The sequence below is a fragment of the Vidua chalybeata genome, chromosome 5 (genome assembly GCF_026979565.1).
Source record: "Vidua chalybeata isolate OUT-0048 chromosome 5, bVidCha1 merged haplotype, whole genome shotgun sequence".
NCBI classification, from domain to species: Eukaryota; Metazoa; Chordata; class Aves; order Passeriformes; family Viduidae; genus Vidua; species Vidua chalybeata.
Genome location: NC_071534.1, coordinates 32,262,337 through 32,334,425, shown reverse-complemented (window position 1 = coordinate 32,334,425; position 72,089 = coordinate 32,262,337).

Sequence of the window (72,089 nt, the reverse complement as noted above, 5' to 3'; positions counted from 1 at the left end):
AATGAAGCAGCTTGCCAGAAAGACATGCTGCTGCTGCTGCTGTGGCTGCTGCAGTCCAATTTCTGCCTGAAACTCCAGATGGATCATATGGGCACAAATTCCAGTGGACTGAAGAGTTCTTTCATGCTTATTTTTCTGCACAAACATTAATATATTTACAAGTAAAGATTCAAACTGCTGATTTTAATGATTTCAGCAAGAATATTTTTCATTCACATCTATATATTTCCTTAATGTAAATTAAGACTGGGAAAGTATGATGTCTAAAAAAGAGAGAAATAAAAAAGAAAATGTAACTTTTGCCTTAAGTTCTCACAATGTTTTTGCACTTCAACATTTTGCTATAGGGCTATAAATATGTTTAAAGTATAATATGCTAGAAGTTTTTATTTAATTTGCATCCTCATCTTCTTAGTAAATCAAAGATTTATATTACAGAATTTATATATTTATATATATATATAAATATATATATTTATGTATTATATATAACAAAATTTATATTAAAAATATTATGAAATGGATATAATAGGAAATTGCTACAAAGTGGCATCAAGTTAACAGCCTTCCTGTTGCTGCTTGAGTTCTGTCTAAAACGTGTACACATATGTGGAGATTTCTGTGCCTCACCCTCAACCAGGTTTAAAAATTTTATCCTGAATCATGTAATTCAGTTGCAGTTAAGTCCCTGGGATTAGGAAACTAGTATGTCTGATTTTTCCTTTAATTGGATATTTTAGCATAAATATGTTTTGGAAACTGGGAAAGAAAAAAAAAAAACCTGAATTAATCACCAAATAAATACATCTGTGTAAGCTTTACTACAAGAGTTAGTTGATGTTACAACTAAACTAATCTGAAGTATATAAAATCAAGTGTTAGCAAAATGAATAAGGGTTTCTCTCTAGGATGCAGTAAAACCAGGCATAGTACCAGAAATATTACTTAAAATGTAGAAATGGGCTGGAGAATCAGACAAAGAAAATGTATGAAAATTCCTCTGTTATAAAATATACATTGTAAAACACTGAGTTGGCTGCAGATTGGAGAATTAGATGTATCAAATTCAACTCCATGCCTACTTGTGTATTCAAGTGTATATTCAAGTGCTTTGTTGAATCAGGTCAGAGTGTTCAGTGCATGCAGGCCTATGTTGTGCCTCATTATAAATGACATGACTCGTTAATTTGTAAAGGGCTACTGGATGTCGACAGGGGGACTATAGTTCTGCCATGGTTGTACATCTAGTATGGACAGGTAATAGAGAAAGAGTTTCTAATTCCCTAGAATAGTCAGAGAGATTAATTAATAAGGTTATTATCTCACATCTTGCTGTTTAGGCACTATTTTTGAACTGGTGAAGTATGTTGGAAAATCAGGCTTTCTGTTTAAAAAAAATACATATACTTCAAAATTTTACTATATTACAAATTAACCCAAATATATTGGAATTCCTTGTAAACTAGAATTTCTGTCTTAAAAACAAAAAAGACTTTAATAACCTACAATTACTTAATAGCAGCCTGAATCATGCATTCATGTTGATTTTACATTCTTTGTTGGCAGAGGTGTATCTGACGAGAGTCTGCATTGAATTGCTTCCAGTTCATATCTGTGGATCAAGGAAGAGCTTTAAGGCAGTGTGCTGGCTTCAGCTGGGGTAAGAGTTAATTTTTATATCAGTAGCTGGTATGGAGCTGTGTTTTGGATTTGTGCTGAACACAATGTTGATAATATAGAGATTCTTTTGTTTTTACTGAGTAGCACTTTCACAGAGCCAACGCCTTTTCTGCTTTTCATACTGCCACATTAGCGAGAAAGTTTGGGGTGCATGGGAGGTTGGGAGGAGATACAGGTGATCCCAAATGACCAAAGGGATATTCCATACGGTATGACATTATGGTCAGTATATAAAGCTCAGGGGAAGAAGGAAGAAGAGGGGACGTTTAGAGTGGTGGCCTTTGTCTTCCCAAGTCACTGCTACTTGTGATGGGGCCCAGCTCTCCTGGAGATGGCTGAATATCTGTCTGCTCATGGGAAATAGTGACTGAATTCCTTGTTTAGTTTTGCTTGTGTGTGTGGCTTTTTCTTTCCCTATGGAACTGTCTTTATCTCAGCCCTCAAGTTTTCCAGCTTTTACCTTCCAATGCTCTCCCCAGTTTGTCTGGTGGGAGAGTGAGCAGCTGTGTGCAGCTTGGCTGCTGGCAGGGGTTAAACCACAACACACACATTTTTCTGAACCAGCTTTCTATCTTATTGTACTCACAAACACATCAGAAAGGAGAACATATCACTATAAACGCCAAAGTTTTTTGTGTTGCCATGTACTGCCAAAATTCATTGCTAAGGCAAAATTTTGCATGACTCTACAGAAAATTGTTAGGAACTTTAAAAATAAACTGAGATTCTCTGCATACTGTTGATATTTCTTTCAAAATTTTTATTGTTGATAATTAAACTGAAAAGCATGTCACAACTTTACAAACACCTGCATTTTATAATGTGCTTAATGATGAAAAATACAATCTTTATTAATATCAGGATGAAATATTAAAACGTTAGTTAGACTTGTGAGCTGAATCACACATTTACTCTGCACTATATTTTTTGTTGTTATTGCAGTTTTACTACTGGCTGACAAAAGCATATGAAAGTAGATTGCCTTTTTTCTTTAAGATTACATGTCAAGTCTTACTGGATGTAGCATTCCTATTTCTTTAAGGTCTTTCTTCTATTCTGTTATAACCAGTTTGTGCAGCTGAATGTGAATATTTGATTTTAAGATATTTGGGAGCATATGCAATAATATGTTTCACTTACTTCAGCTTCTCTTTCTCCCTTTGTAAAAATCAATAGAGGGTTATACCTGCTACAGAAGGAAAGGCTGAATGTATTAAGGAAAGGGACAGTTAAGCTGTTTGTTGAAATTTTCTTTGACTGTCTAAGCAAAACAAGTACATAAAACAATAGGAAGGTCTTTCATACTGTTAGGTTTTTAAATTCTGAGTCCTGTTTCCAGGCTTCTTTTACAGTACAATCTTCAAGGGAGTGGTTTATCTTGACTGCCATTATGGTGTATTATGCCAAGAAACTAATCACTCAAAGAAAAAGACATAGGAAACACAAAAAGATATTTCACAAAAAATTACATGAACTTTAAAAATGCAAGAAGAATTATATTCCTTCCCCCAGGTTTTGGTATCTAAGTGTACAAAAATTAAAGCTTTTCTTATCTCAGACTTTGGTTCATATCTCTGAGGCATAAGTTATGGTTTACAGTCAGTCTCTAAAGGATTTTATTTCACATCTGTGGTTGAGAAAAGAAACAGAATTTAGCTGAACTGCTAGTGATGGAGAATGTGATCATTCTATATGAGGTCAAGATTGTCAGAGTATTCATTAAAGTCTCAGATGAGCAAAAATTTAAGCATGTACATATGTGTATCACTATTCTTCAAAGCACTCCATGTGGCATTTAGACATATGTCTAAAGTTGAAAAGCTTAAGCACTTTGTTGAATATGGGGTACCTATCAAATTGATGGCTCTGTTGTCTGAAATGGTTTTCACCTCAAACATTCTAGTTTGTTATCCAACAATTTTGTGGGCTGCAAAATTACTAAAATCCTTTATTCTCTAAAAAGACTCTTCCTTCATCAACTGCAAAATAAAATTACAGCCATACTTTATGACCTCTGACTTATTCTTCTCTTTCTCTTTCTATTATTTTATTTCTATGTTTCTCTCAGAGTTACTGAACTGATATGAAATACTGAAACGGAAGGAGATTATTAAATCCCTTCAGAATACAGGCTGTTTCTCCAATACATAAATAAATATAGCACAGCTCTAAAATGATATATTCCTGATCTTTCTGACAAAAAATTTAAGCTATCTCTTAAAATTAGTAACAAAGAATCTTTGTGATGACTTTTCCCCACTTTTTAAAAAATTATACTTAAACAAGCCACCCAATTATTGCAAATTATTATAATTCATGAAAGCAGCTTCATCAAGCCCCTTGTATTGTTAAGTAATATGTTAGCAAAGTCAATAGAATGTGAAACTCTTGAAATCTGAGGTCCATGATTTATGAGAGAAAAAATTTTATTCAAGCTCTTCTATAATTTTCTTGAAGCAGCAGTCATAGACCTCTGGCTTAAACCTTTATGTCCTTTCATGAATTGTTTTTGGTCATATTTTAAGGATATAGGTCCATAAAAAATTGTTATACCATGGTTCTCTGAGATATCACTGAAGTCTTTATGTAGATGTCAAAAAACGTAGGAAGCTTTGTAACCTATTTAAGACTAAAGTACACCTGGTAGAAAGGTTGTATGTGATCCATGTGTTTGCATACGAGATACATAAATGGATAAGGTCAATGGAAATTCAATGTTAATACAGCCTTTGCATGTGATGGGAAAAAGTCAATGGAGTCTAAAGTTGGCACAAGAACATTCAGTAAGTCATATCTGAATAAAGGCCTTAGAGGAGAAGAATATCCCAAATCTGCTGTATATATCCTCCTTTTCCAAATATGGTTTAATGATTACAACACTCATGTCCAGGCACTGCCCTTCTTCACACTTACCAGTTAAAAGACTCTCATGTTTGGCATCAGGTTAAACATGAGGGAGTTTCTTAGACCAAGGTATTTGTACAACTGTAAAACATTGTACATGTGTAATATATGCACCATCAGAATTTTTTTAAACTTAAGCCAAATTTATGAAACTGGATGAATTTTACTTAAAAGAAATGAAATTATTTTCTTGGAATATTTTCTAAATTGCATATCTGTATCTTTAATTGTTTTGGAAACATGCACTTCTGTTTTCACATATTCACCAGCAGCATTACGATTTAGTCTGAATTTCATGTATTTCATTAGACCTGAAAAGTACATTGTGAAAGGAGCATGCTTTTTCCTCTCCTGGAAGGAAGGAGTCCCTCATGCTAAACATAAGGGCATAATAAAGCCCTACACAGTATATTCCGAAACACAACTACCATCTGGATGTTTCTCTTATCATTAATTTATTACTAACCATTACATTTCATGCTATGATTATTCAGAATTAATATTAAATTCAGTGGAATATATTTATCCTTGCAATGGCTGCATCTTTTTATGAGAAGGACAAAAATCTGTTAAAGAAACCTATTCCATCTGAGGTACAGTTTTATAAGATGTAATCATTCTTTAACTCAACCATCATAACCAATTAAGTTTATATTGAATCACACAATTATCAATAAACCACTAAGGTTTAAAGCAAAGTATTTAAAACTGATGACAGCTGCAATTGCTTAATAACTGCAAAAACCTAATTATGCTGACAAAACAATTACAATCAGGTACCAATCCTAATATCTGTACCAGATGCTCTTAAATCTTGATTTTCCATTGGGGATGAAGTTGAACTAGGTGAACACTTGAAAACCCAAGACCAATCTCTTTCTAGACACAAAATTTCTTTTAAAGAATATCATCGCTCAAAATATATTAGATATGAAAATTAATCATGAAAAGGTTACGACAAAACATAATCATGACAAAATAAATTAAGCAGACAATCTGTAACACTAAGTTAAAACCAGATGTAGTAGATGGCATCTTTTTGGATGGTATAACTTTCTCATTTTTTCCCTAATTACCTCCTTTGTTTTTTTTTTCTGTTAGAAGTCTGGGTATAGTAGACAGAAATGTGTTGCACAGAGACAACCTGTGTTTTCTGTGTTTCCCAGTGTGGGATGAGTACTTGGGTCTTACCTACAAAGCTATCCAACAGGCTGTAGGTGAATTCTAAAGAAATTCTTAAATGTGTGATGTTTTGGGTGTGTTCACAATAAAGACTTTCCAAAATTGATCAGAGAACTTCAAATAGGACAAAAACCTCTGAAACGTCAGAGTTAGATCTGACTTTCTGTTTCTTCACATTGTATCAAGTAAATAACCTCAAGTAATCAATTTTATGCTGCAAGAGTAGACAATGATATTGCTTGCATTTTATGGAAGACGCTACAGTTATTCCTTCTTAATCACTGAGACAGAAATAATGTAGTTTGTGCACTTGCTGGCTGACAATCTGTGAGTTTTTGGCTGGAAGCAAATAATAAAAGTGGTTTTACTGACAGACAGCATTACGAATTTTATTTGTAAATTACTTAAACCACTTAAATAAGTGGTTTTTATACCACTTATATGTAAATCACTGTAAGACACTTATTGTGACTTATTTTCTGACTTTTTCATTTGTCTTTATTCTCTTCATGGAAAACAAAAGCACCTACAATATGCTGTGAAGTAATTTCCCAACAGATCACAATGTGATTTAGCCATTAAAACACCTTCTTTTTCTATATATACTTCTTTTCACCTCCTCACTGACAGTCAGAAGCATTTGAAAACCTGTGTGAAATCCTGGAAAGAATCCAAGTAATTTCTTCATTCATCAGGCTGCTGGCCAATATTGTCCTTGAGTTCAACAAACAAAACCAAAAAAATTACAGATTGCTCCATAAAATTTTCTTTTCTTAAGTCACATGACCTAAGACTCCTTAAATAGAAAGAATGCTTTTGTGATAAAGAAATTGAGGGGTCAGATTTTTTTTCTCGCTTTGGTTGTGGCTTTTCTTATGACACCAGTTAAATTCCTTAAGGTGAGATTCAAAAAAACACTTTAACTCATAAAAAAAGAGCTAGTTTAATGTCCTAGAGAGAAACCTAGAAATTGTCTCTAGCCCTCTTAGACACTTTAAATATGGTAAGCACCTAGAATTAACTTAAGTTTCAGAAGTTCAATGAGCGAACGACCATTCCAGAAGTATTGCCACCAGTCTTGTACCAGTTGGCTGTGTAATGAGATAATATAGAGTTAAATTGTAATAAAAGCATTCACTTTTCCATTTTCTGCAAGATTTGACCACTGTTGGTATCACTGTATGGTTGGTATCACTGAAAAGCAAAAAAGATTCAGAAAAGGCAGGTGAAATGACTTGTCAAATGCAGAACCCCACATCACACTGTTAGACACCCATCACAGGGAATATGAAACTTCTTTCTGCTTATAGTGTAGTGATTCTGAAATTATTTGTTCTTGTTTTGGTAACCCAATAAAACACTATATTTTACTTTGTTAGGTATTAATTACTTTATTATTTGTTGAGAGCTTTTGCAAGTAAATGAAAGGATCATATATCAGTTTTATATAACAAATCTGTCTATAGGACTCTCTGCACTAGGCAAAAACCATTACAGGCAGAAAGCACAAAGTAATGTTCCAGTATAAACTCTTTTGTTCAAGTAAATTCAAATAATTTTGTTGGCTAAATTTATATAAGAAAGTTTTACTCTGGGTCAAGTACTACTTAACCAGGCCACTCTATACAAGGTTATTTGTTATCTGTGCTCCCACAGACAGAAAAAACACCAGTGTAAGCTCTCTAGTGTGTACTCTGACTTACAGCAGACTTGTCATCTTGTGCTTTACTAACTCTTTATCAGGTTGTCTGTACGTGGTTCCTATTATATTGAATGGGATAATGTGGGCTCACAAAATCTTCCAGTATAGTTTCAGCCAAAACAAATACAGTCTCTGCACTCCCAGGTTTCTTTACAATGTGAACCCAGAATTCAGGGACCTAAAGAACTAAGAAACCCATGAATTATCAGGATACTTCAGATGAAGAATGCTGCTTCTTGTTGTGCCAAACCGTTACACAGTATGAAGACTGTAATTTGTTTCTATGACAAACTTACATGTACACATGCCTTCATATACCCTTCAAAGGCACAAGAGCCTACTTAAACCAGTTACACCTGTGAGCATCTGGAGAATTTGAAGATTCTCAAAATTTTTTTTTAGACTTCTATTGGCTTATTTAGTTTTTCCTTTAATTCCTTGCCTGAGGGAACCTGTAATCAAATTGACACAAATATGGTTGATGAGCCAAAGAAAGAATGAAAGACAGAAGAGGAAACTTTCTCTAGCTGATCTTCATGAGAGTTCCATGTGTTATGTATGGATTTGAAATGGGTATTTTACTAGACAAAGAAGTAGAAAGCTGCTCCAAAAATATGTAGGTATGATCATGCATTCATAATCATATAGCTAGTTTTAATATATTTTACTCAGATATTGGTTTCTTGTTTTTTTCATTCCTTTTGATGATGAAACAAAATGTAAGAGAAGCAAAGTTTGAACAAAGAAGCTGGTACTGCATGACAAACAAGTAGGTATGTTCATTGTGTACCAAATGTAATGTTTAAATTTCAATACCTGTTTAGCTACTACCTTTGAATATGATCCCAAATGTTAGTATTTTGTCTTCAGTAATACATAAATTGGCTAACTTCCTTGCAGGATAAGTTGACTGACTCAAATCCTAAATACAACTAAAAGGAAAAATGCATGTGACCAGGAGGACAACATTCCCAAAGGTATGTCCTTTGGGAAACAAATAAAAATTAATGTATCTAAACAAAGAAGTTATGGTTGCCTAAAAATTTCCTTTAAATGTCATTACCTTCACTCTACAACTGCCACTAGGAAATGAAGATTGTTCCTTCTCAAATGTCCTACAAATGTCCTATAAATACCTATTAACTCAGTAGGGCAATGGAATGCCAGAATGAGTTTTTATAATCAAAATAGACAGCGTTTCAGATTTTTCCATTTAATAAGGATCCACTCCTCAGCTACTGTTTATGATATCACTAATATACAACTGTGGAAAGAGGCATGTGAATGGTGTAATTTTTCCTGCTGAAAATAGCTGAAACTGGTGAATTGTATTGTGCCCTGAAGACTATATGCCTCTTTGAAGACGAAGAGGCTTGGAGATTTAGATAAAAAATCAGATATCTGTAATATACACAGGCATCTAAACCTAGATTTAATAACCTCACCTTAATAGTAATATTTCAGATCAACTTTTCACCATTTCATGTAGGGGCAAGAGTTTGGCTCTTCTAGCCAAAGTTGTAAGAAGCATTCAGATAGGACAAAAAGTGCATATCCAAACTTAATTTCTGTCATTTCATGCTATGAAGAGCCCTCATCACCTGCCTTGTAACAATATTCAAGTCAAACACTTCAGCATCTGGGTAGTTTCAGGTGCAGATCATCTAGATCTATACTTCTCTGGCAGTTGCTGCAACTGAATAAACTCTTACACTTTTCTTGTACATATCAGACAACTAGAAGAGGCAAAAAGGAATGAAATTACCTCACTGAAATTTGCCACTGAAGATGACACAGTAAAATTAGAGGGATAAGTTTTCCATAATTATGAGGCAGCAAGAACCTTTGTGCCACATGTCTTGTCAGTAGGCATTAAGCAGCTGTTTGCTGGTATACGTTGATCATGAGCACAAGAAGTTGAACTCTTCACAAAACATGGAGGAAATGTTGTCATTTTCCCTTTTATTAATGATCAGGAAATAGAAAATACTTGATGGCTTTCTGATACCTCCCAACCCTCCTAGGGACATAGGAAGAACAAAGCAATGTATCCCTATTTGTCTTGGGGAACCTTGGTCTATAAAAATCCTTTTATAGACAGACTCTTTCCCATGTCTGTGTTAGCTGAACTATGCTAACATTCCATGTACTGGCATCCCAAATCTTTTCCAATAGTTCAGCAGTTTTCCTTTGCATTCTGGACAAAAAGGAGCTTCTGTAAGCCTCTTTATTCTTTTGCATGCTTGCTCAGTCCATGCTGTGTGTGAGCTCAGGACACAGCTGAACCATTTCGTCTGGCATGCAGAACAAGCTTTCTGAGTTCTGCAACTCCCAGCTTCTTTAAGTAGCAAGCATGGAGTTGTCCTTGTGGGCAAGAAGACAGGATTCCTCTCTTATTCTTGGTAATGGAAAAAATGGATAAAAGATGCAATAAAAAGGTAGGGAAAAAAAAAACCCGAGGAAGAGAAATTATAATAACATAGAGCCTAAATTAACTATAAAAATTTTACAAAAGTAGTATCTGTCCCTCACCCCTTTAAGAATGGAAATCCTAGGGTTTTCAGCATGTATTCTTTTCACACTGGAGTTTAAGATTACAAGCTAACCCATCCTCACATAAAATCTATGTTTAGGTCTATGCTGGAATACTTCTGGTGAATAGGTTGTAGGGGAGTGATTGTACAAGTGCTTAAACAGGGAATGTAGAGCTTGCTCTGGGACTTTGAAGAGATAAATCATCACAATTATATATTTATATAAGCAGACAGCAAATCTTAATTCTGAAACTAAGTCAATGGAGCACAAATATCCTTTATATTGAAATCTTAATATGAAATAGGAAAAAAGAAATTATTTCCCATCCAATTTACATCAAAGATTATATTGAGGAAGTTCATTGTACTTGATTGTAATTTTATTATATTGTCTGACAAAATTAGTACATAGCAATTTGCTCTTGATAAACCAATAGCATTTTATTTTTACCAACACCATCAATGCAAATATCATCATGTTACGAAGTTTATATGTTTATGCATGAATTTGTTACGTCACAGGCAGATTTGACATCAGAATAATAATCTGTTAACTTTAAATTTCTGAGAACCATACTCAAAGTTGGCTCAGGGAAAACCTGCCTGTGTGTCTGGGGGAATTTCTTGTGTTGTTACTGTTGTTACTGTTTACAATTTTTTCAGCTGTCCTTGCATGATAATATTCTTTAGAAAAAGCAATTTTTCACCTTCCTAGATATTTCTGCTATAGCCTGCTGAAACCCTCTACCTAGTTTCAACACGACCTGATAAACACTTCTAAAAAGTCAGTTAGAGAATGTTTAATATTAGCATTGTTGTAACAGGTGTAAAGTAGATACCTCTTTTGAGCTCTGTTTTTAGTTCTATCACTGACTTTTTGAGTCAAGATGAGCAAGCTCTACATTCTCTACTTGAATAAGTAGGATATAATATACTCATTCCCCTTTCTCTTTTAATTACCATCTGTATACCCTTTTAAAGTGATATCCACTGTATATGAAGAGAAAATTACTGTGTTGTGGTTTGGCTTATGTTTTGTTTATTATATTTTTTTTTCTGTGGTTTTGTTTCTTTCTCTTCTTTCTTCTTTCTAGTATATGGAGCATTGCTGGGATAGAGTTATTTCTTCTCAAAAAACCTTATGCAGTGCTATGTTTCATGTTTGTGCTGAAAAGCTTTGATAGCACTGATGTTTTAGTTCCTGATGAACAGTGCTGACACATTAACATTGGCTTTTCTGCTCCTCATGCTTCACTGCCAACAAGGAGACTGGGGATCCACAGAAAACTGGAAGGGGACACAGCCAAGACAACTGACCCCAAATAACCAATACAATGGGATTTCCCGTACTAGATGATGATGTACACAACAATAAAAACTGGGGTAAAAAGAAGAGAGGGGGAGATGTTCTAAGTGATGGCATTTGTCTTCCCAAGTCACCATTATTATGTCTGAGGGAGTCCTGCATCCCTGGATGTGGCTGAACACCTGCCCATGGGAAATGGTAAATGGATTTCTTTTGTCACTCTCACAGCTCTTGCTTTACCTATTAAACTGGCCTAGGGAGTTTTCTCAATTTTGATCCTTCATCTGATTCTTTTCCTCTCACAGTGTGGGGAAGGGAGGATGAGTGACTGTGTGGATGTGTGGGGTTCAGCTGCTGAAATGAAACCACAACATCTAAGCACAAACTCAGGTGTTATTTATCTATTTCTATAACAAAATTGTAAAAAAATTTATATATCCGTGTCTTCTAGTTCTGTGCGAACAAGAGGGAAAAGGTCAGGAAACATGATGAATTCACACTAATTCTATAGCTACAGTAAAGAATATTCAATTATTGTGATATCAGTATCATCAGACCTGTGAAACAATAAAAAATTTTCTACATATTTAAATTAATCAAAATTATAATATTTTCTGAAATCCATAGTAATTTTAAAATATCACTGAATATTATGCAAAATTATCAGATATGTTCTTAAAATTTCTTCTATTCTTTGACCTCTATGCTATGAGTTTTGCCTTTACTATTACAACAGTGCTAAACTTTCTCACCAATTTTTCATTCTAGACACCAGATTAGCAGACTACAAAATCTTTCTCTGATTTTCAACTGATCTCACTAACCTACTAATTTCCTTAAAATTATATTTAACAGTTTACTTCGAATTTTCAAAGCAAAAAATGAGAAAGAGTTATAGGAAAATGTCTTTATGCTTTCAGTAATTTTTTCCCTTCCATAGGAAGGGAGAGAGATCGTCATGAAGCTTTAGCCTCAGAGTTAGATTTTGCATGCAGATTTCACTTTTAAAATATGCATGAATTACTTGTTTTTAAAGATCCCTATAGCTTAACAGGGATTTATGCTGCTCCACATGGTTATGGTCAGTTATGAATTGTTGAAGAAACTTGAGAGTTTAATCTACCTGCCCATTTATTCTTGATTCCTACTTCTTTGCAGAGCTGCTGTAAATTTAGGCTAAAAACCTAAAAGCACTCTGTATTCAGTACCTCAGCAGCTTCCCAGATCCTTGAAACTAAAGACAATTGGTGTCCCAAATGAGCCAAAGAAGTGCTCCTGTCTAGTTTGTAACTGAGCACTTAAGGCTGAATGTTCAGGCTGAATTTCCTATGTCAGGATCACAAGGGACATGATGAGAAGGTGGCTGCAGTGGAGAATGCAGTTTTTTGTTTTACAAGTAGTCCATTTAATGACTGAATCTGGTAACACAGTTCCAACAGACATCATTTCCTGAAACAGGAGGAAAATTGCAGTAGAGTTCATTGGGCTGCCTTCAAGAGTGGTGCTGTGGTATTTTGCAGTTGCATGCCCTCATCACATGAACATTTCTAGACAACCTGTGCTGTGTCCTGACATAATACCAGAAAGCCTTCAATATAGAATCAGCATGTTCCATTTTAACCTATTAATTACTTAGAATCTGCTTCTTTTAGTCTCGTGACTCTGGGTTTTGTTTAATTATGGAAATACAAGCAGAGCTTTCTCAAAACTCTGAGTTCTTCATTTGATTCCCAAATCAATTTGAAAATCTATTAAAAAATATGTTTGAAGTTCAGAGATTAGGTGTTGCTCCTGCAAGATGTTGAAAACTATGTCCCTGGTTCACCAAAACACCTGAGCTTGAATAACATAACACAAAACATTAACCATGAATATTAACTTTGAAGATCTAGATAAATTAGATATGTATTTAGGTGATTTATTGGCCCATATGCATAATAATCAGTTCTTTTAGAATCAAGCTCCATACTACATATATATATATATATATACACATACACAGAGAAGAACATACACTGTGCATGTAAAAAGTCAGTACTGCAATTTGATTTTAATTTACTAGTAAGATATCCTTGGTATATTTGTACTGGGTGCAAAACTTACTGTTCTGCATACACTAGTGTAGATGTACTTATAACAAAGTCCAGAAATGATTGAAGGAGTCTTCCAGCAGTTCACTTTTCATGCAATAACTCCAGCTAAATCTAAACAAAATGAATACTATACTTGAGAGCCTGAATTAAATAAATTTTTCGTTTCTGGGTATAGGAAATTAAGTGAAATTACTTTTCTATCAAATCAAGACAATGTGTTGTATAAAGCTATCCTGAGAAACAAGTGAAATTAACTGCAAGAGGATGTACATTATTCTGGCATCATACCAGACTGCAGTTTACATTTGGCAATGACACACTGAGGTTTTGCAAGTACATCAAATAGTACATTGCAATATTTTTCTAAATCATTGTAGCTATGTATGTTTTCTACCTACTGCAATCCCAGCTTCACAACTCAGATGCAATATTATTCAGTTTTTATAACATCCCTTATGCCCTTCATCATTGTCTTTTGCTTATGTGCTTTACTTGGCAAATATGATGCATTTAAGAAAAAGAACACATGAAAGAAAGACATTCTCACACTCCAAGGAGTTTGCTATCTAATTTTATTCAACTAATTTTGTGTTTCCAATAGTCTTCTCTTTAGCTTACAAAATCTTTCTGTTTATGATTTATCATAATTAATTAATTATCCATATTGAATTATATTTTTAGAAATCTACACATTCTTTTCAAACAAATATGAAACCATCTAACATTTGAGAGTGGTTTGATCTTTCTCACTGGGATATTCCTATATTAAACATTTCCAGAGATAGCAGATGGGGATTTTATATGAGATTTACATGATTTTCAGTTAACTAAATTATTTGTTGTCAAATTATCCAACAAATTTAATCTGCTGTCTTCTGAATTATTCATGATCCAGTCATAATTTCTGTAAACACTGCATAATTTTTATCAGATAATTTGTACAAATAAATATTAGCTTTCTTATTATCGAACTAATTTTCCAAACCTATTTCATCTTAGTCAAATGTCTGCCTCTGGAAAACAGGGACAGAGTTAGTCCCTGAGAATGGCACCTGGTGATGGCACAGTGTCACTTGCTGGACGTTCCTCTGGCCCTGAGGCATGGCACAGGTAGTCTCAGAGCACAGGATACACTGCTAGGGGTTTAGGCAGAAAAAAAGGCACCCCAGCATAAATCCATTTCAACACAGCAAAGCTCACTGCTCATGTACACTGCCCTCTTTTAGAAATGCCTTGCTTTTCCACAGGGTGTAAGCAGAGAAAGAGTTAGGCTTACATTCAGGTCAGGAAGCATGAACAAGAGTCATTTCACTCCCCACATAAAAGAAAGCTGACAAGGATAAATTTTTGCACTCTGAAAATGGGGTGACTATATCCATTCAGATTCTATGTCTAAAACTATAGTTTTAGTGTTCCATTTTTAGAGAGCCCTGAAAGAAAAGATTACTTTTCTTTTCCTTAGTACTTAAAATACAGTTAGAAATTAAATTGAATTTTTGTTAAAAATAAGAATTTAGGGAGACAGAATAATGAAATGAAATTATGCTAGGAACCTTTCTAACACAACATCATCCTTCTACATGAGATAGGCCCATAGGACTTGGTTAACAATCTGGAGAAATTACTAACTTGGCAGATGTTTCAGTGTCTCTAAAAATGGAATTGAACTTTTGCTAAAATACAAGGACTTCAATGCTGCTTCACATCTTCAGAAAAAGCAGTAAATTGAGTGCTTTTAAAAATTATTTTTAAAATTTATTTTTTATTTATTTTTAAGAGCCCTTTAAGAAGATGTTGTTTGACTAGGTTTGTTTGTTTATTGGGGGAGTGGGGCTTTCTTTAAATGCCACTTTAGAGATTTTTTCCACTGTAAAAAACTTCACTGATGGCAGATAAAAAAGTTGATAGCTTAGTTTAATACATGGTTCTGCTTCCATTTATCTTAGTGGATTTTTTTTCTCCAGCCCCAGCGTCCACAGTAACAAGATCTCAAATATTAGACAGCCTCCAGTTTTACGCTGATTTTTATGATATGATAAGATGTATCAATACTGATCTTAATTATCTCAGAGGCTACAAATGTCTTTAATTTGATCCCTTACCATTGTACAGCAGACTAATTTAATAGGAAAGTATCTGAAATCCATGAAATTATCTGACCTAAATTTTTAAAATCCTGTCAATCAGAGTTAAAAGCAACTGCTTAACACAGTGTCTATTTTCTTCACTATCCCTAAGGAAGAACTTTATGAAAATACCTGTTAGAATTTAGAGTTCCTATTCACAATTTACTGTTTTAACAGTATACTTAGGTTTTTTGAGTGTGACTTTTAATAAGACTAATCCTTCTACTTCTAAGGAGCTATTATTTGTAAGCAGTGTTTTCATTCTGAAATATGAAAAGAAAGATAAAGAGTTTATTTTACAACTCTTCAGACTACAAAAGGGTGGGAGTACTCTTGAGGAAAAGTTCCTTTTTGATTACAACATATTATATCCATATAGTGCATAAGATCTAAGATGCACCAGTTATTTATTTTTCTTTTTTTTCTTTCTTCACCTAAATATATAACAAGAAAAAATATAAATAAATATCCATCCGAAACTGTTGCCTCAGAATGGAAAATCATCTGGAGAAAGTTATTTAGTTTCCTTTAAGTGGGGATACATTAGAGCACAATCATCCTATAAAACTGTGTGTGCTGATATGTGCCAATGAGATTAGCTAGTTATGAGCTCGGTCACATGTGATTTGGAAAAAAATTCCAGGGTTCAAGAAGACTTATAAACACTTTTCAAGCAAACAGGGAAGAACAAGTATATTTTGTTTGAGGTAAGGTGAAGGAGGTCATGATACAGATGGACTGGCTATAGAGCAGCAAGGGGAGTACTGGACTGCTTCTTTTTGACCCCACTCTTTCATGCAGTGTAACACTGAAATCCTCTTCGATGGACCTGTTTTCTTTGAAGCCCTTTGCCTGCCTAGAGTAGAAAGAATGAAAATAGTCTAATTAAAAAATATAATATATAGTTTACGTCATCTCCATCAGAAAAAGAGGTAACTTGACCTTCCTATGCATAAATTAAAAGAGGAACCAAACTTAACTTGCTTAACTATTACATGCTCAGTTTATGACCTCTTAGTGTGATGAATTCTGTCCTAAAAGAGTATTTTACTGAGGTCAGAGCTGTACACTTTGAAGACAGAATTTCCAAGTGGACAGGATATTTAGTTTCCAGGAAAACAAGGTTTTCTGCTAAAGTTATAATCTAAATACACCTGGTTCAATTCTCCATGATTCAGCTTAGGGGCAGCGAAGATATACAGGCTCTGCAATGAACAGTCACATGAATTCCTGATATGTGGGTCTCTGATCCTATCTGGTCTTTAGGATTCCACTGTGGCTATTAAACTAATTGGGTTTTTTTCTTCCTCATAAGAGTGAGGAAGCTAAGGACAATATTTGTATGAAGCAAAAGACTTTGGAAGACAGAACGAGAGGACACAAGTTGGGCCAAGGGAAATACAGGTTTGGTTTTAGGAAAAAGTTTTTTATGGAAAGAGTTATAAAGTACTGGAATGGTCTGCCTGTGGTAGAGTATCCATGCTTGGAGGTGTTTAAAAAATGATTGAATGTGGCACTCAGTGCCATGGTTTAGTTGAGGTATCAGGGACTGGGTTGGACTCAATGATTTTGAAGGCCTCTTCCAACCCAGTGGTACTGTGATTCTGTGATAGCACAGTTAAGAAGGAGAAGGCAGAAATGGCAAGAGTGAAATAGGTATCATACATGGAAAGGGAAAAAAAATACAGCAGAAACTATGAGAAAGCTGATTGCGCTAAAAAATCTGCTGAATAAATAAAAATGGCAATACAGAATACTTGACTAACCTACAGAATTGCGGTTAAACTGTTCACACAAATTAAAGCTCAGTATGATGCAGATATTCACACCTAAGCCTGGAAAAAGAAATTCAGCTGAAATAATAATTATACAGCAGGTTTTGGAATAAATATATCAGATCATATTGAATGACCTCTTGTTCCCTGAGAAGGATCCCCTTGGGTAAGCATATAGTACTACGACCTTGAAAATGCTTACTTCATCTTTTCATGATTTCACTGACTGTCCAAAAGATATTGTGCAGTCCACTTGCACCTGCCAGCACAGCCCTGGGTGTGGCAAGGTAGACTGTCAGATGCCCTGTTCTGCATAGCTTCATAGAGCAAGGAAAAAAGGTTTAACTTCCTCAAAATGTTGGGGTGATCTTTTCCTTATTGACTGACCTTTGCCTCTTTTACCTTGTTGTTCCTCAGTATCCTATGCTCCTCAGGGATCAGTGATGCTGAGATGGTTCTTGTTAGCTGACTTCCCTCTCTCAAAACATTCAAAGTTCTATCCTGGAACAGTTTCACAAGCTGAGTTCATTGCCATATACAAAGAATGACATATATTGGAAAGCAGTTTTAATTAAAATCTATATGCCTGTTTCCATTTAATTTTAGCAGCAGCTGGCGTTATTTTTTATATTGACAGTGTGAGAGACAGATGTCAGAAAAAGTAAAATGGTTGCCATTCCTTCTTCTTATTTTGACAATTGAACTATTAACATTTTAATTCTCTTTCTCCAGCTCATAAGAAAAAAAGGTAAACAAGAAGTAAACTGTGCATAGGACTGGTTTTCACTGTTGACATGGTCATTAGTGCCAATATCACAATTAAAATGCTGGTAACAAAAACATAAGTTCTCTGTGCTGAGCTGTATTTATTTGGCAGATTTCACAGCATTCTTTATCGCTGCTGCTTGAGAGAAGTGACTAGTTTTCACTGGCATCTCTCAATTTCTACTTAGCAAATAAAAAACTAGGAATACTGCTGAGCACAGCATGACTTCATCTAGTTACAGTCCTTGATCTGGTTGTCTTACTATAATTTAAAAATAACCTTGGCATTTAGAAAAAAAAATTGAAATATTCAAACTCTGAATTCCTTTTATATATGTATATGCCTGCTTCTATTTTTGCTTCCACACCATCATCTTGAAAGGGCTAATCACATTGGAAGTCGATTAATTTCATTTAGTTGAAAGCATCTTTATCATGGACAGCTGCACCTGGGATAAACCTCTCAGGTTCTCTTTGTAATTAGTAGAAAGCGCTGCTTGCTTCAAATGCTTCTCATCTGCCCTGCTTTCACAGAAGCATTAAGAATAGAGTGCCTGAGTACACAGTGCAGTGGCAGAGAGGATAACACAAAAAGTGTGGTGAGTCTTGGTATAGTTATGGACTGACAAGTAACAGGAGGAAAATAGCTGAAACTGCTGAAAAGCTGTGTCATGTTATCCTCACGGGCAGATTTCACTGGCAGCCATGCCTATACACCTCTCCCTGGACCTTCAGGGAGTCTGGGGTGAAGCATAGTTATATGGATATGCTACATCAAGGATCATCTGCAAAAAAAAACCCCAAAGTTAATTTTAAAAAGAAGAATTAGATATTTTGAAAGATCTAGCATCTGAAAGAAGTCTTATTATGAAAATTCCTGAAATGGGTTCATGCATCAGTCAGACTGACATTAAAACCTGAGGTAGGTAAGGACGCAGGTAACATGGGGAAAAGGAGTGGTACTGTAGAGAGTACAGCTTGGGTACTGCAATTTTACCATACTTATAAAAATGAAATTAAGTGATTGAAGAAATTAAGTTCTATTTGGGATTACTTTATATTTTGCAACATGAAAGTAGTAATTTGGGATACTAAGATTAACTGAAATTATTTTTTGTTGTATAACATGTATTTCAGTCATTGTCTATCTAAACAAATATTTCAGAATTATATTGAATTCCTTTTTAGGAGAATATCAGCTATGCCAAGCTGCTTCTTGAAGTTTAAATCCATTTAAACAAATTGAAAAAAGACATATTTCTATTCATATGTAGTCCTGCAAAAAGAGAAATCAGACTGTATTCCTAGTAGCTCAAAAGTAACTTTTTACTGTGATCTGTAACCTCACATAAACATTATGTTGAAGTACTTTTTTATCAAACTTTAAGTATTAATTGCAAGTGTTGGCTGATTTATACTAATTTTTCCTTTAGAAACATTGACTTTTCATCACTGGTTGTCGTGGTTTGACATGGAAGTGAATTTTTTCCAGGAAGTTGGGTCAAACCAATCAGTGGTCAGGTTTGGATATTGGCACCTGGAGTGACCACTGAAAGTATGGACACGCCTCTGAGAACACAGGGGGTTAAAAGCAAGAACTCCCAGGAGAACTCTTTCTTTTGGTTCCGGTTGTCAGAGAGTGCAGACTCCCCCCCTGCCCAGCCTTAGGCTGGGTGGGGGAGGGGAAGCCACGCGGCCTTGTCCAGGTAGGCCGAGGGGGCTGAGGGTCTGGAACCCAGCCAGCTCCTGTGGACGGAAGGGTGGAGAGAAGCGGAGATGCCTTTGCCCCCCCCAAGAGGGAAAGAGACAGAGAGCCTGGCGGCACCTGGAAATCTGCTGGCAGAGGAGAAGGGGGGGGAAATGCCCAGCGTGGGAGGCGGAACGCCGGACTGAGATATCGGCCGTCCAGGGAGTCTGAACTTTTAACCCTTTCGAGGGAATGAGGGCTTTTTAAAAGTATTACTCCTCCTTGATTTGTAGTGGAAGAGAGATAGTCCGGGACCTGAGATGTTAGAAGAAGAAATATTTAGGTGGGAGGAGATGAAGAAGTAGCTTTTAGCTGGACTTTTCTTGTTAGCCATGGACTGAACCAAAATCTCCTGCAATAGAGACTGCATTTTAGGGGGATGCAGTGGTGACCCAGGGAGACCTGTTTCAGCTTCGAACAGCACAGGAATGGCGAGAAACGAAGAGAGCTGAAGAGGGAATGGTGATACCCTCTGTCTTCGGGAAGAAGATGAGTCCTGTTTTTGGACCCCTCGGCCCCAGGGGAAAATGGGGGGGACTGTAGTCCCAGGATGAGAAACTGAACTGTTATATCTTTGGGTCCATGGCAAAGCATCCTTAAAGGAGCCCTATGAGCAGTCTGTCCATGCACGGTGGTGAGAGCACTGTGACATGGAATGGAGAGTGTCACACTGGCAGATTTTTCTTCCGGGCGGTTGCCATGTGTGACAGGGAAACACAGGGGGGCAGCTGTGTTTCCTGGGGGGCCTGTGGTGCAAGAGAGACTTCTCTCTCCCTTGATAGTTTAAGCATAGATTACCTGAAGGGTGGTAATTTGATCAAGAATCCCGGGTGATGTTTCATGGCTGGGTGTGTTTGGAATTGGGAGGAGGAGGGGTGGTTTTAAAAGGTCTTCATCCTGGATTTAGTTTATGTGTTTTCTGTATTAGTAGTAGTTTAATAAAGTTTTTTTCCTTTGTTATTAAGCTTGGGCCTGCTCTGCTCTGTCCCTGATAACATCTCACAGCATTTATTTAGGGAAGGTGCATTTTCATGGGGGTGCTGGCATTGCGCCAGTGTCAAACCATGACACTGGTCTTTCAAGAAATAGGAAAACAAACATGCCTTTCAAAGGGAGAGAAAACAAAACAAAAGTATTAATAATTACATAAACTTTGTGGAAAGCCATGAGAAAGGGTTGGGGAAACAGCTCTTTGTTCCATCAACCTTGACATTTCTCCTTAGTTTTATGACTATCTCCTCTAAGTCTATTCTTCATGGAAATCTTATTTTTATCATATATAGAGCTGAAGTTGGAAGAGAAATTATGAATAATCCTTCATATTTGAGAAATAAATTCCCTGATATATCTCCTACTAACATATCTCTCTATCTCTATATATTTATTTATCATCACTTTACAATGAGACTACAAATATTTTGGGGACAGGTAATAAATTTTCTTCTGTTTGCTTAATGACTATTTCAATAGTATTCTTGTCTCTAAGTTGCCATAGTCTATTTAAAAAAAATCAAAAATCAACAAATCAGAACAATGGAAAGGGATGTATATTAATGATGTTAAATATAAAAGGAAATTTGTGACAGTTCTGTGTTACTAGATCCACCACCATGGCTTCCAGCTCCCCTCTATTTGTGATTTTCTTATTCTCTGTATGGTTGCATGGAGCACTGGAGACTCAGTTCAGTATAAAACAATCTGAAGCACTCTGCTTTTGATGGTTTAAAGAAGGAGGTTGTGTTTTAGTGAGACCCCCCCCAAAAAGATATATTTCCATATATTTTCCAGGATACAGTTAGATGGGTGGCGGGTTTCACCTCCACATCTGCTGAGCTCTGTCCATGGTGATTTTTGTCCTGTTTGTTATTCCACACAGATTACCATTTAAGCACAGATTTGAATGAAAAGCACTTCTGCATATGCAGCTGTGATCAGTAAAAAAGATCTAGGCACTTCTTTCTTAACAAATGTGGAAGTGTCTACACCTACCTCTGAGAAAAGACCTGAACTCTCATGCACTCTTCCTTTGGACCCCAAAAGGCTTTCTGGATACCAAATTCTTAGGGATTACAAGTCTTCACAAATCTGGGAAACAGGAGAGAATGGCAGTTTTGATTTAATCTTATGTCCTATACATTTGTATTGCTTTATTGTGCATTTAGATGTAAAGGTGAGGCATTGAAATATGGGATAGACAGCTATTTAAAATACATTTCAGTAAATGAGTACAACACAAAATTTTTCTTTGCTTATTTTTTTTTTTTTTCTCCTAAATTTCTTAGGGAAAATTGTTTTATCAGGTGATTAACCAAAGTAAAAGAAATTAAATTAAATACACTCAAGAAAATTAATTTAAGTTCTCATATAACCCTTTGGTGACTATTGAGCTGCAATGATTTATGAAAAATTCTGTCCATATATATATGCCACACCCTATATATGATGACATAGTTAAAAAAGAACATGATATGCTTGATTACAGAGGTTTGTCAGATCTCTGTGTGTGTTACAATTATGGATCTGGTTTGACCATTACACAGCAAATACTAAGATCTGGAAACTTGGAGTTCAAAGGTTATTTTTCTCGTAAAACTGAACCAGTATAATTTATAAAAACCTGATGTTTACCTTCAATTTACTGTTATATCTACCATTAATACTGTATTATAAAAGATGGGGCATCCCTTTCCTTGACTTGGTTTCATTTTTATTTTACTGAACATTTTAATCAATTACCATAGAAAGAGGCATTTCAAAAGAACCAGTCCTCAAGATTATGATGAAGAAACTTGAACAGATAGATTACTAATGTTGAACATATTTGTATATGTTAACTTCTATAATAAAAAAGCAAAATCTTTTATGATTGCCTATGAAGCTCCTGACCTGTTAGATAATTCCTCCATATTTCTTTTTTCTCTTTGTTGTTGCTCTTGCTTTTTTTCTCAGTCTTCATATTCTTTTTCCCAGTATACTACAGTTCCATTCCTCCTGGGTTTACAGTGCCTGAAGGATGACACTATTAAAAAGTACATTAACATCAATTAATTTTGTCTTTTAGATCATGCCTTCAGGCTATGGGGGTGTGTTGCAGATAAAATTATTTCTTTCACACTTCTGCACACCTGTCCATTTTGTAGCTCTGGATTATGTCCATGTGCTCACATTACCTCTGCTCTGACAAGCAGATGTGGTGGACATTGCACGTGTACCTTTACTCAATTCTCCAGGCAGCCACTAAGTTCTGTACATTTCCCCTCTACATATATGTTATAGGAACTACATGCTCCCTGGGAAGTGGTAAAGACCAGCAACTATTGTTGGCACTAAATACATTGGCAGGTGATCTGAGAATGCCTACATTCAAATATTGCCCGATCATAATTTTCCTTCTTTTCCCATCCTGTGGAGTTGTGTTTTTAGGTTCCACTGTATGTATGTTCAAGATGGTTTATCTCTCTGTACTCCCCTTGTGCCCTTTTGGTTCATCCCGGGTTTTCCCATCAGCACCTGTGTCTCCATCAATCCCAAAAACCCTGATTCAGGCCCCTGACCCCGCCCAGGTGACTTGTCCATCCTTCCCATCTGTCTGGAAGCTTCTGCCAGGGTCGCTGGGTGACCAGAAAATGGCCTGGGGTCCCTCTCCTCCTCCCTGCTAAGTGGATACCTCGGTTGTCCTTCCCTCGAAGGGCCACTCCCATGTCTTCTCCCATTGGCTGGTCGGGTTTCCCTGCCCACCTTATATCAGGGCCTGTTTGAGGCCCAGAGCTTGCTCTCTTCTGGGACCTCTTCGAGTGCTGTTAGGCTCTGGGGCTCTCCTCAGAGTCACAATAAATCTTGGACCTATCCCCAGAAGGAGTAAGCAGACCTTCCCTTCTCACTCTTTAACAATGGGAATAGAAAATCAAGGAAAGTATCCATAATCATGGGACTAAGCTAGAAAACTATTCCTTACACAATGTCTGGTTTGAGAGGTAATAATGAGCTTTGAGATGATCAGCTGGGAATGACCAATAAGCTTGGGTTTCTCAATTCTACATGCTCTCTTGCCTGTAGATTGTAAACAACCATGAAATCATATATTCAAGTGGGAATTATGTGAAAATGAGAACTATCATATACTCCATTTAATCGTCATTTTAATGAGGCATACATATAATTGCGTTGACATTAGAACATTACATTTGCTACATGGAGAAATGTTTGATTGCTAGGTCATGCTAAACTCGTCTCCCTACTTAAAACAATTATAATAAAAGGAAATAAAAACAGAGGAGTTCACTAGTTAATATCTATATTTATTTCGTTTGAGTAGCAAAAGAGTTTCACATAAGTAATTTCAAAGAGAAAATATTTTGGAATATCAAAGTGTTAAATATAAATCTACATGAGAAAACTTCTACACTTTTAGGATGTGAACTTGAAATTCAATTTGTTGCAGTGTGCAGCTACGCAAACGGAGCAAAAAGGGCTTTGTGAATTTGAGATGGGAGTTTCTAATTCCTAAACCTAAAGCTGGAGTTTCTATTCTGTATTTTTACGTGTATTCATCCTTCCCCCTGGAGTTATGCCCCTTGGATTTTACCTATAATGTATTCACACTGGGCATTCTTCTATTGGTCTCACCTTATCTCTTGTTTTCCCTATAAAACCTTTGTCTGGACCCCTGATCGGGGTCACTTGTACGTGCAGCAATCGGGCAAATACAACCTACTTTGGACTGCACAACAAGTGTCCAATCTCTTGAGTCTCTTTATCCTGGTCTTGCTCGCGCTCTCTAAACAGCTCTGTCCGTATCAGACGAACCACAAAGGTGTTTGTTGCCTCTCTCTCTCTCTCCGGCGGCTCCCGGAAGCGCCTGGCCAGCGCTCCAGGAAACGGTAACCGGGCGAAAACAAGGAAGTCGGAGAGAGGAGAAAAGAATGAAAAGCAACACAATTCAATTCAAAAAGCTGAACAAATTAAAAAAAACAAACAAACAAACAAAAAAAAAACAGCACTAAAAAATGCCTGATAGATTGAAAGAATGATGTGCTTTAACCCATCTTTGACTCCTGTTTTACACTGTTGAATGGCAACTCCCTTGGAGAGAAGAGTTTAGAACTCTGCTATAACAGAAAGACAATCTCATTTAGTAAGTTTGACAGCATGATTTCACTATGTTTTGAAACCTTTTTCTTTTGACATGTACTTTCCCTAGCTGAAAAGATGTGCTAAGACTAATGAACAGCTGTATTTTTTTTAAACACGTACAAGGTGTCTGTTGCTTAACATTTGTCAGTCTTCCATCATTATCTGTGAACAAATGTTCCTAATTAACTAGAGCAGGAGGTGCTGGGACCATACAAGTGTGAGCTGTATCTGGGGTGCTCTCATCTTCATTTGTTACAAAACCAAATATCTGATGTATTTAAGATGTGACATGTTATATTCTCTCCTGGTATCTTCTGGTGGTCATCCTTTATGGCCTGACCTCAGAGATTGTTGTAACTAAATGTACAGGAATAATGCAAGGGCTCCATAGAGATGGTAATTGTCTGTGTTTTTTGTGTTGGATATTCATGTGGTAATAAATAAATCTTTGTGGTGTACTGTGCTTCTTGTAAATTTATTCTTTTCCAGGTCAGCTGTAATTTAAATAATCACTAATTATCCATTTGATTAGGTTTTTTTTGAAAAAACCCTAGGTATAATCTTGTAATTCAAAGGTGTCCTGGTTCCAGCCAGGACAGGGGATGGCCAACACCTGGAGGATATTCTATAGTGCCTCATATGCTCTTCCAAGGATAGGGGGAAGGGCTCTCTCCCAGTCAGTGAGCAAGGTGGAGGGAGCAGTCAGCAAACTCCGGTTCCCTCCGGTATTGACATGGTTGCTGTTACTGTTGGTTTGCTTATTCCACTCCTTTTTCCAGTAAATAATTCTTCTCTCACTCTGTGATATCTACCTTTTGTACCTCCAATTCTTCTCTGCAGTGGGACAGGGAGGGGGAAGGAGGAGTGAGAGAGCAGTGCATGATTTAGAGTGCTTCAGTGGGAATACTAAAATGGGGAATATCATTCCTAAACCACGACAAGTGGCTTTTAAGCACGGCAAAAGTACTGCTTCCAAAAGATACTAAAAAGGTAACAGAAAACAAGAAAAACAAGTTGATTGTAGGCAAACTTGTGTTGGCAGCATTAGGGTCTGAAAGTGTGTGTGAAAATAGTATTTGGGGGAGGCAGTGGAATGAAAAAGACCAAAAAGAAATCATGGTTTTTAACCTTACACTAAGGCAAGAAATACAGGAAGAGCTGTCCTTAAAAAAAAAAAAATAATAATAAAAAAATTATAACCAGACCTTTCTTGATTTTTTAAAATTTAACTCCATTTTACCTCAGTTTGCAACATGTTGATATTTGATATTGTATAAAACTTAGTTCTTTGCAAAAGAATAGTAATAAAAAAGCATATGTAATGCCAAAACTATATTCTATGTAAACTGTTTCCATTGTTAAGCAGACCTTTGTCTGCTTTTGCAGACCTTTTGTCTGTCATTGTTTATTCAGATCTTCACATAATAATACTTTAATGTAAGCGTTAGTCACGTACAATGGATTTATTTTTTCATAATTTTGAAATATTTTCGTTATTAATAAAATAAAGTTCACTTCATTTGTTATACCTCTGCAATCAAGGTGCAATCCATATTTTCCAAGCTTGAATGTTATAATTTGAAACAATTGACTACTTTTTACTCAATTTTCTTTAACTTTTCTGTCTCTCATGCTCAATTTTACTTACGAATTGATTGCATTGTATGACTCTCAAATAAAATATTTTAATTTTCTTGTAATTTTGCTTTTTTTACTTGTTTCCCAAGTCTATATTTACTAATATAGAAAAGTGGAAATTTAGGCGCTCAAGAGGTCCCTTCTAACCATAACTATTCTCTGATTTTGTGTTTTATTCTCTTGGAGATGATCTTAACACATTTGACTAATAATAAAACTTAATCTATTATTTTGACAGTAGCCTTTAAAAAAATCAAGTTAAATAGTCATCCTTTTCCTAAATAACATAATCTTAATGACAATAATTATATATCTTGCTTTTATATATCATATTATTAAGGACTATATGAGACAAAGAATGGTTGATAAGACTTGAATGATCTATGAACCTAGAAAAGGTATTTAAGAGCCAAATCAACCAATATCCTCTATGGTAAAAATTTGAAGATGTCCTGATTTCGGCCAAAACTATTTTTATATTCACAAAATCTATCTTTAGTATATCTAATATTGGAATCCTGATATCAGACAGGGATAGCTTATGATAACTGTAAACTACATCTGTTCCTTTTCAGAATTGCCTCTGATGAAGCAAAGAAACGTATTTTTCTGAGAAATATTTTTATGTTGATTCCCACCCTTTATGAGAGTTTCACACTACTCTTTGCAAAGTCAGTTGAATCTTGTCTTTTCAACCATTCTACAAAGTTAAACATTCATGTTCTACCCTGTGTTGCCTATGTCCCCTGTTTTTATTGACAACCATTGTCAAATACTGCCAAATGTGACTACAGCATGAGTTTTAATATTAGGGTTGCAGGGTTGTTAGTCTCTTGTCTAGTCTCTTGGCCCAATCCACTCATCTACTTGGTTTCTGGAGTGTTTCCCAAACTGACCTTCTAAGCTATTTCAAGATCTTCAAAATACCTTGAGGATGCAAATGATAATGCTAATAAATATCTTTATTATGAGCTATTGAAGCTGTTATTTTCTTCAAATAAAAGCACTTATTAAAGTAAAAATACAATTACTTCTATTCCCTAACTTAGATGAACTCGAGAACTGATTTTTTTCTCAACTAAAGAATGTTCTAGGATATCTGTCTTAAAAGGAAATTTACTTTTCTATGGGACTTTAAAAAAAAATCAGAATATTTTAATTCTCTGTCATCATATCTTTGATATTTACATTAACATTTTGTTATAGAAATATGTCATATATATTTATAAAGATATAATTTAGCTCAAATTTTGGATGTTTTTTTCTTCCTCCTCCACCCTTTCAAAGGAAGGTAACTGTAAATTGTCCAAGCGTACATCTGCAAGACCTATAAAACACTTGACCATTTCAAAGAAATTTGATGAAAAGATGGAAGTATCAGAGATTATTTGGTTTCTACAACCTTTTGGAAAATCAGTACTGAGGGAAAGTAAATGAAAGGCTGAATTCAGTCTTCAGGAATTCTGCTTGGCAGTGTTTGGAGGCAATCAGCAACTGAGTTTGGACAGTGCACAAATACCTCCAAATATCTGCAGCATAGAGTGTTTGCCATCTATAGTCAAGTCCTTGGGGGAATTGTAGCATTAACTAGGATTGGAGATTATAACTACTCTGACATGGAGCTTTTCAAAATAGTTTGAATGTTTTCAAGAAACTCTGTATACTTTTCTTCCCCAAGCTTGCAACCTCACTCAAAATCATAATGCTTGCAATCAAAAATGAATAAAAAATATTTCCACAAAGCCACCCAGCTATCAATCTGCTAGTAAAATCTATGAGCTCCAAGCAGGACAGGAAATGCTCTTGAAACTATTAAGGCAAAGCTAAGAAGAAAAGCATTGCTTCATAGCATGTGGTATAGGAAAACTGAGGGAATGAGTAAGAAGACAAATGAGGAATACTATGTGTAAAAGAATATTATTATAAGAGATTTTTTTGTGTGTGTACATATATATACATTCTGATTTATATTTTGTAGCTCAGAAAAGCTGTCGATGCTACACATACTGAAAATATTTGTCTTACACCAAAGAAAATGGGAATATCAGAAACAAGAAGCTGATTTTTCAGGGTATGAAATTAACATATAATATATAATATATTGCCATTCCAGATACAGTGATGGATTGGTTCAATTTGTTGAACTACAAATACACGAGTCATCACACACAATGGAAAATGTCTTTGAAAATCCCCTAGGAGTTTGTGAACTACTACAGACTGCACTTCAGGGAAATGACTGATGAATCTCTAAATAAAAAATGAGTTATTGTTTAGATACTATGAGGAGACACTGCTAGGATTCTAAAAGCCATATTTTCAAAGTTCGGGTCCTGTATTTCTGTTCATTATTAGTTTAATTTGATAGAGGCAAAAAAAAAAAAAAAAAAAAAAAAAAGTACAGTGAAGTTGTCTACAGTTGTCCACTCATTTGTGCCTGGTGGAATATATATGTTTATTCAGTTCTTTCTTCTGTTTTCTTATTAAAGTAAAATATAAGTAAGATTCTTTGTTAGAAACAAATATTCCTAAAATTTTAAATGAAGTAAAGCTTAAATTTGACAAAATCCTAGAATTTTAATGGACTTGATGAAATTACGCTGAGTTTGAATGAATGACCTGGGTGTTCACTTCTCTTTCTTTCCTTGTTCTAATATTGTCTTGAAATAACTTTCAAATCAGACACATTTTGCCCACATTAGAGTTGTATAGTTTTTTCAGCTTCAACTGAAGCTTCCCTGAAGTATTAAATCTTAAGTTTTCCTTTTAGATGAATATTTTAACAATACATTTTTTCCAATGCATTACCTGGAAATCCAATACACCATGTCATTACTTTCAATTTACAAAAAAACCCAACCATTTTAGTAATTTCTTAGGTAATAACATAGTGCAAACTTTTCATTATATACTTTGCAAAGTGCTTTTCAAATTTATCAGAAAAAATCTCCCTGAATAAAACACAAAGAAAATAACACATCAGTAATAACAATGGATCCTGTCAGTTGGTTTTACATAAACAATGAACCTCAGAAGAGGAATATAGTATTATGGAGCACATGCATTTTGCAGAAAGCACATACTGCATGATGTTACCTGACAGTGCAAAGAGATTTACAATGAAAAATATGACTAGAAATGTGTAAGCTAATCCACTGAGAGAATACTGAATGCAAAAACTACATAAAAATGTTATTAAGATATAAAGAAGTCTGCCACTCTGATTTAGAATGAGCTAGCTGGACCTAAATATTGCTTCTGTTTTCCAGTTATGTTGCTCAATGTCAGCTCTCTTAGGGACTAAAATAAAAATTCTCAACCTGGGTTGGTCAATGTTTTCCTCATTTAGACTTGGACTATGTGTAAAAACAAACATGTAAAGTTTAGGAAAAAGTGGAACTTGATATACACAGTCCATGATTTGATCTTATTACAGTGCAGAAACCAAAATATTTCAGGATTTGAAAAAGTATTTGCCTTACCATGATAAAGGATAGAACCTGCCCACATTGCCTCTTAATTTGAATTATTCGAAACTGTAGAAGGTGTAGAACTACAGACACATTTGTATGCAAATTCCTGTAATGTCAATTATTCCTTCTACAGGCAGTATTTTAAAATTACCTAGTGTATGGGTCAACGACATTCGTTTCCCAACTAGTGTTATCAACTAATACAAATATTTTTACACAAACATTTGAATGTTATTCCTATGGATTCATAGATTTTTGCTCTTTGTAGTTTTTCACTGTAATTATTACAGGTTTCCATTAAAGCAAATTATTTTAATGATTAGTATGATTTTAATTTCTAGCAGTATGTTTTAAAGTTATGTTGATTTTTCTATGATGTATTTTTTCCTTATATTTTTTATTCCCTTTTAAAATTTCTATAATATTATATAGATAGTAAAACTCACATCAGCAGAAAACCTGAATGTTCCAAGTCCTTCAATAATACAAGTGTTTAATTTTTCACCTTGTACGGGAATCAGAGATTATTTCAGGACCTCTACAAAGAATTATTACGCTTACAGTACTTGTGCATTGTGAATTTTATGAACATTCTAGAGTGGTTTTGGTGACTTTAAATGGTTTGTTTTGAATTACATCTAAGTTATTTTCATATTTTATAGATGCTCTCAGACTGCCTGTAATATCCTGGAGATTTGTTATTCAGGTTTGTTTTTCTTTGAATTGAATCTTTTGGTTTTAGCAATCGATTTTGTCTTCCAACTTAAAAAAAAAATAGACCTGATAAGCATGCACATCTGTCTTAACTTCTTGGAAGACTTTATTACTTTATATTAATTAATAATTCCATTGCATCTCTGGGAATCTGCAGAGAGAACTAGAAACACCCCAAATTAGTTCCAGTCCTTTTCCCTTCCTTCTCTGGATTAAATGAGTCAACAAAACAACCACTTTCAAAAGAGTTGTTGGTTTACAGTTCAATAAAATCCATTTCTACTTTTGACTGTTATTCAACATCATTTCAGATACCCTGAAGAAAGAATGGAAACAACATGGCATGTGCTATCCACATGACAGAGCTCTTTTGAATGAGTCACAGATACATCAGCTGTGATTGCCTATTGCTGGTCAATGCCCCAAGAGGGCCTGATCACAGCAAGAATAGAAATTAGATCCTGGTAAGAAGAGAAAAACATTTTACCTCATATTCATAGTTCTTATTGTTGAAAACGTATGCTGCTGAATCTAAGCAGTACACTTTCCTAGATACTTTTCACTCTTTCATGGACACAGCAGCTCCCACTGAAGTGTGAAATTTCCTCACATTGTAGATAGAGGAACATAATAATGACTTGATTTAATACATGTGTTTTTCAATTACTATTTATATACCTGTAACATAGACAAGTCTCCAAATATAGATGATGGTCTATTTGGTGACACATTTTCATATATTGATACTTATACTTTTACCATATAAAAGTCTGTACTTTATTTTTAAAGAATACACATACAATCTTGGAGATGTAATACAAGATGAATCCTGTTTCTAAAAATTACCTCAAACACTGAAAGTAAAATCTTTTCCAAAGAGCAGCTGAAAACCTATTTAAGGTATAACTACCTCTAGTATGAACTTTCATCATACGTTATAAGCCAGTTGGCATTACTGGCTTATCTGATCAAAATGCTTTGACATTTTTTCTTAATGTCATTATTGTGGCATGCCTTTGATCTACTGTACTCCAAATTTATCTCAAATTGTCTATAGAAGAGATTACTCTGTACACAACTATCACAATCTATACATAATCTGGCCTATTTTATGCTGATTGGCTGTATTACAATAACAAGAATAAATAATTTGAACTCATATTCTGCAGCATTTCCATTATAACCCTCTAATAAAAATCACAAACCCAGAATAACTGAAGTAAGGTAAAAAAGAACAAAAATATGGGATTTAAGTGAAACTTAGAGAAGAAAGAAAGTACTACAACTTTGCAGCTGTAATGAGGAAAAACAGATGATAAAGTCTTGTGGCAGCTGGCACTTCAGATACTATACTACAGAGATGGATGAATTAGCTCAGAATCATCAGTCTAGAGAGAACAATATGTGCTCACCCTAGGGACATTTATGTAATAAACTTTCATAAAACAGGAAGGAGTCTAGACAGGTAGTTATATGAAAGGGTCTCCATTCAGAAAATTTACATGAAAGTTATTATTAGAAAACAAAGGTATCTGATATTTTTAACATAGATCTGGTTCATATCATGTTATAAAGGTTATAATGTTCTATATGTTGTGCATACAACGTGTCATCCTTTTGCTATGCATAGAATTTTGAGGCTGTGCCATAATCACCCAGGAAATTCACATAATTGGTGCTGTATGAAATGCAAAAGTCTATATGAGTAGCTAATCTTTTTCTACATTTGCATTTTCACAGCTATAGAGATGATAACACAAAACTTGTATTTTTTAAGACTCTAGGAAAAAATATATATTAAATCTCCCATGTTGTAAAAATAATCAAATAAAACCAGGGAATACTGAGGCTGCCACCTTAATTTTATGGAAAGATCCCACTTACAAAAGTTGCACCAGATTAATTCCTCAGGGGAAGTCCTTGAAATTATTGTATATTTGGTCTGTTGATTGGTCAATCAAGGAATAAACACACTCCATAGGTAAATGAAGTTGATCTACTATGACATTGCTTCCAAGGGGATCTCAAAGCACAACTTCAGTGGATAAAACTGAAGGTAACCTGTCATGGATTGACTGCATGGATTAACTGCAGCTAATAGCGTACTTCTCTCAGTCTTAGGATGAAGTGTCTCATTTGATGGCAGACTGTAAAGACATTTTTCATGTAGATCTGTAAGGAAGAAGGTATATTAATGGGTCTTGATTTTGGATATCACTTTTAGTGCTAAGCTTGTGCTTTTCTTATTTCTGGTTGAAGGTTTGGATTTGTTCCTACTTCTCATGCTAGCTGAGGAAACTTGAGGTGTAGCTTATTTTGGGGTAGGTTTCAAACCTCTTCTTTTGCTAAATGCATTTGTTTTTGCATTAAAAATTAAATAATTTAATGATAATTATGTCTTTATTATCTCTTAAGTCATTTTCATAAGGAAGTATTTGACTTAAGTTTTATTAGTCACACTCTTGTGCCACTCTATGTCTCCCATTGCCTCTTAAATACACTCTCCCAAAAAAACCCTTGTCACATAGGATTTTACACATCATCTAAGTTCAATAGTGACTGGAATGTCTTCACATTATGGGAAAAACGTTTCTGAAAAAGGAGTTCTACCTTTGACACTAGGGTTCAATGGAAAGAAAGAAAACCCTGAAAAGCTTTCTCAGGAGATTTTCTGTTCTCAGCTGAGCTATACCAAAGCTTTTGCAAGTTCATCTTGCATCAGAGCTTTTCAATGTTTTTATTTGATATTGTAGGCAACATTACAAAAAAAAAAAATTTCTCCCAATACGTAATAGAAATGCTTAATCCCAGATTCCTCTGTCTCCTGGTTCAATTGATTTCATATTGTATATTTAACTTTTTATTCTACCCAGAATATATATAATTTTATATGGCACTTAAAACTATAAAAATAAGTAGATATTCTATTTTTTCAATACAATCAGAAAATAGATGTCAAAACCTCTGAAATTCTTAGTTGAGTACAGTTAAGTGACTAGACTAAGAAATAACTTCAAGATGACAGTTCTGTTTGGAAACAATAAGACCATAAACACCTTGTCAAACACTTCAAATTTGTCAGCTCAAGGAAGACAGCCTCTGTTACCTGTAATGTTGATATTTTATTTCAAATATAAAAAAAATTTACAATGTTAGAGCTAAAAAAACTCAGGGGAAATTTTTAGCACTTCTGTAAATAGGGGCATTTAATTTGCCCATTATTTTTATCAACATTGGTAATAGAAATGAGACATAAATGTAATAATCTCCATTTAATATATCTTCCCACTAAAAATATAAATAAATAATGTCTAGCTTGGCCATTAGACTGTTGAGAACTGAAAGGTTAATGACACCATGACGTAATTTACTATGACCTAATCTGTATTGCATCTGTATCTGTTACTTTTTCCAGTCATCAGTATCTGGTGGTTTGTATAACTGTCAAAAAGCCCCATAGCTCTAAAGATTTTACAGGCTTTACCAGAAGTGTATGATTCAGGTTATCAAGGCAATTTGGAGTTGAATATGTGGAGTTAATTGAGAAAAAGTTCTTTCCCTACTGACTTAGCAAAATACAATTAATTATGTTAATACATTAATAATGTTTGAAATTTTACATTCAAATGATTGAAAAACCTTCTGATAGGCCATAGTCAGAAAATAGGCCATAGGTAGATTATGTAGCACATTTTCAGAAGCTTTGTTTGATAAAGACTTTAGTTTAGTGTCCTACTGCTTCCATCAATGAACTTAGGTACTCAGTGTCTGGAGGTATTAGATAATTTTTGTGATGGTCTGTTGTGATTTATTGTTGTATGGAGTTTTGTGATTCAGTGTTGTCTGTTTGTCAAGTTTAGTTTACCAGAACTAAAATGAAAGTTTAGATGACTTTGGGACCTCTGTCCTTGTTGAAAAGTAACTGTATTCTACTAGTCAAATGTCTGAAAGTGTAGCAATGTAAATATTTTTCTGAGATGGATCATAGTTTCATGGAAATTGTATGCTCATAATTAGTAGTCCTTTTTTATCCATGGATGTAAGATGCTTATGCTATTCTACCGAGGCAGTTTGTAATTTAGTAGAGTAGGAATGGATTAATTTTGGAATTCCTCAAAATTAATACCTTAAATCCAGTTAGGTAAATCAAAAGATTTTTTTTCAGGTATCTTTGCTTTGTGTTTTTTTGTTTGGTTTTGTTTGTTTCCTTGCTGGGTGTGTGGGGGGGTATGTGGATTTTGGGTTTTTTTGGGTTTTTTTGGGGTTTTTGTTTGTTTGTTTGTTTTACATTTGTCTTTCTTTTTTCTCAAGAATCAATGTTTTCCTCAGAACTTGTTCATTTCAAATTTATTGAAAACTTCTAAGTAAATTTGATATTTACTTAGAATAAGGTATGCAGATCACTAGGTATTGATAAATTTGGAAATACCAAAAATAACTTGTTAAACTATAAGTTTATCTGGGGCTTTGCTATGATAATAATTATAGAACCTGACATAGTGAAGCAGGATGAAGGTAGGTAAAAATTCCACAGACCCTTGCAATAGAAGTTAACTAGATAATTTGCTATGGAAAAAGCTACTGGTTCTGAGTCCTTTAGTTGAGTTCACTGATGAACATCTGGTGCTGATCTTGGCCTGAGTGATGGAGGGAAAACAGACACAACAGAGTAAAGACAGGACTTTCTTGGTGACAAGGTGTTAGCAAAGAAAATTAGTACAGAACAAAAGCTGTCTTAATTTACTATGACAAGATAAGATTTCAAGGAAGACAGACAGTTAACTTCATTTTAAAAGCACAGTAAATTACCTTGCTCTATCTTCAAAATAAATGGTACTTTGGCATTAAGCAGGGTTACTGATCACAGCCCATGAGCATTTATATAAAGAAGCATGAATGTGCAGTCTTAATAAAGTCAGAGGTTAAATAAAATTCTAGCAGGCAGAATTTGGTAGTGACAAACATACTGAGAGCATGAGATGAATATGAAGTCTTATTGCCAGAATGTCAAAGGGATAAGAAATGTCCTGAAAGAATATCCATAAAGATACAATAATTCTGAAGTAAAAAATATATGCTAAGTGTATTATACATATTTTTCTTTTATGCACTGGCTTTAAGTGTATAACTGTATACACTTGTTAGATTAATTGGTTAAAATAGTATTATCTGACAGGTTAAAAATAACTTTAATCCAAACTATGCATTATCTCTCTCAGCTAACCTTGTATTTAACTCAAAGACTTGGAAATGCAAACTTGACAAATATTTAATTACATGAAAAATATGAAGACTGGGCATTGAAAGAATTGAGTGAGAATTAATTGAACATTTAATGAAAAATAGGTTTGTTCCAATTTCTAGCAGTGTGACTTGCAGAGATCTTAATAAATGAATGTTTGCTAAGATATTAAAACATCTAGAGTATGTGGCTTCCTAAGGAAAAAAAATGTATTATCTATAAATTGTAGGTAGCAAAGGTTTTGGTTTTGGTTTGGGTTTGTTTTCTGTTTATTTTATGGGGAGAGTTTGGGGTTATGGATGGTTCTTTTATTTCTTGCAGCTCCTGGAATCAGCCTTCTATTAAAGTTGGAATTAAGATGCACTATAGATTTAAATTTAATTCCACATCATATAATTTTCATGTAAAAAAGGTTGATGACTCAAATTGCTCAGTAAGCAGAGTGAAGTAAAACATCTGTTATTAATTTAGATTAATATGTATTTATCAGATAACATTGCCAGTATGTTTGGCACCATTCACTATACAGCAGATCTGAGAGTCAGACTGGTGCAATGCGATTCAACAGGAAAAATTTTCAATCTGTTTGTACAAATGAATTTAAAGAATGATGCTTCAGCTGAGTGAAAAATTTACATGAAGAATGTTTAATTAGTATCTCTTTATAAATTCATTCTGAGAGTACTAGAATTTATCTTAGAGGACATATGAACAAAATTGAAGCACCTTCCTAAATGGGTTAGAATTTAAAAATCAAAACTCTACTGCAGTCAAATCCTGCTTGATAATGGAGGTGTTGTTATTTTTTGTGCACTTGTATTGGTTTTGAACTTACTTACTTAATTTTAAGAGTATACTTACTATAGTCTTATATCTTCTTAAGAAAGTTATTTTAAAAATAAAAAAGTTAATGAATGGGAGCATGGACTGTAATTGTTCTTTACTTGATGTGAGGTGTAAAAAAAAAATAGTATTTTTTTCCAGATGATACTCAAAATAAGGAAGTGTTGTAATGATCTTGGAATTGGTCTGATTAAGGAAGTACTAAGAGAAGAAGATAAAAAACAGATTCCGGTTACACCTTCCAGCTATCTTCCTTTCTGACTCATAATTAAAAGTGGTGTATAACAACTCAGTCAAAACTTAATAAACCTAAAACTTTCCAGAGATTTAAGTATTAAAAAAGAGTAAATACAAACAGCTACTGCAGCCCAGTCTGTCTTCATATACCTTATGATTTTACTGGAGTGTTTATAAACACAATGTGACACCTACATCATACATGGCCATAAACAGTTTGTGCTTGGGTCAGCTACCATGTCTCCAGAAGCACTCCCTCTCTATTAATATTAAAAGAAGAGACAGCTGTGACTGTTCAGTCGAAACTGCCATGGAAAACAGAAACATCACTATATAGAAAGAGACAGTTACGTGAATAACTTGCTTTAAATTATGTATATGATTAAGTTAGTTAGTCCTTTGTTCTCCTTGTGGCTTCTCTATAAATAGATTGTGATTTCTTCCCATTTATTTTTCATTATATTTCACTCTGTAAATATAATCAAAAAGTCTTACTTAATGTATTTACACAGCTTATAGAAAATGCAGTCAGTGTTGCTTCTATATTTTCCTCATGACTCAAGAGTATTTTATTCCTTTCATTCTTGCTGTCTTCATTTCAGGAATAACAACTGGTATATAATACAGCTCAATACAAATCTCTCAATCTGTGCTTCCCTAAAAGGAAATTTGGGTGGAAATACATTTCTTTTTTTAATGAACTTAAGCTAACTGTCTGTGGGCTTGTTTTTCTTAGTTACTCAGGGAAGAAATCCACCAGTCATCTGGACGTCCATATATATGACAGAATGCAGGTTGCTGTTATTTTCCCCTTACTGTCTGTGTTTGGTGGTCCTGCATGGTTGGCCTTCATATTTATCCAGTTTCCTATTTTTTCCCTAGAGAGAAGATAAATCAAATTAGAGGCCTTGAAACTCTTGGTTCCAAGTGTTTTAAGGAGCTGGCTAAGAATACATAAGGCACCTTGTTCTCATTTTTCTATAGTTCTAGGTGACTCCAAATACTGCTGGACAAGTATATGGTTTGTTAAGAAACAGGAATGCTTGAACTGATAGAAATTTAAGTCCTGGCCAATAAACAAAAAAAAGGTGATAAAATTTTCAGGTAAAAGAAAAGCCACAGTAAAGCACCATAAAGAAGACAGTTGATTACGGATGGCTTGCTGATGGTCTTGGGCACACTTGATGAAGTGTTTTCATTTAACAGTACATCTTATAGCTGTCTGAGGAGTGTGAATATATGAGAGGAACAGCTCTGCAGACACAAAGGCCATTTGTGAGGAGAAGAGGAGGAGTAGGCACTAATCTCTTTTGTGGTGATCAGTGACAGGACTCAAAGGATTGGTCTGAAATTGTGTCAGGGGAGGTTTAGGTTGGATATTAGGAAAGGGTTCTTCCCCTGGAGGTGAAGGGTACCCGGGCAATTGGTCACAGGACCAAGCCTGCCAGAGTTCAAGAAACATTTGAACAACACTCTCAGGCCCATGGTGGGATTCTTGGGGTTGTCTTGTGCAGGGCCAGGAGTTGATGATCTCTGTGAATACCTTCCAACTCAGAATAATCTATGATTCTAACTAATTTCTCCAAGTCTGTTCTGCCTGTGACGCTATTAGGTGAGTGACATCTCCCTCTCATTATCTCAGCTCATGTTTAATCTCCCCTGCCTAGCTGAGGAGGGGAGTTATAGAGCAGCTTTGGTGGGTATCTGGCCTCAAAAAAAAAACCAAAGAAACTTGAAGGTCAGGCCTCCAGAAGACTGGAGAGACTGCAGACTAGATCCCGGAAACTTAAGATTTGAAGGTTTTAAATGATCAATTATTGATCTTGGGCTCCTAATGTAATGCTATGGGGAAAATAAAATGAACATTGTGACAGTTATATAAACAGAAATATAACTAATAAAGGGAGAAAGTGCAAGGAAATTAAGTTTAAAACATTACTGATTTGAGGTGTCTTTGAAAAAGAAGGTTGGTATTTTTCAAGCAAGTTATTCTCTGGTCCTCAAATAACAGGTTCAACATAAAGGCTTGAACTCATACTGTTGGCTAAAGAGAGATCAAGATTTGACGTTGTGAGCCTTTCCAATTTTTGGAGAAAGATCAAAACTAAGAGGTAAAAAGTAAAGTGACAACAGTGCAAAAAAAAAAATCTTATCAGAACAGACATCATGAAATATTGGATGCAAAACAACAGGAATTGAGAGAGAGATTTCTCATCATTTCAATGGCTTCTGAAACTTTTCCTTAGAGACATAAATGGATAAGTACATATCTCTAGTCTACCCAAGTTGTATGTTCGTTTATTTGAACCTATATGGTTTGTGGACCAAATTGAAAAGTCTTGTTCTGTATCAACAAGTGCTTTGGTTTGCATTATTCAGAGAGCTCTAAGGGGAAAGCAGTGTTCAATGGATAACAAGGATGAATATAATTAGATACAATTGTTGCTCTGAAGCTTAATGACTCTTATAAAATAATGAACAATGTCAATGTCATGTGCCATGCTTTAAATAATTGATTGCTTAATAGCATTTTCATGGGAATGCAGTTCCCAAAGAGGATCCTTGATTGTATTTTAGTGTTGGTAAGTAATAGTGAGTGACATATCTCCATAGACCTATGTATTAATTTCAACTCAGATATGTATGAAATACTTGGCTAAAGAAAAGTTGAAAAAGATATTTTGAAAATCCAGTTTTATATGTTACCTTATTGTTCATTTCTGCTTTCAAAAGTTATTGGCATATACTAAATGCAAGACTAGATAATTTTAATGAATATCTTTACTTCAGATGCTTAACTATACTTTTTATTTTTCAGTGTTTTGTTTTCAAGAAAAAAAATAGATGTAAAGAAAAAACAAGAAGAACAAGAATAGGCTGTAAAATTTTTAGCTATAGTAGAGATACTTTTTTTCTAATTTCTTAAGTAGTACTGAATTCTATTTCTTTGTTTAAAGACATGACACTAATTTTAAGGCAATTTCATGAGAAATGAATATTTCAGTAATTTCAATGTACTACAGTCATCAGACTGAACAGAAAGACTTCATTTAGCACCTTTTTTCTCTCATTTTTCTTCTTTTCACATGCCACCTTTAATCTAATATATTAGCTTTCTATATCTGCAAAACATGCCGAAAATTCTCTTCCTTACAGATTTTTCATACCCTCATAATTCAATGTTACTTTTCACAAAAGAGTGGGAGGTTATGAACCTGCATTTATTAAATTGTGTAACAGGCTTCTGGAATATCATTCATGTGAAACTCTACAGAAGGGGTCTATTTTCTGAAAGGAAACAAAGACAAGACTGAAAAGGCATATATTATCTGGGGTTTTTTGCATCAATATTATTAATTAAACAAATATGAAACTCAGTGATAAGGATACTGAGCTGCTATTATTTTGTATACTTTTAAACTATTGCATTCTCTATGCTGTTTTTTAAGGTGTTTTCCCTGCATCAGTTGAGGCAAATCCTACATATACAAATGTAGAGGAGACATCCAGACAGAAGCCCAGAATATAAATGTTCACAGAAATATGCTCTAAATAATTTTGTATTTGAAAACGATCATAATTTTCAAAATATAGTACAAGCCAAAGAGAACTTGAAAATTACCCTAGGGTACCTGTGGAACCAGAGTGGAGGAGGAAGAATTTTCACGTGTCACCACTTGTAGTGATCCTTGAGGAAACTGCCTCTTAAGTCTGTAGTGAGAGAAGACAGCCATTTCCAACAGCACTGGATGTTTGGATAGGATGACTCTGGGGAAAATCTACAGGTCTTAAATAACCATAAAAGATTACTGTTCTCATTAGAAATAGATGTGAAAATACAGAAATTATTCATTGCTACCAGGATACCACAGGTAAGATTTGCCAGTAAAATTCTTAGAAATAACAGAATCTTCTGTGCAGATTCTGGACTCCAAACTGTAATCGAATTTTTCTGCATCCCATTTAAAATGTTAAAGTTGAATTTGTTTTTCTCCCTTTCCATGAAATTGTTTTCATGAATTTGTTAAGAAATTTGGCATACAGTGAGAACTATTGTGAATTTGATGATTCAGTGGGGCTTTTTTGGTCAACGGTTTCTCTTTGTCTTCCCAGAGCTGTAGTTTAAAAAGTAGAAATGGAAATAAATACAAATAAAATGGAAAATATTTGAACTGAAAACTTTAGATATTGAAATGAATAGCTATAAAGTCATTAAGCTCTATAGAAACTAAGATAGAAGCTAAGTTTCTCATAGTTTATTTTGAAAAAATAATTATTTATCTAGAAAATAAGTAATATATTCAGACAACATTGGCAAGCCTTTCATGATGAGATGGTGAGTTTTCCTCTACCTTTTTTTTTGGTATGGAAAGTGAAATTGCGGCGTGGGTTTTCGCTCTCCCCAGCTGCACGCAGCTCTTGGGAGCCCGGCTGTGGCGTAGCTTCCACGTGCTGCCGGGGTTTGCTGCCGCGGGTTCCCGGACACGGCTCCGTGTCTCGGGCGCGTGGGCTGGCCAGCCTCTGTTACCGTGTGCTAGGGATCCGGCAGAGAGGTAAGGAACTTGTCCATTTACTCCGTGCTTGGCAGGAACGGTTTATTGGTCACATGGCGCGGTTCGATGGAAAGATGCGACCGCTCCCGGCACTCGCATGGGAGAAAATGGCGTCTGGGTGCCGGCGGGATAGGGCTTTATGGAGGGGCGGGGCGAGAGGATCCACGGCCTGCCGCCCAATAGGGGCAGCTGCCGTGGCGGTGACGCCAGCAACAGCGACCAACCAGAGAACCCCGCAGGGGCGGGCATCGAGCCTTGGGCTGAGCGGGATCGTATGGCTCGGGGTGGCCAGCACAGGGTTTCCCGGGGCCAGACGACAGGGTGGTTACAGGAGCGGCACAGGGGTAAGGTCTGGCAGCAGTCAACATGGGGCCAGAAACTGCGGGGGGGGAACAACACAGGGGAAACGCGGGATTACAGAACTTAACATAAATTAAAAACCCTAATCTAAACCCAAACTCCGGGATGCAACATCTCCCCGCTTAATAAAATATAAAAAGAAAGCAGTGGTGTTGATTCAGTCTCTCAAGCGGTGGCCTCTTCTCCCAGCTTCTTCTGCTGCTGCAACTGCGGTGACTGCTACGCAGGTGGAGAGGGCCTGGAGATGGTGCTGGGGCTGGTTCTTCTCAGGGTGTTTAGGGATAGGGAAACTGGGACAACTTTATTACAAACATGGGGATTTGGGACACACACAGACTGAGGTGGCTGGAAAGTTTTCCTGGGGCTTTGGGGAAAAACATTTTTTGAGGAGATCGTAGGGTCCTTTTTCTTTTTGCGTCGCCTGCAGTTTGATGTAACCCCCCGGTTGGTGGGATCATCTGCCGCACTCAAAGGCACTCTGATGTTCTGAACTACCACCTGTACAGTTACTTGATAAATCACAGCTCCCCTTAAGGTGCTGTGGCCTGCCTTACTTTTATCTTCACGCGAGGTAGGTGCGCGTTGTTTTTTCAGTTTTTTTGGGGGAATGGGGTCTCCCTCCCCCATTCTCCCCCCTCCCACTGTCCCTGGGGGTGCCCTGCCCAGAAATGGACATTGAACAACAAAATGTCCTCTCTGATTACAGTGGAAGCACTGGCGTTTTGCTGGAGGCTGCTTCGGACCAGCGTTCTTTGGAGGCACGGCATCCAAGGCAGCAGTGTTCATGGATGCCGCTTCCAGGACAGACTGGTCCTGAACCTCCGATCCCTCTACATGCCTCTCATCTGTCAGCTCGACCCGTTCCACGGAATCTGGAAAATGCTCAGAGACCAACATCCCCCTGCTTCCCTCCCTCCCGGGTCTCCGGGAACCATGGGAATGTGGAGGCAGGGGCTCCGATTCCCCCCCCTCTCCTTTTCCCTCCCGCCCAGACGTCTGGGGCCCATGGGAACTTGGAGGTAGGGGTTCCCGTCCCCGCCCCTCTCCTCTTCCCTCCGCCCAGCTCTCCGGGGCCCATGGGAAGATGGGGGTAGGGGTTCCCGCTCCTCCCTCCCCCCTCTTCCCTCCCGCCCGGATCTCCGGGACCCATGGGAAGATGGGGACAGGGTACGGGCAACAGGATGGGGGCTGCCTCCCTCAGGCAGCGAGGTGGAGATGGCAGAGCTCTCCCTGGTGGGGGAGGGTGGAGTCGACGACTCAGCAGGGACCACATGCTAAGGACTCGAGGGAACGCCCATTCGAGGGAGAACAATGGGTGAGGGAGTAACCTGACTTCCCGAGGGGGCGGTGCCCACGCCCACAGGGAGGCAGGTGGGGGTTGGGTCAAAGGCGGGGACACCGGGAACAAAGAACAGAAAGGGGTTGTGGGAAGAAGAGACCCTGCCATGTGGCCGCCCTCCATCTTGGGAAGACAAAGGGATCAACCACGTGGCCTCGGCCTCCTCAGAGGAACAAAGAAAGGGGTTTAAAGAAACAGAACTGCGCGGGGTAGCGCCGAAACTGGAATTTTCAACTGGGAAAAAGGGATTGGAAAAGGGGTTTACGGTCGTGGCCTCAGCGAATCGGCCGATCTCGCTAAGGCGGGGATGCCAGGGTGGCTTGGGGGAGCCAGGAGCACGGTCCACGTTTGTGGAGCTGCCCTGCGTCTCAGATCAACGGGGTGCCCCCCCTCGCCCACCCGGGTTAGGGGAAGAAGGGGTAGGAGAAGGGGATGGGGAAACAGATTCAGGGGGAGTAACAGATTTTCTGGATGGTTCTTTCCTTTCCCCAACCGAGTTTCGCGAGGGGTCTGATTTTACTACATCTGAGATCAACAAATGGAATTTAGGGAAGCAGTCTTCTATGGAGGGATCCCTACCGATCCCCTCTGCTAGCCTTTTTCCCACTTGCTCCCAAAATTCTGTTTTGCGCGCATCCTTGGTAGACAGACGGGGGAAAGCAAAGAAAAACCACCGGACAAATTTCTTCACTAAATTTTTTGGGTATCGGCCCTTCACCAAAAGGATTTCTTTAACTTGGGAATAAAATTCCTTTTGTTGGGCAGATAGCACGGTCCCCATGCTTCTTCCACCCAAACCACCTCACCCCTGGGGCAGTAAAAAAGAAAAAAAAAGCAAAAAAAACCGCAGGCAACTCCAGCGGCTGCCGTTCGTGCTGCGCGCCACACGTCCCAACCTCGGGAACGCGGCCAGCCCTCCCCGTATTAGTTGGACACGTTTCCACGACTAATACTTACCAGACTGAAGTCTCTGCAAAGAAAAGCTGCCACCAGGGTCCGGGAGTCCCGGGAAGTGTTCTTTCTTCTGCCCTCCTGGCTGCGAAAGTTTGCACTTCCTGTCCCACGCAGGACACACTGTCTGGTCCCCCGTGGGCAACGGAGACTTCACTGACGTACTTTGGAGAGCCCCTGCTTTCGGTTTCCATCCGGCACGGAGCTGTGGTCCGGCGCGGACCGCTGCCCGCTCTGGCTTGGCGGCGCTCCCCCCTTGGTGGCAGCGCGGCCCCTGGCCGGCGGCGGCGGCTCCCAGCGCTGTTCCTGGAGCTCCGCGGTGAACCTCCGTCCACGCGATCAGCTCAGCGCTGGCCTCGGCACCACGTTGGGGCACCAATTGCGGCGTGGGTTTTCGCTCTCCCCGGCTGCACGCAGCTCTTGGGAGCCCGGCTGTGGCGTAGCTTCCACGTGCTGCCGGGGTTTGCTGCCGCGGGTTCCCGGACACGGCTCCGTGTCTCGGGTGCGTGGGCTGGCCAGCCTCTGTTACCATGCGCTAGGGATCCGGCAGAGAGGTAAGGAACTTGTCCATTTACTCCGTGCTTGGCAGGAACAGTTTATTGGTCACGTATGGCGCGGTTCGATGGAAAGACGCGACCGCTCCCGGCACTCGCATGGGAGAAAATGGCGTCTGGGTGCCGGCGGGATAGGGCTTTATGGAGGGGCGGGGCGAGAGGATCCACGGCCTGCCGCCCAATAGGGGCAGCTGCCGTGGCGGTGACGCCAGCAACAGCGACCAACCAGAGAACCCCGCAGGGGCGGGCATCGAGCCTTGGGCTGAGCGGGATCGTATGGCTCGGGGTGGCCAGCACGGGGTTTCCCGGGGCCAGACAGCAGGGTGGTTACAGGAGTGGCACAGCGGTAAGGTCTGGCAGCAGGCAACATGGGGCCAGAGACCGCGGCGGGGGGAACAACACAGGGGAAACGCGGGATTACAGAACTTAACATAAATTAAAAACCCTAATCTAAACCCAAACTCCGGGATGCAACATGAAATGCAATATATTTGAAGATGTAAGATCAAATTGAAATATGCCTGAGGGCAAAAGGTGTTATCTTTCCAGTGACCATTACTAAGGCTTCAGAATATCCTAATTCAAAACCATTTACAATACAACCAAGTGTCCATAAGAAATGACCACTCTTTTTCAAAGTGATTAATAAAACCATAACATGTAAACATGTATAAGTTTACATGTTTTATACACACCAAAAAAATCAACACAGACCCAAACTGAATCATACTTTAAAACTTCAAAATGGTATTTTCACTATACCTATTTCCATGAGCTGCTTCCAGGAAGAGAGAAAAAAATGCATTTTTCTATGTTCTAGATGCCTGATGTGTTCCTGAACTATAAATTTGTATTCACTTCTCAATTAGCAATTATTTGATTATTCATTCCTTGCAAGGAATAAAATCAAGACTACATCACCCCATGATGCATTCAGCTAGAGAACACAATTTTTCAAAAACAATGTGTGAAGCTAGGTTTCCAAATATTTTTTTAGACAGTGACATATGGCTTGTAATACTTACAAGTACCAAGAATTCATCAAGCTCCTGCAAAAATTTATGGGAGCTGTTAAATGCTCAGTATTTTGGAAAATCTGGCTTACAAATTGCATTTGTATTGCATTTAGTTCTGGAGCTTGTTTTAAGTCAGTCATTAAGAAAAAGGTGACAACTAATATGTTGCACTGCATAGACATGTATTTCATCCCTAATTTCCCCAAACTACTTTTTTCAGGTTTTTGATTGTCTTTCCTGATGCTGTTATGAAGAGAAGCTTTATTGCTACCCTTAGAGCTTGAAATATTTGAAAGGAAAGAAAAAATAGGTTGGGCTTCCAAACTGGAGAATGCCCATTCATTTATAAAGGAATTTCATATGCCAGATTTGGAGTTATATTCCATTTACCATCATATTGCATATCATTGGATTAATCTTGTAAGAATTTACAACTTCCAGAAGGTGTTAAGTACTTTTTGCCCTTGTGATATCAATAGAAGTTGGCATAAGTAAGGCAGTTTTTCAAATATATCTTATATATTAAAGCTGTACCTAGATATTTCAACAAAAGTCTGTTGCTTTACTTGAAATCTTAAGATTTTAGCTGAATTCCTTTCCTGAAAAATCAAAGATGTGCCTAAATCATATGCAGAATTCATACTGGAGTGCTCCTAATATATACCACAGCACTGGACCACTGCCCATGATGATTTATTGTTTTTCAATTTGATTTTGTGAAAACAAACTAACACTGGACTGCCATGTTCTAAAGGAAATGTTGAGGGAAAATAGCAAAAAATTACGCTGAGCAGTGCTCTGGGAAATGAGGAAGAGGCAAGGAAAGAGCTTCATACACTAATCTTTGAGATGCAGAAGCCAGTAATGCATATTTCAAAGCTGCTAAACCTAAACTGGATGAAAAGAAGTTTCATTCTTAGCAAGACATTGCCATCTACCTGTAGGATTGATAGCACTAGTACCTTAATACCACAATTAGTTTAAGAGTTAGCTTGACTGGCAGCATGAAGCACGAGTTCTAGAGAAACCTAACGCTACCTGAACAGGCATCAAGACTGAGTCTGCTAGGACTGACTCCATGAGGAGTGGTTGCACCTTTTTCCTTCAAATATCTTCAAACCCAAGTCTTTTAACACAGTTATATTAATCTTGTGTAATGGGAAAACCTTATGGAGCATTGGAGAGGAAGGAAAATGTCTCAAATAGAGTGGGAATTCTTTTTTGCACCTATCACAGACTGTGACTTTTCTCATCACTAGTCCATAGCCATGAGGTAGAGAAGAAAGTTTTCATATCTGAATTCAAATCTTCCTTATGTCCCTTTGTATTCAGTTGAAAATCATAACTTTTTGATTGGTAGTTCTTGTTAAATATGACAAACAATAAGTTTAAAGGGGGCCCCTATATTAGGGCTGTTGTACATTATTGTCACCTACATTTGCACAAGGATTTCTCTAACGTATGGGAGGGCTCCAGTTCAAAGTTTCAGCATTGTTTAAAAGCAAATCTCCTGACCATCTCTATTTACTGTGCTTTGGTTTACACTTATGTATTAATTGATTCTCCTTTCGAGGCAAATAAGAACATGTGGTCCATAAAGCACACTTAAGAATGTAGGCAGCCTGTCTATAGGAATCAATGAGAGACAGCTTTATGATGGTTTTTGCTTCTAAAAAAATAAAAAGCCCTGACCACCCACTATTTCCCTGTATAGACATGCTATTACCTGTGGTAATTGCTGTTTGTCCATCTAAAAGCAACAGGGCTGGTAAGCCCTTCTGAGACTGCTCTCAGTGCGCCTTCATTTAACACAGAATCTCATTGTTCTCATTTCCTTCATGTCCCTTTCCATTAGCTCTCTGAGATGTGTGTGTGTGAGAGTGTGCTTTATTGCTTTCAACTATTAATTAAGAAAGACTGTTAACTCCATTTAATAATTTATTGGATTTAAAGTTAATGGAAAAATATAAGCAACCCAAAGTAAAACAATTCACCTATCAGAAGTGTAGACAATTTCAGTAGTGTTTTGATCTTCTTGGACAGTTATAAGTGTCCATTTTTATCACTCATACCTTCTCCATTGCCATAATACAATGAGATATACTAAAAGGGGAAATGTTAGTGCTTAAAATTGTCAAAGCCATAAGCACAAAACAAACTGTGTGTGTCTGTGGCTTTTGGGCTTATCTAGAATTATAAAATCCATGCTATGAAAAATTGATCCCATGCAAAAATTGTATCTTGTTGGAAATTATGGCATTTAAGGAAATAATAAATGTTGCAATTCATATTATGAACATCCATTATTTATATAATGGATATATATCCATTATTATATATACATTATTATATATCCATTATTTTTATATACATAGTACACCCACTTCAGTGCAAAGTAGACATTTTCTGATTTTAAATAGGAGGTATAGAATCCTCAGAAGACTAGATAATAAATACAAAATGAAGAAAAAAAATCCTCATTATGTGTCTCAGTGCCTGTATTCATAAAGACTGTTAATCATTTTAGACAAAATCCTCAACATTTTTCTATATTATGCAACTTTCAACATACTCTCAGCAAAAAAAACCCCACACAACGAAGCAAAAAATCTACACAATAAAATAAAATATTTATGGATAACCAATCCGAAGAAAATTTCATAAACTGTGCAATCAAAGTATTCTCTGAGAAAAATAAATAACTATTACAGGAAAAGGACTCAAACACTTGAAAGCATTACAAAAAATCTGAAAATTATTAAAGTTCAGGAGCTAGATGTGTCCAAGACTAGAATAAGTAGACCAAGGTACAGTATTAAGGTTTTTAATAAGTGGGGTTGGAGGGCACTAAAGTAGGTACAAAATTCACATGAATTCCTACTCATAAGTAGGACTAAGTCTATAGGGAATGTCAATTTTTGTGCCAGTAATGTCAGTTATTAAGCCAAAATGCTTGTCATTTTCCATGTTATATAGATTTGAATGTATTGCTAGTCCAAAAAAACACCAAGAAATACAAATCAGTGAGACTTCTTAGCAGTACAGCTTATCAAATTCTACATGGTGATGGGACAAACAACAAACAGCCTTTGTTTCATGTTATTTGGTGCCAATCAGTGCAACATGGGGAGGGAAAAAAAAAGAACCAGATAATCCAATCTTCAAAAACAGTATGCCAAATAATTTGGTTGGTTGGTTGGGTTGTTTGTTTTTTTTTTTTTTTTTTTGAGAAAACACTCTTCCTCTGTATTTAATGCATCCACCAGTGCCCTCATTATATTTTACAAGAGGACAACGTGATTCAATGTGTATCCCTGGTACTTTAATAAATAACATTGATTACCATAACACTTTTCACTGAATATTTGTGCCAAAGGCTGATAGGCATATTTTACTGAATTACAATAATTTGTTAATTTCAAAATCCATATCTTCTTAGCTCTGGGATGGATTCCACCTATCTTGGAATCCAAATAAAAGTTAACCATTGTCATTTAACTTTGGAAATGAAGAAAGATGTAAATATGTGAAGTGTCTTGAAGCAAAACTCTAATGAAACAAAGTACCAACTAGGTTTCTGAAGAGTTGCTCATGGGGACCACCAGGAGTTGCACCAGATTTTAAGAATATGGCAAATCCTTCCTTAGCACAGAAACAGAGAAAATCCTACAGTAGATAAATGTCAGTCCTTGTAGTAATAGGCAGAACACACACAAAAGTGACTTTGTTCAGCAAGCCAAGTATTTCAGAGCAGACAGAGAGACAAAGCAGGAATCTTAACCCAGAAATCCCCCACCTTCTTCTTAGTAGGACTGAAAGAGATTACCAGCAGAAAGGGTGGTAACAATGAAAAATATTAGGTATTTCTTTTATTAATTTCTTAGAAATAACCTCTTTCAAAGATACCAGAATCTTCAATGGGAGGATTAAAAATGTCCTAACACTTCTTAAAAAGCCTAAACCCACAGTAGAATTGGGAAGAGTACTCTCAACTGTGCAACTCCAAGATGAAAGACTCTTTCAAATCAGTTATGGAAGAGTATCCAAAAATTCCTTTTTTTTTTTTTTTTTTTTTTTTTTTTAATGAATGGGCCTTTGTATGTTGTTATATTAATGGATTTACTGAATCAGGGGATGCTGCACAGTTAACGTGATTTTTGAGATCTCCAGTTATTGATAAGGAAGTCATAAGAAGTTACTGCTGTTGTGAGGAAAAAAGAAGAAAAAATACCTTGGATAAGATGCCTGAGCACAGTAAGATCTAGCTTTTCTTTTCCCCTTGATAGAACTGAAATATAGTCTATTGAGGTTTGTGAGGAGGCATAGTGCTGCGTCTCTCAATAGGGATACATTAAATCCTTCAAGAATACTGGAAAATAGCCCTTTGGATTCTGAGGAAATTAATTGGACAATTTCCAAGTGCTTTTTTATGTATTTAAATCTAGTAGCAATGGGCTTCTGTTTTGGCACACTGGCATAGCTCTTGAGCTCATTGATTCAGGATCAGATGATATTGTTGATTTTGCTCCTTTCAGAGAATCACCTGTTTTGTAAATGCTTTCATGAGATACAAGAGATATTTACTGACAATTGCATTAATATTGCACGTTAAAGGAGGCTGCCAGTGACATAGCTACACTGTAAACCTGGGAACAGTAAATGTAGGATAATGTAGATCAATCATTGAAAAAAAAATCCATCAGTGTAGCAGAGAGCTTTTTTGATTCTTAACAGTTTATAGTACAAGTTGCAACAATGGGAGATGTGATTTGCTAACTCTTCTTACAAGAATGGAAGTTATTACCTGAAATATATTATCATTATAACAAAAAAGGGAATAGTTTATATTCCAATGTACATATTTTTTTTCCAGAATAAAATACCCTGTTCAAAGGAACGGAGAGAAATTTTCTCATAAAATGAGATTCTTAACATGCATATTCAACATTCTGCATTATATTTATCTGCTATCCATTTGAAGTATTTTCATTGCCTTTATTTAATATTTACATATTATAAATTTCCATATATTTCTAACTTGAATTCTTCCCTTGGAAAATTTGTAGTTTTAGCCTTTTATCCATCAAATTTTCTGAAAAATATGAAAACTCTGAAATTAATATTTTAATTCTTAAAAGATGATCCCCCATCCCTGGAAGCATTCAAGATCAAACTGGATGTAATGGATCAACCTGATCAAGTGAAAGACATTCCTGCTGATGGCAGAAGTGTTAGAGTAGGTGATCGTTAGAGGTCCCTTCCAAGCCAAGCCATTCTGTGGGGCTGTGATAAGGGCTGTCATTTTTCCCCTTATGGGTTTAGTACATGTCACATATATCTCATACATTGCACCCACAGAATGTCAAATACCAGCAATCCTGGCTTGTAGGTGGAGCTGCACTCCTCTATTGCTCACACCATGCAGATTATAAGTTGTATGGCATGGCCTATTTCACAGCTGGTAGAAGTCAGCAAAATTAGTCCATGTTGGATCAGAGTCTGGGTGGTAAGATCCCTTTCTGTTCATCTGGTGCTGACACTGCCTCTCTGAATTTCAGTAATCCTCTTTCCATTTTGTGTTTTAAGGAAGGGAGTACAAGAAAGCTGCAACAAGGAGCAGATGAGGGAATACAATTTAACAGACCACTATAATGTTGTTGCTTCATGGATAACGCTGAAGTTGCAAAGCAGAGCCTGAACCACAGTGTTTTATTAAGTAATTTTTGATTGCAACCACGGGAAGCCAAACAGCAAGCAATCACTCTGCCAGTCTTCAGTTTCAAATTTTCTTTATTACTGTACTTAGAAATTTACATTAGCAGCCAAAATTTGCCAAAACCTCTGGAAAAACTCCCATTCAAGCTGCTTCTATGGGAAAGAAATTTCAGGCTTCAGACTATACATCAGGATTTGATTTTCTATTTGCATCATTTGTCATTTTGCCAGAAATATATAGTAGAAAGGTATCCAAGGTAATGCTTATTGAATGCTGTGTGAAAATAGAAAAGCAGGAAAACAGAGTTTATTTATTGCACCCTAATTTTACACAATGCAAAGTCATATAAACCCTACTGCACATCTTGGTGGGCAGCCTTCCAAAAAAAGTGGATGTCAACTATAGTTGCTGAAGGGAGTTTTGGCAAACAGAAGTGCAGTGGAGTGTCAGAATGCTCTTTGCTTAGCTTCTGCGCAAGGCTGATGATGTCTGGTCCTATGAGCACAGGAATCTTGGTGCTTGCTGGCTCCTAGAAACAAATTATCTGAAAAGGAGCAGGCAGAATAAAGAGCAATTCCATCTATTACCACTACACCTTTATTAAATGCATGCTGCATAGTTTTGGATAAGCCTGATGTCCTCGGGCTTCAGAAAAATATCAGATTACTGCTTGATGTCCTCAGGCTTCAGAAAATATCAGATTACAGCTCTACATTTCTAACTACTTCGGGCAAAATCTGAGTTCCAGTGCAACATGCTTGCATGTGCAACTGCATCCTACAAGATGAAGAAATATGTTTATGCAATCATTTTAAATCTCAGAAAAAGTTTTATAATAATGAGGCATCAGAATAGTGTTGTTGGATAATTCAACCCCCTCTTTTTTTCAATTTCTTTTTTATAATGCACTTGATGAGGTGACAGACTTATGTTACCTCATCTCATGCCTTATTCTTTCTTTTAAAGCCTCTGAACATCACAGGATGCTGCTGCTTTTCTTGCAAATCCTTATATTATGTATGAATTTCATTGTATAGACAACATGCAAGAAATAATTTGTCTACATATAAGTACAAATAAACAAACAAAATCACCTTAAATAATTACTCTTTTTCTTGTCTGTTTCTGAAGACAAGAAATATTTTATTTCTATTCTGGCACATTCACTTTTGTGCCAGAACATGATATTGCATACAGCATTAGATTTGCATAAATCAGATTTTGGATTTTGCAGAACATTGGTAAGGCTCCTATATACCAGGAGAATATCTGAAATATCAGAACACTTCTCAGGTGGGCTTCCTTATAAGTATTTTTGCGGGCCACTCCGGACCGTGTCCTGTAGGGTGACCCGTGGGGTTGGCAACATTACCGTTCCTGGACCCATGAACCAATCCCCTAGTCGACCAGTCAACAGTGCCCAGATGAAGTAATTTTCCTCACCAGAAACAAACGGGAGCACACTCCGTGTAGAGTTCCAACTGGGTTTATTTGAAGGTTGAATAAAGGGTCCACAGGGGTAGGATGAAGGTAGGCTGGGAGGGAGACAGGTGAAGCAGGAGGGAGACAAACCACAGGAGGAGGGATCCAGGGAAGGAGCGCAGACTGACAGCAGAAACTGTAGCTGGAGCTGAGAGCTGACAGCCCAGAGTCTGCTGAGAGCCCCAACAGGGGGTGGATACAAAGTATATAAACTGGGGGAAGGTAGGTGGGGATAAGGTACAATTAACCAATGGGGATAGGGGCAGAAGGAGGAGTTGAGGTGGGGTGATATACATTTAACCAATGGTGTAACATGAGGGGAGTACCTGTAACACAGGAGCCAATGGGGGAACAGGGAGAATAGAACTTTTTGGGCTGTGGGAGTGAGTCCCGGGTGACTGGCAGGTAGCTACCAACTACTGCTGCGCGTTGCTTTTCCCGCCTTGACCAACCCCCGAGAGCAAGGCTCGGTGCCTTGGCTCCTCGTCAGGGTCAGCACGCTGCTACTTCCGGGCACTTCTGTAGCTGTGCCCTGGGATGGGATGGCCGTGCGTTGTCATCGTCGCAAGGGAAGGAAACTAAGAGGCAGGGAATTGTCCAAACCTGTCCGCGTTATGGCTGGGCACTTTATTGGTCGTAGGAGCCGCAATGGAGGAGCCGTGGCCGCTCCCAACCTCGCATGGACAAATCTGGCCCTGAGGCTGGGATGCTGCGGAGGGATATAGGGGTGGGACAGGGGAGGACTGGAGCTCTCCGCCCAATGAACACTGACGCCGTGGCTGTGACGTTGCCACAAGGCCAATGGGCACACGACAAGGGCGGATACGGGGGTTCAGGGTCACTGGGACCGTGAGAATGAGGTGACGAGCACGGAACTGCCAGGGACCAGACAGGGGAGTGGTCACAGGAGTGGCATGGGAGAAGACCCAATGGCCAGCAGCCTGGGGCCAACTTCCATGGGGGGGGGAAGACACGGGGGACACATGAGGATACATGGAACCAGTAAGCTAACAATGACCAGAACCCCAAATCTGAACCCAAAACCCAGGATGCAACAATTCCCCACTTTAAAATATATAAAAAAGACAGTTGCTTTGACTCGGATCTTCATGTGGTGGCCTCTTCTCCCAGCTTCTCTGCTGCGGTGGCTGCTTTGCAGGTGGAGAAGGCCTGGAGATGGTTTTTCCCTGGGTGTTCAGGGATAGGGGAACTGGGGCAACAACTTTATTATAAACATGTGAACTGGGGACATAACTGAACTGAGGTAGTTGTATAGAGAATGCTATTTAGGGGGATGTTGAGTCCCTTTCCTCTCTGCGGCGCCTGTGATTGGATGCAACACCTTGGTTGGTGGGATCACTGATTACGTCCACTGTCACTGCATCGCTTTGACTCACAGAGTGTCCTAGAATGTAAGGTTTGACATGCCTCCTGGGGATCCATCTGACTCCTGAAGGCAGGGATATGCAGACATATGCCCGTCCCCAGGTGAGAATTGGGAATGGACCCTGGATTTCTTTAGAGTCCGGATCCCTCATTAACACTGGAGGCCTCTCTTCCGGTTGGAGCTCCTGACGTTGTTTGAAATGTCTCAGGGCTGGCAGTTCTGGTCTGTTAAAAGAGCAGTTTAGAAAATTGATGGTAAACAATGCCTTGCAGAGCCTCTCATGCGGCGACAGCACTCGCACATCCCACCGCTGCTTCCGGAGGAGCTGCTTCAGCGTCTGGTGGGTCCTTTCTATTATGGCCTGGCTGGTGGGGGAGTGAGGAATCCTGGTCTTATGTTGGACCCCCCATTCCTGCAGGAAGTTACTGAGCACCCTGGAAGTATAAGCCAGACCATTATCAGTTTTAATTCTGGCTGGGACCCCTGAGGTGGCAAAGGCGTGTATGAGGTGTTTTCCCACGTCTGAGGCCCTTTCCCCTATATGGGCTGAGGCAAAAACTGCCCCCGAGAAGGTGTCCACGGTTACATGGACATTCTTGAGTTTCCCAAATTAGGGAACTTTTGTGACATCCATCTGCCATACCTCACAACTGTGGAGACCTCTGGGATTCACACCTGCTCCCAGTGTTGGTAAAGCTGCCTCCTGGCAATTGGGGCATGAGGCCACAATTTCCCTGGCTTGGTCACACTGCAGATGGAACTGGCGTACCAGACCTGGGGCATTTTGATGGAACTACTGATGGCTCAGCCTGGCCTGCTTGACTATGTTTGGCTGGCCTCCCAGCTGTACTGGGGCTGTCAGGGCGTCTGCTCTGCGGTTCCCCTCAGCAATAAAGCCTGGGAGATCTGTGTGTGATCTCACATGTACCACATAAAAGGGATGCTCATGGTTAGAAACCAGGTGGACCAATTTTTTGAGCAACCCGAAGATGACCTAATTGGGACCTCTTTGATGACTGCATGTTCTGCTCTAGACACTGCTCCTGCTACATATGCAGAATCTGTTACCAGATTGAAAGGTTGATTAAATTTTTCAAAAGCCCTCACATCAGCATCCAACTCAGCTACTTGTGGGGAACCTTCCACAACCTTAACATCAGATATCCCACAGCTGAGTCTCTGGGTCCCTCCAAGTCACCACTGATTCGTGGGACAGGACTTCCCTGACCCAGCCGTGAACAGTCAGTGCTCTGAGTAGCTTTTTACTTTGTAATTCTTTTGGTAACAATTTGAATTCTGTGTTGAACAGATGATGGCCAGGATGTCCAATTTGAATTTGGCCTGAGAAACTGTCTAGAGCAAGCTGCAAATTCTCATTTTGCCTTAAAAGATGTTCGAAGGTCTTCTTGGTCATTTTCCCCTGTGGATGTTTTGATGGGGAGGTGGATACATGTGAAGTCACAGCCAGCTAGTACTTGCAGACAAGCCCTGGCCTGTATTATGAGCTGTGCCGTCAGCTCTTGTGGCCTGGTGATACTTTTGGACTTTCTGTGGCCAAGGAACACACACTCTATTATGAGGAGGGGGTCCCATTGGCCCTTGTCCCACTGGAATATCATGCCATATAAATGGGGTAACTCACCTAGGATGACGAAGTGGAAAGGCAGCCCTGGTTGACAGCGATGGGCTTGCCTGTTCGCTATGGTGGTCTGGACCTTCTCGAGTGCGACTCTGGCCTCCCGGGTCAGGACACTCGGGGAACTTAAACCCTCATCCCCCTCCCTTTCTGCTAATAATTCAAAAAGGGGGGACAGTTCCGTCGTGGTGAGTCCCAGCCAAGGCCTGATCCAATTCAATGATCTGCACAAGCGCTGGATGTCATTCAGCGTCTTGGGGTTGTTACTTATCTGAATTTGTTGGGGCCTGATTGTTCAATTATTAATTTCCAGGCCCAGGTACTTCCAGGGTGGCAGCAACTGTACCTTCTCTTTTTGCAACTCAAATCCAGCCGCCGACAAGGCCCTAACAGTGTCCTCCAGAGCTGCTTGCAGGACCTCGCTGTCAGGGGCACAAATCAGCACGTCATCCAAGTAGTGATAGAAAATGCAGGATGTCCATTTGGCACGCATGGGGGACAGAACCCTGGCGACATACCACTGGCATATAGTGGGGGAACATTTAAGCCTCTGAGGTAGTACCATCCAGTGGTAGCGCTTCATGGGGGCTTCTCTGCTGACGGAGGATACAGAGAAAGCAAAACGGGGAGCATCATCCAGATGCAATGGAATTTGAAAGAAGCAATCCTTAATATCAATCACAGCCAAATTATAATTTTGGGGTAGCATCGATGGAGATGGCATACCTGGTTGGAGAGAGCCCATATCTTCTACAGCTTCATTAATTTTTCTCAAATCGTGGAGGAGCCACCACCTGTCCTTCCCCGGTTTTTTAATTACGAACACCAGAGAGTTCCAGGGGCTGTTAGTTTCCACTATGTGACCCTTTGCCAATTCTTCCTCCACTAATTTTGTGAGCGCCTGTAGTTTCTGTTTACTCAGCGGCCACTGCTCCACCCAGACGGGCTTATCTGTGAGCCATGTTAATTTCTGAGTGGGGCGCTCCGCAGTGGCCACACCTAAAAATGCTGGGGGGCCGGAAATTCCAATCTGGCCCCCCACTGAGCCATGGCGTCTCTTCCCCATAATGTAAATTTGCAATTGATCACAAACGGATGTACTGAGGCCAGCAGCCCGTTCAGACCCTTAATTTGGACAATATTTTTGGATTGCCTTGCAGGCCATGGTCCGCCTAGTCCTAAGACTGGTGTGGCCACGCTCTGCAGCTCCCAGTGTGACGGCCACTTGTGTGGTGGGATGACCGTCACGTCTGCCCCTGTGTCCAACATCCCCTGGAGATAGGTAGAACGCCCCTCGCACTTGAGGCCACACCATATGAGGGGTTTTTCCTCTCCCAACTTCCCAGCATAAAAGACTGAGAGTTCCAAGTCATTGCACAGAGCACGAGGAATAGAAATTGCCTGTGCAATAACTTGGCCCTTTGGTAGGAAGAGCGGGGGGTGGACACAGCGTGCCACAAGATAGAAGAGCCTCGGATTAAGTGTGGAAATTACCGGAGGAACCTCTATCTCTAGTGGGGTGCTTTTTGTGTCTCCAACCACGAGGTACCTGCAGTTCAGAAGGTCTTCTTTCCTTCTGGTTTCACAGCGGCAGATGTGCGCTAGAAGCTCTGCATCTGCTATGAAGAACTGTCAGTCCTGGGAATAAAAGTGTACAGAATTAGTGAGTCAGAGCCAATAAGGCTCCCTGATGTCAGTGGTTGAGAGGCAGCTGCTTGCAGATGGAACTAGATGGTGAATCGCAGCTCCCCTCGCGGCACTGCAACTTGCCTCATTTTTATCAACATGTGAGGCAAGTGCGCGTTCATTTCCTAGTTTCTTGAAATGGTGGGGTTTCCATTCCCCCCCCCCCCCCCCTGCAGTCCCGGACGGTGCAGTCTTTAGAAGTGGGCAGCGATCCTGAAAGTGTCCTTCCTGATGACAGTGGAAGCACCGGCATGTGGATGGAAATCGCCTTGGAGCTGAGTTCCTTGGAGGAGCAGCAGCTGATGTGACCAGCTTGTCTCTTGGTATCTTTGGGGCTTCCTCCTCATCAGGTATGCTTTCAGGGTGCACTCCTTGATGATCTGGTCGAGGGTTGGCGGTGGTGATGCCAGCAGTGATAGAATGATTCTTTTGCACATTGCATTAGCGTTCATGTGCACCACTTCTAGGACCAGTCCATCTCATTGTTCGGGTCTCTTCACCTGTCTCTCGACCGCTGCCCGGACTCTGTCTACGAAATCTACAAAAGGCTCTGCAACACCTTGTTTAATTGCAGTATAGGGAACCACCGGATCCTTGGTGCCCAGGAATGCACGCTCTGCTGCACCCCTGGACATGTCCAGCATGGCCGTTGGAATTCCCCGAGCCTGTAGTTGCCCTTCACTCCATTCTCCCTCATGCACAAGATGGTATAAGGTGATTGGTTCTTCCGCGAAATCCAGCTGTAAGGCCCTTCTCAGATTTCGGGAAGCAGGTCTGCTGCCAGTTTTTTCCACCTCCTCTCCCACAGGCTGTATTCCGATGGGAGAAGCAGGCAACTAAACAGATGCTTAAGGTCTGCTGGCACTACAGTTCTCGATGTTAAAATCGCTTTTAGAATGCCCTTAAAGAAAGGGCTTGCTCTGCCGAATTCACGCAATGTTTTGCAGACCTCTTTCACTGATTCATAGGGAAGGGGTGCCCATGTAGGGTTCTTCCCTCCCTTGGTGTAGGAGGCTGGAGTGCGGAGTGACTGCTCGAACTTCGTAGATTGGGCTCCCCCCCCCTCCCCGCCCGGGTATCTGAGGAGCAGGAGGACGTGGGGGCAGGGTGCGAGGGACAGGGCAGACAGGGTGGGGAGAATCTTCTCCCTGGGACAATAGTGCGGAGGTGAGAGAACCCTCCCTGTCAGGGGAGAGTGGGGCTGATGTTGCAGCAGGCAGGACATGGAAGGAGGGAACACCCACCCGAGGGGGAACAGGGGGTGGGATGGCAACCCAATGCCTTGAGTAGGCGGTGCCCACGCCCACAGGGAAGCAGGAGGGGGTGGGGTCAAAGGTGGGGACAAAGGGGACAAAGGGATTGTGGGAAGGAGAAGCCCTGCCATGTGGCTGCCCTCCATCTTGGGAAGACAAAGACCCAAACCATGTGGCCGCGTCTTCCTCAGGGGAACAAAGAAAAGCGTTCAAGGAAACTGAACTGCATGGGGTAGCACTGAAACTGGGATTCATGACCAGGAAAAAGGGATTGGGAAAGGGGTTTGGGGTTGGTTCCTCAGCAAAGTAGGCAATTTCGCTAAGGCGGGGTTGCCTGGGAGCCAGGAGCATGGTCCATGTTTGTGGAACTGCCCTGCGTCTCACATCGACGGGGTACTCCCCCCCGCCCACCCAGATTAGGGAAAGGAGGGGTAGGAGAGGAGGATGGGGACACGGTTTCAGGGAAAGCAACAGATTTTCTTGGTGGCTTTTTTCCTTCCCTGTTCGCGTTTCACGCGGACTCTGTTTTTACCACCTCCGATATTAATAAATGGAGCTTGGGGAAGCAGCTTTTTATGGAGGAATCTCTGTCGATTCCCTCTGCTAGCCTGGCCCCTACACGCTCTCAGAACTCTGCCCTGTGGGCATCCTCCGCGGTTAAGCATGGGAAGGAGAAAAACAGCCATCGCACAAGCTGTTTGACAGAACTCTTGGGGTAGGGGCCCTTCACCGATAAAATCCCTCTAACTTGGGTGTAAAATTCCCTTTGTTGGGTAGGTAGCATGGCTCCCATGCTATTTCTACCCACAACCTCACCCCTGGTGCAGAAAAAGAGGGAAAAAACCCGAAAAAACTTGAAAGACGCCGGCGGCCATCCTTCACGCTGCGCACTGCGTGTTCCGTACCCTCGAAAGCGTGGCAAAGCCCACCCAAGTGATGGAGACTATAGCCCAGATACCCTCCCTTCACTAGGAACTCACCACACCGACATCTTTGCAAATAAAACTGCTACCAGGGTTTTCTTTCCCAGGAAGCGTCCATTCTTCAGCTTTCTGTGGCCGCCAATGGTTATGCTTCCAGTCCCATACGGAAAACACAGCGTGTTTCCCTGTTGGTGGTGGAGACGTCACTGACTTACTTTTCCCGTTTTCAGTCCTGCATGGAGCACTTTTTCCATGGACCAAGATTCTGTGGTGGCGGTGGGTTTCCGCAGGGATCGCGCTTGCTCATCTCGGCAGCAGCGCTCACTGGTCTCAGCAGCGGCGCAGCTTCACGGCTGCGGCACTTTCTCCGTGTGGCTCCTGGGTGCTCTGTGGTTGCTCTCCAACTGCACTACGACTCTGTGCTGGCCATGGTCCCAGCGTTGGTCGCCACTTACTGCTGCGCATCGCTTTTCCCACCCCAACCACCTCCCGAGAACGTGGCTCGGTGCCTAGGTTCCTCGTCAGGGTCAGCGCACCAATACTTCCAGGCACTTCTGCAGCTGCACCCCAGGATGGGATGGCCATGCGCTGTCGTCGGTGTAAGGGAAGGAAACTAAGAGGCAGGGAATTGTCCAAACCCATCCACGTGGAGGCCAGACGCTTTATTGGCTGCAGGAGCTGCAATGGAGGAGCCGTGGCCGCTCCCAACCTCGCATGGATGAATCTGGCCCCGAGGCTGGGGTGCCGCGGAGGGATATAGGGGTGGGACAGGGGAGGACTGGAGCTCTCCGCCCAATGAACACTGACGCTGTGGCTGTGACGTTGCCACAACGGCCAATGGGCACACGACAAGGGCGGACACAGGGGTTCAGGGCCAGTGGGGCTGCAAGAATGAGGTGACAAGCATGGAACTGCCGGGGACCAGACGGGGGAGTGGTCACAGGAGTGGCACAGGAGAAGACCCAATGGCCAGCAGCCTGGGGCTAACTTCTGGGGCGGGGGGGGAAGACATGGGGGACACACAAGGATACATGGTACCAGTAAGCTAACAATGACTAGAACGCCAAATCTAAACCCAAAACCCAGGATGCAACAACCAACATGCAGGAACAGGGAGCCTCGGGAAATCGACACAGTTAAACAGAAGTATCCTCCCAAGGCATCCCAGGCCTGTTACCCTCAACACCAACCCCCACATATTTTCTGTGTTTTGGTTCCTTTTTTTGGTTTTGTTTGTTTTGAATGGAGGTTCTCCATATTCCATATGTTTAATTTTTGATGGTTTCTTTTTTTTTTTTTTTTTTAATGAAAGTTGGGTTTCCCTTGTGGTCAATATCTCTTGTGATCTTGATCTCAGGTCTTTGCTAACCTATAATAATTGCTCAGATTTGCAATAGAAGAACAAGAATTACCAACTCTAGAGGTCATCTTGTACAACGTTCTATTTGGAGGGGGACTGTTGCCAATATCAGGCCAGATCAGCAAAGACTGTGTGCAGCAGAGCAATGAAAATCTCCAAAACCAGAAGTCCCTCGACCTCCTTAGGCAACAAGTTCCAGTGCTGTATCATGCTGGCAATTTTATTGCCCTATTAATATTTTTTTTTTCCATCCTAAAATGTCAAAGACATAAATTATGGCAACTTTGTTTTGTTATGTTGTTTGGTGCTACTTTGAAGAATAGAGTTCTGCTGTCTTTGCAACTGTCAAATGGCAAATGGCCATAGACATTTACTAGATTTCCCCTCACTCTTTTCTGTACTGAACAACAATTCCCTCATCCTCCCTTCACAGTACATGTGCTCTGGGTCCCTGCTCATCATGGAAGCCCTTTGCTAAACTTCTCTAGTTTCTCCATATTCTTCTTGAACGGGAGGAGGGGGTCTCCTCCATGGAATGTAGGTGGATCTCTGCATTCCTACTGACTTCCATGGACTGCAGAGGTGCAGCTGTTTCACCATGGTCTTCACCATGGATTGCAGTGAAATCTCAGCTCTGGTGCCTGAAGCACCTCCTCCACCTCTTTCTTCACTGACCTTGGTGTCCACAGAGTTTTTCCTTTCACATATTTTCTGTCCAGAACTACTTCTGCACATTAATTTGTTTTCCCTTCTTACATATGTTATCACAGAGGTATTGCTATCATTCCTGACAGTGTGTCCATTCTAGAGCCAGATGGCATTGGCTCTGCCAGACATGGGGGAAGTTTCTGTCAGCTTCTCACAGAACTCACCCCGTTACCAAAATCTGGTCATTGGAATACAATAACAGCTCTTCCCAGAAGTGACATTATTTGGTTGTTAGCTCTTAGTCTGTAAAAATGTGTAGGACTTTCCATCATAGTTTCTGACTTTAAACTTTGTCATAACACAAATCAGGAAGGGTTTGTTGACCCCACTCCTCAGATTTTTTTAATTCCCTCTGGTCTGAAATTCTGTGCCAACAACTCCCTTCAGTTTATAGTCATCTACAAATTTCCATGTGGGTACACTCTATGCTATTACCCAAGTGACTGATGAAGATGTTGAATACAAATCAGCCAAAAAGTTGGCCTCTGCAAGCCTCTGATGGCTGCAGGCAGTCAGTCAAAAATAAGCCAATAATCACTACTATTTGTGCCTGGTGGAATGGCAAATTTTCAATTAATCTAGTAGTTCATTTTCCAAAGCCAGGTTTATGTTTTCTCAATTTTCAAATGGAAATGCTGTTAAAGCTTTACTAATAACAAGGTAGAACATGTCCATCTGCTGATCAGCATAATAATTTTTTCATAGCAGAAAGTTTTTGTTTCGTGAAGCTCTTTGTAAGTCTGTGCCAACTACTCCAGAAACACTTATCCTTCATATTCTTGGAATAGAATCTAGGAGTAAATGTTTTGTGACCTTTTTAGGGGCTGATATGATGCTGATTACTTGGACCTACTGTGGGCTACTTTGTCTTTTCTAAAGGCAAAATTGTCATAACATTAGACATTTTTTGCTAATTTTTACTAGTCAGACACTTTCCCTTTGTCATCAGAGGTCTTTGCAGATGAGAGACAGTTGAATTCAAAAACCACAGTAGCCAGCTCTTTCAGCCCTTCTTCTATGAAACCCATTTTGTTCCAGGGATTTGAGTGTATCCAGTGTGCCTGAGTCTGTTGTGTCCCTGCTGTTTATTGTCCCATGCCTTCTCATCTTTTCCCAGCTCACTGCTCTGTAAAAAGGATTGTTAATAATTTCAGAATCTTGAATCACTACTATTTCATTACTTTCTTCTGTGAACCTTTCATGGCTTTTGAGACTCTTGAATCAGAAAATATCAGGTAAATGTCTCTAAAGAGAGTACTTAACTGGAACCAAGTATATCTGACCTGCTACTACCTGCTATAGTCACATTTTCTGCTGGTCTCACTCAAAAAAGGAAACAGCAGATCTCCAATGAGGTATAGGCAAGAAACAAAAGAACAGGAAGGTGCAAAAATACATTTTCTTAGGATAACAGCTGATTTTTATCCAAGGAATTTGTTAGTGGTGCACAGGGGAATGGTATATCTGAATATACAACACAAGGCAGTCGTTTTGATATGAGAACTCATCTTATTTTCAGAAAGTATGTATGTTTGGACTAATTTTGATTTAAAATTAATGTATTTATTTCAAGCTTGGTATCAATGAAATTTAATAAAGGGAAAAAGCCAGAAAAGAACTTTGCAGGCTTGAGTATGTAGCATTGATTAGAAAGACATGGGTAATAATGAGAATTAGGAATGGTCTTCTTCAAATATGAAACTGTTGTCTTTAGCAAAACTTCTAATAGGTATAACACACCAGACAATAGATGTAAGCATACGATAAGTGACTGTTCTGGATCTCTGCTACAGATATGTACATTAACAAATGGAAGACACTTCAAGATAGATATATATTTGCTGATTAAATGCACTAATTTATATGGAATGTCATATAATACATAATCATTAGTGATTGCTTTGCATGAATATTGAAAATCAGAAAATGGCATTTCCATTTCTTGTCATATTTAAAATTGCTATTAGAGCTGTTGATTCTAATTCAGAAAATACATTACATACAATTTCCAAGAAATAAAATACTCGTAAGTTTTCCTTATGTTGTCACAGATATCTTTCTGTCTTTGGTAACTCAGCCTCATTGAATCATATGACAAAGAAGAAAATGGTTCTAAAATGTGAATTCAAAATATAGGAAATACTGTGAGTGGAAATAGAAAGCAATCCAATAACATTGTGGCAAATTAGAAGTTATTTCAGTATCTCTTCTCTGGTTTACTAACAAATTGGATTACTTGCTACCCAAATTTCCTCCCTCTCCTTCCTACTCAATCCATGTACAGGAAACAGAATTTAAGTTAATGCTGTTGTTAAGAAGTGAAAATCATTTATAAATTAAACTTGGTGGTAATTTGTCTTCAGCCTAGAGAATATGCATCACAAAATTATATTTGCTGGATTTTGTTTTCTGTGACTGATCATAAATACTGAGCATTCATTTCAAATCCTGAAAATTGTCTAGAAATAAGTTGAAAGGCATCTTAGAAGTTACAAATAAATAAAGATAGCTGAGTAATTTAAAAAATCATTTTATCTACTTACTTCTGAAAGAATATGATTTTCCCCCCTTATTGGAAGTTGATTATAAAAGAAATTTTCATTGTATTTGTGATTTAATTGTTACTTTTGAACATGATATTTAAAATACATTAATTCAGTTTCAGGTCACTGTTAAAAATGATTGTTAAGGTCATAAAAGACATTATATATTCAAACTGTTCAAGTTTTGTGAAGAACAAGATCACTAAATGTGGTAAAAATTTCCACTGTCTTCAATAGGGTCATGGCTTTCTGATACATGTGCAGTATGTATAATAATGTGAAATAGAGATAGTTGCACATTTTGCATTGTCATACCACTTGATACTATTGCTAAGGGGAGACCTTACAGTAGTCATTTTAGCCCTGAATCATGTAAAGAGTGAAGAAGATTGGTGAGTGGTATCAGAAAAGAGTGTTGGAAAATGTTATAAACAGCTACAGATTTACCTTTCCAGTGACATAGGCCTTTCCAAAGGTAATATTGGAAAAAAAAAAAAATAGGTTTCTGCAGGATTTTTTTGTGTAGTGCAGAGTTTAAATGTAATATGTCAAGGTGCTGTTAAGTAATTGTGTGTGTGTACTTGGTTGTAGTTGTGAAGGATGCAGACTCTTCCCTGGCTTGCTTAATTACCTCTGTGTCAAAAATTTGGGAGATTTGGGATCCTTACTATCCCATCTATTATGTCATTTAACATAAATTATGATTTCTCCTATGTGAGCCTTCAAGTGTGCAAGCTTAAAATTCAAGGAATTTAAGCTTTCTAGGAATATCAGTGCAACTGTTCATCCAGCCCTAGAAATTATTCAACTCATTTTGTAACGGTAGGCATTTGGAGTAGACAGAAAATACTTCTTGCTTTCTTGGGCAACAAATCTACTTCAATTCAAGGATGAATGTTAATACAATAATTTCAATACTGTGCTTCCTAGCTGAAATACTAATTTGTTAGGGGATTAAAAAATATTTAGCATATTACATGGAATGTATCTGTATAAATGGAATGCCAGGAAATAAATCATAGGATTGTGCAATGTAAACCTTGTGTGTTAATAATGAAGTGAGATTAGTTTAAATATAATGATTCAAACTGAGGGCGTATCTACGCTATGTTACATTTTATGTACATTGTAACAAGTTCAGTGGCATATTTGTCACAAAGGTGTTTTGCTATTAGTCACCTAAGGTGAGGTATACATGAAATCAGATTTGGCTTACTTCAAATCAGTGCTTTCAAAAGTGGCTTTAAAATTTCCCAGTCAGACATCCTTTCTGCATTAGAAAAGTTACGCACTTTGGATCGGAACAAAGGAACGTTGATGAAATGTTAAAAGCAAATACAACTTTTCAATTTGTGTTGACACAAAACTTATAAGCACATGGCCATATTATAATTTGTCAAAAATTTATCTAGTGCAGGATTTAATGTTAGGAAAAAAATGATAGCGAATACAGTCAGTATAATCCCCTAATGATACTTCCCCAAATAACCCTTTCAGAAATCAGTAGTTAACCTGCAGTTTTAGTATTTTCTGAGCTGAAGACCATATCTTTGTGTTTAAACTGTATTTGACAGAATTTTCTTCCATGAATATTCCTAATCCTTCCTAAATCTATGTTTTGGTATTTACAATATCCTATGAAAAAGACTTCCATAGTTTTATCATATCTTGCACTTCTTTTTGTTTATTTTAAAACTGCTATTTAATAATGCTCAGCCGAATTTATATTTATAGAAGATTATGATGAGTATCAAGTCATCCAATCCAAATTACTTAATAGTCAAGAACAATAAATAGCTTTTGCATTAATTTTATAGTTAAGAGACCACAATAGGTCATGTGGTCTGAACTCCCTGCTCAAGTAGGATCACCCTAGAGCACATAGCACAGGATTGCATCCAGATGCTTCTCGGATATCTCCATTGAGGGAGACTCCACAACCTTTCTGGGCAGTCTGTGCCAGTGCTCACTCATCCATGCAGTAAAGAAGTTCTTCCTCATTTCCAGGTGGAACTTCCTGTGTATCAGTTTCTGCCTGTTGCCTATTGTTCTATTGCTTGGAACCACCAAGTAAAGCCTGACTCCACTCCTAGGACAGTCTAGGTCCAACAATTTGTAGAAGAAGAGCATATCAAGACAGGATATTAATCAGCACTCAGCAGCAGGTGCTGATAGATTAGGACATGCAGGACACCCAGAAGTGTGTGAAAGTGACCACATGGGACTATTAGAGATGGTCCTGCAACAGCAAAGGTATATCAGAGTGTGTATTATCCAACAGAACATGCATTGACATCCCTTCCCCACCCTCCACCCCAGGATGACCTGGCTTTGACCAAGACACAGCTCCTGAGGAAGGACAAGGTTGACCAAGTACCAGGATGACAGAGGCATCTGTAGTTTCTCCTGCCTCAGGGCTGACAGCTGTGGTTTGTACACCCTAAGAGTCACAGGCTGACAAGTAAAAGAGATGTGGGAGAAATTGAGTACATGCTGTAACATCAGGGAGAAGAAGGACACAGAAAGGATCTTTGATGAGACCTTGTAGGTGCAAAAATATCCCAAATCCGTACTACATCGAAAGACAGATGGCTTGAGGTTATATTTCAATGACACGATATAGATTCACCAGATGCTGGAGGCCTTAAATGGAGATTCAGAATGGAAGAGTACATAAAGTACATGGAAAAATTAAAGAATGGTATGGAACATAGGAGGCTCTCAAGGACATCATGATGTGGGAAGCTATCACACTTTCCTAAACAAAGCTGTGCATCTCTGTGCTGGTCCTAAGCACCTGTTCATGAATATGTGCATCACTGAAAACAAAGTAAAATTGAAAGTTCTTGCGCACTCAGAAATATATAATCTTACTGAGATCACAGAGACATAGGAGTACATTGGTAGATATGGGCTTTTTGGGAAAGGCAGGCCAGGAAGACAGGATGGAGATTTTCAAGAATCCTAGACCCTAGGTATAGAGGGAACAGGAATGACGTGTGTTGGGGTGGCCAGTCCCAACACACGAATGGGACAGGGAGGATCGGGAAGCAGCAGAGAGACGGCAGCAGCTCTGTGCCGATGTATGGCAGGATCTGTCTCCCGATCCGCCCTTAGGGGAAGAGGGAATAGGATTGGGGGGGGGAGGAACACGAGGTAGGTGAACTGGGACCCAACTGTCTCCCTTCTTTTTTAACAAATTAAGAATGGAATGAAAAAGCGGAAAAAAACGACCAACTGAAATCCTCCCCTGAACTTGTAAATCGTAAATCTTTCTCCCAACTCTTCCCCAGAAACCAGCCACCAAAACATCTTCCTGTGTAGTAGCAGGAAAATGTTCAAAAATAAATTTAACAAAAGGCTTTAAATCTCTCTTATTAAAAGAAATGTTCCCTAAAACAAGGTGGGACTTAATTTGGATATAAAACTCCCGTTGAGCTGGAGACAGGCGGTTGCCCATTATATCAGGTCTCACAGCTAAATCACCCTCTTTGAAAAAGAAAAAAAAAAACAAAAAAACAAAAAAGGGAGGTGGAGCCTAGTCAGGCGTAAGAAAAAGCGAGATAAGCATACCTCTGAAGGACTCAGGCATAAAACGGGGACATCGAAGAGGGGTCTGGTGGAACTTCTGCTGGTCCGAGGGCGTTGCCGCTGCCGCGCAGCTCGAAGGTCCGTCGGTTATCAGCAGAACCCAGGAGACAGAAGCCTTCCGAACTGAAAGGGCGACTGTCCCTGGAACTGGTCCTGAACGCTGCTTGCAATCCTGGAGAAGGCTGGTCACAGAGCAGGCAATCTCCAGGAGACGGTCAAGGACTGGACTCGCGGGTGTCCGTCCCTGTTTGGGGAGCCAGTTGCCGAGCCGTGGGGGCTTGTAGCCACTCGGCACGAAGCTCGGATAGCTGGTACATCTGAGGGTCCACCAGAAGAATGGGAGGGACACTCGGGCTGCTGAAATTCTGCTCGTTTATTGAAGGGTCACAGAAGGGGCAAACAGGGAGACAACGAAGCAGAAGGGAGGCAGATTGCGAGAGCCCCGAAGGGCGGGGTGAGGATTCTTTTACTGCGTAGGGGTAGGAGGGTTTAGCATTCGAGGGTACAATCGGGAGAAGGCTAAAGGGAGGGGAAATATAACATTAACCAGTGGGGAAAAGGGAAAGGAGTGTTCTTGGTGGAAGAACCAAAGGAAAACGTGGAACAGAGAAGATTCTAGGCTAAGGGCAGACTTGAACAATAACTGACAGGACAGGGGGAGGGTACAATTCTCTTACAAAAGGGGGTGGAGAACTCATACAACTGCTGTTTCCCATGGCAACCCTAGACTGCCTTCCCCAACCCCTCCTCCTACATCTCCTCCGTTTTTATTTATTAAATAAGCACTAAATAAAATTAGAGAAAAGGGGTAAGGATTGAGGGAAAGGGGAGGTTAGGGGAAAGGAAAGGGCACAGGGGGCGATGGGGTAATTGGGTAGGTAGAGTTCAGCGGGGGAAAATATCTTCAGGTAATCATGACACGTATGACGATATTGGGAGGAACGGTCTTTCTTCTCCTCCTCTTCCAGGCAGTGGAAACTCCGTCCAGCGATGAAGTGTTCTCGGTGGTTTGCACCAAGGACACGTTGTCTTGCTGAGCTGGCACCTCTACGAAGGGCTTGACATATTTCCCCGGAATCCATACTGGTCCTTTATCTGTAGAAACACAGGCATACCCTCTCCCCCAGGTTATTAGAGGGAAAGGGCCCTGGATAGCTTTGGATTCTGGGTCCTTTATCAAGACTGGTGGCCTCTCAGCGAGTTGCGCTCTGGTGTTATTGTGAAAATGGCGGATAATAGGAGGGTCAGGCTCCCTTTCTGAGCAGTTTAAAAAATTCAGGACATACAGGGCCTTACATAACCTTTCGGCTGGGCTCACTGTAATGTCCGGGTTATGTTGTTGTTCAAGGAGCCTTTTTAGATTTCTGTGGGCCCTCTCTATTATCGCCTGTCCTGTAGGATTGTGGGGAATTCCGGTGGTATGGGAAATTCCCCACTGTTGCGCAAACTCACCGAAGCGCTTTGACGCATAGCATGGGCCATTATCAGTTTTTATGTGAGATGGGACTCCCAACGTAGAGAATGCCATGAAAAGATGTTTCATGGCATCCCTGGTTTTTTCGCCTGCATGGACAGAGGCAAACACTGCGCCGGAAAACGTGTCAATAGAGACATGTATGTATTTCATCCGACCAAATGGCTCGAAGTGTGTTACATCTGTCTGCCATATCTCTAGCGCTCTCAACCCTCGGGGATTTGTCCCTGTAATGAGGGAAGGGAGAGCGAAAGATTGGCAGCTCGGGCAGGTAGAAACAATGGCTCTTGCCTGTGCTATCGAGATCTTAAATTGTCGCACAAGAGCCGGGGCATTCTGATGGTAAAATGCATGGCTGAGCTGCGCTTGCCGGAGTATGTCTGGTAAGGTGGTTGAAGCGGTTGCAGATATTTGTGTTGACATGGCTAGGAGGTCCGCTTTCCAATTACCCTCAGTGATCTCTCCGGGTAAATTGGTGTGTGCCCTTACGTGCATGATATGATAAGGTTGCTCTCTATGGGAAAGTAGCCAAATGAGATCAGAGAGTAAACTGTATAAATTTTTGTTTGAAACTTCTTTGAGGAGGGCACCTTCGGCCCTTTCTGCTACCCCAGCGACATAGGCCGAATCAGTGACCACGTTCAGAGGCTGTTGAAATTTTTTGAATGCTCTCACGACTGCGGCAAGTTCCGCAATCTGGGGGGAACCCTCAACCAGTTGGACGTCAGACTCCCACTTCTGACTGTCCGGGTCCTTCCAAGTGATCACCGATTTATGGGATCTGCCCGACCCATCGGTGAACACCGTGAGAGCACCTGGAATTGGTGTTTTACTTTTAAACATACTTGGGGCCAAATGCAATGTATCCTTAAATAATTTATGCTTAGGATAGTGAACCGAAATTTATCCAGGGAAGCTGTCCAAACCAATGAGCAAATTTTCATTAGTTTGCAACAACGAGTCCAATTGAGCTAATGTAACAGGTAAGTAAATGCACGCAGGGTCACACCCTGCGAGGGTTCGGAGGCGGTGTCGTGCCTTCATTATTAAAGTGGCTAGCAATTCTGCAGGGGTCGTGATCGTCCTAGAGGGCTGGTGTGGTAGAAAGAGCCACTCTAAGATGACCAGGGGATCAGATGCTCTGTTATCCCACTGGAAGAGAAGTCCATGGAGGTGGGGGCACTTACCCAACACCGCGAAGTTCACGGGAAGGGTCCGGACCACGTGGTGTGCTTGGCAAGACTTTAGAGCAACAGCAACCCGTTGCAGGGTTTCCCGCGCGGCAGGTGTCAGCTCGCGCGGTGAGGCAAGGTCTCCGTCGCCTCGAAGCAGACGGAAGAGGGGTGACAGCTCCTCCGTCGTCACTCCCAGGAGAGGGCGGATCCAGGTGATCGTTCCGCACAGCTGCTGAAGGTCTCGCAGAGTCTTCGGATCCTCGTTGATGGTCAGTGTCTGTGGCGTCACTGTCCCTCCCGTGATGAGGAATCCGAGGTACCTCCATGGTGCTGAGAATTGGATCTTCTCTTCTGCTATCTGGAGCCCTGCAGCTTTGATAGCCTTAATAGTCTTGTCCAGTGCTGCCTTTAGGTATGTCGAGTCGGAAGCACAAACTAGCACATCATCCATGTAATGCAGAATGATGGCCTCAGGGAAAAGCCGGTGCACAGGTGATAAAATCTGCGCTACAAAAGTCTAACAGAGCACAGGGGAATTTTTCATCCCCTGAGGCAGGGATGTCCAATGATATCTTTTAAAAGGTTCAGCCCTATTCAATGATGGTACAGAAAAGGCGAACCTGGGAGCATCCCCGGGGTAGAACGGAATGTTAAAAAAGCAGTCTTTGATGTCTATCACTGCTAGCTGCCAGTCTCCGGGGAGCATAGAAGGTGACGGAAGGCCTGGTTGAATGGGACCCATATCTTCTATCACATCATTAACCCTTTGCAGGTCTTGGAGCAGGCGCCACCTGTCTGTGCCAGGTTTTCTAATTACAAAGACAGGTGTATTCCAAGGGCTGGTAGAAGGTGTTAAATGCCCAAGTTTCACCTGCTCCTCTACTAATTTATGAAGCGCACTCAATTTTTCTGATGGAAGGGGCCACTGATCCACCCAGACCGGTGTGTTGGTTTTCCAGGTCAGGGGTGGGGAAGTGCGCTCTGCAGTGGCCCATACTAAAAGTCCCACAAAGGGCTAGGGATGTCGAGGCGGGCTCCCCATTGGGATAAAACATCCCTTCCTAATAATAGTATGTTTGAAGAGACAACAAAAGGTCTCACTGTTGCCAATTGTCCTTCCGGACCTTCCACGCACACAAGATGCCTACTCCTCAGAGAGTGGACCGCTCCGCCCACACCGGAGATCCTGCCGCAAGGGGGCATGAGCTCCCAGTCGCTGGGCCACCTCACCTGGGGGATGATGGTGACGTCAGCTCCTGTGTCTGCCATGAGCCGCATCTGCACCGAC